This window comes from Diceros bicornis, assembly GCF_020826845.1.
Source record: "Diceros bicornis minor isolate mBicDic1 chromosome 3 unlocalized genomic scaffold, mDicBic1.mat.cur SUPER_3_unloc_2, whole genome shotgun sequence".
Taxonomy (NCBI): domain Eukaryota; kingdom Metazoa; phylum Chordata; class Mammalia; order Perissodactyla; family Rhinocerotidae; genus Diceros; species Diceros bicornis.
The window spans coordinates 1,127,627-1,199,715 of NW_026690898.1; the positions used below are offsets into that span (position 1 = coordinate 1,127,627).

The following is a 72,089-nucleotide window of genomic DNA, read 5'->3' on the forward strand; positions in this document are numbered from 1 at the left end:
ATGTGGGGGAAAAAAAGAGTAAAGGGTGGCATTTTGACTTAAGCAACTTGTTCATTCCAGAGCAATGGCTGTCTCTTCATGACTTTGGAATCTGGAGCACACGCACAAGATGTTCCCAAAGCCTTGGAAGATCAAGCCCTACAACTCTGGACTCAAAAGAGATGCATCAATATCCTAAAATGAATTAGTGGATAGAAGAGGCACAAAGGATGCTTAAGGGGAAAGAACCCATTTGCATGTTTGTTTACAAGTCAAACACTATTTCATACAGTGGCACCAACATGAGGTTGCTCATGGGCATGTGCAGGTATAGTGAGATGAAGCAAAAGTTTATAATCCATTAAAGAAACTAGGTAGGACAGGGAAGTGCATAAGAAAAACTTGAAGGAAGGGCAAGTCGAGGACAGAATGGTATCATCAAAACTTTTGCAATATACCTTTCTAAAACTGCCTGCCTCACAGACTTAGGAAACACATACTACCAGAAGCAGGGAAATTGCACCATAATAAATAAGGAGATAGTCTTAGGGAGAAAATAAAGAGGAAGAAGCAATTTATGACTCTATGTTTTTCTAAAAGAGTAAAAACAATTCAGAGTCCGAGGAGCAGTGTAAACTTGCAGCTTTTCATCTATTTCTTTACAGATTAGAAAACCATCATAAGCAGTGAGCTTTACAGCTTATCTTTGGGTTGATTCCTCTCTTACACATCTAAGTTCAGTCCAACGTTAATTTTCAAACAATTTAATTGACGAGGTACAATATGCAATTCCAGAAGATTGCACAGCAGAACATAGGCTTTTGGTGCTCTAACATTAAAATATTATTTTCATTGGTGAATACAGCTTTAAAAACCAAAATGTTGGGATGCTGTAATTCTGAGTCACACAGAAACACTCAGATTGGATTACAAATAAGACTTGTATTCATTTCCTATTGCTACTCTGAGAAACTACCACAGATTTAGAGGCCTAAAATAACACAAAATTTATTATCTTATACTTTGGGAGGAGAGAAATCTAAAATGAGTCTCACTGGCTCAAAGAAAGGTGTCAGCAGGAATGCATTCCTTCTGGAGGCTCTAGAGAAGAGTCCATTTCCTTGCATTTTCTAGCTTCTAGAGGCTGCTCACATTCCTAGGTAACAGCCTCATATCACTTCAATCTCTGTTTCCATTGTCATAACTCCTTCTCTGACTCTGACTCTTGACTTATTCTTTCACTTGTAAGGACCCTTGTGATTATATTGGACACATCCAGATAATTCAGGATTATCTCCTCATCTCAAGATCCTTGACTTCTTCACACTTGCAAAGTCTCCTTTCTATGTGAGGTAACATATTCACAGATCCGAAGGATTAGGAATTGGTCACCTTTGGGGGCACATTCCACCTACCACAGGACCCAACTACATGCTTTCCAATACTTGAAGCAAAACACAGAAGAGGTTAAAATAGGTAGAAATGATATTCCATTTAAATATGAACCAAAAGAAAGCATGGGTATCCTTGTTAATATCTGATAAAATCCGAGTTCAAAGCAAAAAGCATGTGAAATATCAAAAGAGGTGACCATATGTCATATGTGACATATGTGGTGACCATATGTGGTGAAAGGAAGAGAAGATCGAGTACTAACAGTCATTATATCTATCCCCCAAAGTGAAAAAAAGCTATTATTTATAGACCCATGTGCATAAGTACATATATGAACAACCAGATTTGGAGATTTAACATATCCTCTTAGAAATGGTCAAATTAAAGACAAAAAAAATATGCAAAGTTATGGAAGACTTAAGCTTAACAGATATTTACATATAAATGTAAATAAGGCTGGTATATTATGAACCCCAAAGAATATACATACATTTGATCATACACTGGGCCATCAAGTAAGCCTTTGAACATTGAAATTATACACAATGCATTCTCTGACCACAGTATCATTAGGCTAGCAATTAATAAAAAGATCTAGAAAATTCCATTTTATATACATATATGTATATATATGTTAAACACTTGATCTTTGATCCAGTACTAGGGATCAAATGTACAACACGACTATAGTTAACACCGCTGTATGATACATATGAATGTTAAGATACTAAATCCTGAGTTCTCATCAAGAGGAAAAAAATATTCTTTTCTTTTTTCGCTTTTTCTGTTTTATTATATTTATATGAGATGATAGATGCTAACTAAATTTATTGTGGTAATCATTTTACCAAATATATAAGTCAAACCATTATGCAGTACACCTTAAATTTATATAGTGATGAGCATCAATAATATCTCAATAAAACTGGAAAAAAAACACATCTTTTTCAGAGAATACACCAAATTATTTTAGACCATAAAGGATACTGAGTAAATGCATTTTGAAGAAAAATAAATATCATCTCAATAAGTAGGTCATTTTTGAATAATCTATACATTATGATGAGACTTTCTCTTAGTACTAACTTCTAGCCAAGGTATGGTTTGCCCAAAGATTCCCTCCCCTCCCACAATATGGGTCAGGAGCAGGGTGGCTTGTGGATCACTGCAGTAGGATCTTGGTGTTTTTTCCCTACAATTTGCATCCTTTAGGCTTTCAGAAAATAATCACTAATGGAGATTATTCCAAGGCAGGGGAAAATAAAAGATGCTTATTTCTGTCTTCTGTTTGGAAGGAAAATATTCCAGAAGGGAAAAAGAAAGGAAGCCACAAATAATTATTGAAGGAAAAGAAAGGAGCTGATGATTCATAGTTTACGGGAGAATCTCAACACAGCTTTTATATTCAACTTTCATAACTGTCAGAGGGATTCACACACACACAGGAACTTACACGCAAAATGTGACATCTTTGCTTGGACAAGTCACAAAGAAATTTCCATTGCATTTCTGAATCCTGGGTCAATGTATAGAAGGGGGAAAACCCACTGACCACCAAGTTCCCTTCCTTGTAGACACTGGGCCTTATGTAATCAAAGCCGCTCGAATAACTCATCAGGCACATGGAATGTGGAAATTTCCCAAGGAGGGGCAGAAGAAGCAGAAAGAACATCTCAGCTGACTTAACAGTTTGAGGCAAGGCCTCTAGTCAGTGGTGACTGAGGGCGCAGAGATGGAAACAGACCTGCAGTGTAGCCTTCTGCAGGGAAATTTTACTCCTGTGCATGGTACACGTGTCTAAAAGTGCTCTGCCATTCAAGACCATGGAAAGAAGATTTGTTATTAATCAGAACTAGGGCATTTTCAAGAGCAATATATACTGGCTCAGATCTTCCCTCAATGTCACTGTGGGTCAGAGTTGCTTCCGGTGTCCTCTTTCTGTCACTCCCCCAGTCCAGGCCTAACTGCTCACTGCTCTCAGTAAGGAGCTCTGGGGTCCTCCCTGCCCTGGGGCTCAGCACCTGGCACGCTGTGCCCTGGTAAAGACAAAGGTGAAAAATACGTTTGGGCAACATCTTCCACTGAAGGTGCCAGAGATTTCATCAGGGATGGGGGTCAGCAAGGCTCTGGGAACTACCCCATTCTGAGATTGGATTTTTTCTTTCCCAGGCAAACATTCTGTTTCTTGCAATTGACTGAGTGGTGTTGCAACCATCAAAACACAACATCAGAAAGGGCTGGTATTGCAATCGGCAAAAATAGCCCAGCATGATTCCTGTGATACCCAAGGATGAGGTCATTGACCGTGCCTTGGGTAAGCCTCAATGGTAATTTACAGCCTATATCACCAACCTCACCCTTAGGTCTATCTGACCAATGTCTGAAGAACTGGTCTCATGCACAGTTCAGGAAATGGATATCCATTATCCAGTTCATATCAGTTTCCCATGAAATGAAGTCTAAATTCACATATATTTACACCTAACCTCTTCCTTAGACCTATGTCCTGTGCTAGGACTCCAGTACTTAGTTACTACATGTTCCAGTACATTCCATTTAAAGTCTGTCTCTCCTAAACCCAAAGTCTCTCTCAACAACTCTTTTGCCATTTCTCTGCTAATCTTCAAGGCAAACATTTGCAACGGTTGTTAGTATTCAAATATTCCTCTTCCTCAATTCCCATTCTTTTCAACCCACTTCAAGCAGGTCTGTCCAAGTATGTCACTCAATCTGTTCTCGTCAAGAACATCAGCAGCTTCTACGAGGCCCAATCCAGTGGTCATTCTTTACTCTTTTTTTTACTTCAGCACGCAGCATCATTTGACCCGGCTGACTGCTCTATCCTTAGGACACTACTTTCTCATAAACTCAAGCTAATTTTGTTTTTGAATATAGTATTACATTCAGATTATTTTCTCAAACTTATCTAGTGATAGAGGTGTACTGAAGTCTTCTACTACGGTTATAGAGAAACAGATTCTTATTTGTTATTCTGTCATTTTTTCGTTATATATTTGGGTGTAATGTAAATAAGTACATACAGGATTAGGTCTTTTCTTGTGAATTGTTCCTTTTCATGAAGGGGTCTTATTTTTTCATAGCGAAGTATTTCACTACATTAATAAATGATCAAACATTTTTTTCTGATAGACCAGGCACTCTTCTAAATGCCTTATGAATATTAACTTACAGAGTACTAAATATAAACTTAAGAAGTGTGCAGTACTATCATTCCCACTTCAGATGTGAGAAAACTGGCATGTTACTTGCCTGAGCTCTTTGGCTAGAAAATGGTAGAGCCTGAATTTGAGCCCAGACAGTAGACACTCTTAACAACCAGCATATTCCTTGAGTACATTCTATACGTCTAGCACTTTTGGAGACACTGGTGTCTGTAGCAATGAATGAAATTCCACTTTTGCTATTGGAGCGCTTAGGTTCTAATTGGGGAAAGACAGACTATAGAGAAATCAAGAAAACATGTTATTATAAGTGTCATGTAGAAAATGTAGAAAGCATTTTAAGATAGTTAAGAGGGATTGAGATCTTGCTTATTTGCATAGAATAGGAAGAGATAAACTCTTAGTTAAGGAGCACTTGAACAGATAGCATAACAAGTTGGGACAGTGAGTCATACGAATTTGTGTGACTAAAGCAATATATTCATGCAAAGGTCTGGAAGACAGAGGCCAGTGTGACTGGAGTAGATCAAGTTGGGGACAGTGAGGGAGTGGTAGAAAGTGATGTGGTCAGAGACTTGGTCGGTCCTGATGTTGTTGGGTTTTATGGTTCACTATTAGGTATTTGCCTTCTGCTATCAATGAGTTGACATATCAGTTGGAATCTCAGCAGGAAACAAAGGACACACTGAGACTAGGATGATTCAAGTAGAGTTTTCATAAAGGGGCTTCTCGGAGTTGCGGACAGGATGTAAGAAGACCACAAAAGGTGGTTGGTACCCAGTGAGATGGTAAGTGTAGGGCTCTACTAACACCCCTAAGCCTGAAGGCGTAAGGATAGTGAAAAATTATCAAATTCTAGAAACAAGAGATGAGGTAATGCATTCCAGAAGCTGAAAGGAGGTCAGGGGTAGCATCCAGCCCCAGGTTCTCCTGCAAGAAATAGCCAGGAACAGATGTCACTCTCTTTCATCCTTCTGATTTCATATCTAGGCTCCCCATTGACCAAACCCAGCCAAAAGCCATAAAGCAAGAAAGCCCGCTGACGTAGTTCATCTTCACTAACCTTCCTGGGTGAAGCAAGATAGAGAAGGTGGATCTACTGGGGCAAATGGAAGATATTCTGAACTGTGCAGCCCTTTTTTGCCTGAGAAGGTACTCTTGTCAATCACCTGGGTGGGAAGTTCATACCCCTGCCCAGGAATCCCATCAGCTACTGTACTGTCTTAGGTGCAATCCAAGCATTGATACTCCCATGTGTAGTCTAAAATAGTTGCCATTGCAGGTGTTCTTCATGTAAGATGGGTTATGAGGTTCTTGGGAAGAATTGCAAACCATAATTAACCAACAGGTCCTGGTTCCCAGAGGTGGACACTTCTACCAGGAGACAAAGTCAGAGTCCCATTGAACTTTACTACTGCTTATGACGCCAACAGAATGAAAGAAGTCACTATGGCCTCTGGCACAAGTAATTCATCCAGAGGACAAGGGGCTTCTGTTATACAGTGAGGGCAAAGAAGACATTTGGCCTTCAAGTAATCCATTGGGATGTCTTTTGATATTCTTTCCCCAATAATTAAGTGTAGGAGCTCTATCCTGTGAAGGATGTGGTTATCAGGTGTTCAGATGACTCAGGGATGAGGATCTGGATCCTCTCTCCAGGTAAGCCACCCAGACCACCAGAGGTGCATGTCAAGGGTGAGGGGAATCTAAATGGGACAGTAGGAGAAGTGGGATTGTAAGTATCAATTGTAGCATGAATAAAAGGTGCAGTCAAGAGCTGTCTGTAATTTGTCCCACTGATCTTCCTGTTCTAAGTTTCCCCAGTCAAGAAGACCAACCAGAATCCTAGTGCACTGACTGTAAGAAGCAAGTGCATCTGAGTGGCATAAGTGGTGGACCATAATGGAGACAGTGGTATATGTTCTAGATTGTTATTTCAGGACTAAGTCACTCGCTCTTGTAGCTGCAGAAATTCTTCTAAGGGCTCATACTGCCAACCTCTCTGGGAATTTCCTTGGGCCAAAGGAAAGTGCCACACCTAAGATTGTGACCACTCCGAATAGCAGCCCGCTTCCAATCACTGGTTCATGGGGGGAGAGGGGTGGATACAAAGGCCCAATTCCTTTGCCTCAATTTGAGAGACTCCAGAAGGGCCACCTCAGCTCCAGTGCTCCCATTGGGATCAACTGTGGTCTCCATTTTTAACTTATCACAGTTCAATTTCTTCTGCCTAATCTCAGTTCTCTTCTTTAGAGATGGTTACCTCAAGCAAGTAACAAACTTTTTATGACAAAGTTTCTTCATCTGTATAATGAGAACAATGAGATTGACTACTTCACAGACTTGTATTAAGGATTCAATCAGCTAATATATGTAAAACATTTATGAGACTCCCAGTATATAGGAAACATTATATATTTCATCTTTTATTGTGAATTAATTAAAATCCATTGCAGGATTATACTGAGCAAAATGAGCCACACACAAAAAAGAGTAAATATTGTATGATTCTATTTGTATGAATTCCAAGAACAGTCAAAAAATAATCTGTGGTAGGAAAAATAATCAGAACAGTGGTTGCATCTAACCTCCGATTGTGGAGAAGGGGTGAGGCAGGAGCAAGGATTGACTGAGAAAGGACATGGAGGAACTTTATGGGTTGAGGAGAATGTTCTATATCTTGAAAGGAGTATAGGTTATATAGGTGTATGCATTTGTCAAAATGCATTCAGTTCTACACCTAAGATCTATGCTTTGTGCTATGTGTAACATATGCCTCCATTAAAATCAGATTCATTTTCCTAAGTGAAAGAAGCCAGAGATGAAAAGCCATTTATTGTAGATTCCATTGTACGCCATTTGGGGAAAGGCAAAACTGTGGGGAAGGACAAGAAATCAATGGTTTGTGGGGCAAAGAGTAAGAGAGATGTAAGATGTAAGATGACTGTAAGATGACTACAAAGGGACAGCACAAAGGAATTTGGGAGTGATGGAACTGTCCTATCAAGACTGTTCATGTGTGTATCATGTTAGATCATGACTGTGTTGACGGATACACAACTCTATGCATTTGCCAAGACCCATAGAACAGTACATCCCAGAGTGGATATTACTGTAGGTTAAAAAAATTAATGCACCAGCTAGTGAAGGGAACATAAAATGGAAAACAAGCTATAACAAATGAATCTAAATGTATTGCAAATGAATAACATATCCACAATGAAGGCTATGAAAAGGAAACCAAAATTACTTTGGAAACTTATGTTTTACCAGATGCTGTAAGCCTGGATCAAAAGAACTGACCAGAAATCCTGCAGTCTAGTTCATAAAAAATGTTTCTCAGAAGGATATCAGTTAGCAATTCTGAAACTAATTTATGCATACACTAGACATGAACAACTAAGTAAATATATTGTAGATGATGAGAGCCAGTGTATCACAGTCAAAGAAAGATGTTATAAACAAGGAAAGAGAGAAGGCTGGCTCTTATTCCAATCCAACTTAGGCGTTGGATTGGAATAAGAGCTACCATTATCAGTTCATGCTTTTCACGGATGGATGGGTAGATAGATAGATAGATAGATACATAGATAGATAATAGATAGATACATAGATACATAGATAGATAGAGAGATAGATAGTTAATGTGTGTATGTAGAGGACAGTATAGATTCATATTTTTCCAAGGCCTGACAGCTCAGAAGGCCTAGAAGAACGATACACCAGTAATAATGAGAATACCTATCAACCACCCAGAAATTGGTTACTAAGATACTATTCTAAAGAAAAAGGAAGGAACCAGGGCTCTCTTGAGGAATACTGGATTCCAGGGCTATGGTAGAGGAAACACAACCTGACCCTGAAATATCTCTGAAGGATATTCTAGTGTAAAATAAAGATTCACAAAAGGAAACCCCCAAAATCTGACTAAAAATCCCCCTTCAGGTCCTTGAATAACACCTAACTTGTGCATGTGCAGGGAACGAATCTAGGAGACTTAGAAGAGAAAAGCCACTGAAAACGGAATATTGTGCAGAAATTTCGGAGATCACACATGTCAGGAGTGGGAGGTTGGCTTTTGGATTCATCTGGAGTGGAATGACCTTGATAAAAGAAAAAAAAGCCCTAGCTTTCAATTATGACCCTAGAAATGTCACAGCCTGAGAGTCAGTGCCACACACTAAGAGTAAGGACTACATCTTGGGAGTCAGTGCAAAACTGAAATATATATGTCCTTTTAGGGTCTAAAACATAGCCTTCAGAGGCTCAGGGTGATCCATTCGTACTAGAAACCTAATCATTAGAGGAAGGCAACATGATTAAGACCTTCTACGAGGTATTGTTCACAAGATCCAGCACACAATAAAAGCTTAATAGACATGCAGAGCAGCAGGAAAATGCTCTCAATTATGAATATATAAATCAGTAGAAGCAGACCCAGAGACAATCCAGATACCTGAGTTAGCAGACAAGGACTTCAAAATAACTATGAATAAAAGGAAAGAAACATGAACAATTGTAGAAAATGAAAGACAAACTAGAAATCTTTACAGCAACCAAAGAAAAAGGACATGTTTCTTTCAAAAGAGCAATAGTAAGTCTGGAAACTTTTCAAAAGAAACTTTGGAAGCAGAAGCCATGAATGACATCTGACAGCTAAAGGGTTGAATGGGAGGGGGGAAAAAAGCTGCCAATTTAAAATTCTCTGACTTAAGTAAAATATTCTTCAAAAATGCAGACAAATTAAAGATATTTTTCAAATGGGGTTTAAAAAAAACAAGCTAGAACAATTAAACAGCAGCAGAACTGAAATTCAAGAAACTCTAAAGAGAATTTTCAGGCTGAAGGAAAAGAATTCCACACAAAGACACATAATGTTAGGAATGATCATCAGCAGGAAGGAAATGTATGTAAATATAATGAATATTGACTGAATAAAATAACCCTGTATACTTTTACAACTTTTATGTAAGTTTAAACATTTTCAAAATATAATGCTTTTAAAAACATGTTGAACTGATACCTGAAAAATAGCGATGATGGAAGCACCTCCAAGAAAATCTTCACTCCACCCCGCAAGACTAGAGATTATGAAGCCCCAGCAAATGGTGCTCACAATCTGCATCCAACAGCAGATGTGACAGAAGCCCTAGAGAGACATCACCAGTTCCTTCCAAAATTAGAGGCAACCAGACCTCAGATCACAACTGTCATCCACAAACACAAATGCTGGGGTCTGAGCATCAAGACCTCCATTCCCCCAAAAGTAGAAATTTTGGGACTCCAGCAAGCACCCCCTAGTCACTTCCAATTCTAGAAATGACAGCAGTCCCATAAGTAACACCCTTAGCTGCTCCTCAACACTAGACAATGGGAAGGCCCAGCCCAGTGACCCACCCAGTCTATGCCAACAGTACAGACAAGGGCATACCCGGAAAGCGAGACTTCCGATCTCCCCCAACACTAGAAAAAAGTTCTATAAAGACCCCTCCAGAGCCCCCTGACTAAAGATACATGGAATCTCATGCAATTAACCCAATCCTCTCCCTGAATTAGAGACAATGGCCCTCCATGAAGTGACCCCTCCCTGTCACCCCAACACTTGAAAGGTGGGATCCCCGTACAAGCAGTGGTCCTCCAGTCTCCAAGCACCAGATACAACAGGAACCTCAGTCTCATGCCTCCCAGTTATCCCCAAAATAACGAGGGCTCCATCAAATGACGGAAGCTTCAGCAAGTGCTCCCTCATATTCCTGCAAGATTAGAGATGTTGGAAACCCCAAAAACCAACTTACAACCCCCTATACACCAAGAAGAAAGGAGCCCCAACTAATACCACACCATTTTCACCCAACACAAAGCCCAGCTCGCCTCTTGACTACTAAGACTAGATATGAGTATACCCAGCAAGGAGTAACCCAGTCTCCCCCCAGAAAAGCAATGACCAGAGTCTCACTAGGCAACACACCAGGTTCTCCAGTGTAAGTGTCAAACAGATCCTCAGAAAACTCCCTCTCTTCCCATTATCAAAAGGTAAGGGTCTATAGAAGCATCAGCAAGCAGTACTCAACACAAATGAGAGGAGACCACAATGCAAGTCCCTCAAGTCCCTCCCAACAGGAGATGACTGCCCCTGTGGGGAATCCTCCCTAATCCCAAACACAAGGAACATTCTGAGCCCCAGCTGGCAACTCGTCAGCTTCCTCTTGCTGTGTAGATGTCTCTGTCCCCAACTGTAGTGGATAGATAGAACCCCATTCAACCTAAAATCCCCTGCCCTGGGGAATGTTGAGGACCCAGTCTCAGAATAAGAAACACAGCAGTTGTCCTGACACGCCACCAACAACCCCCAAGCTCCCCTTCTACAGAAGGTGACAGGAGCCCAGGAAACAAACTTTCCCCCAACATTTCCTGCTCCACCAAACCCCTCTTATCTGTTGCACATCCTGCTGACCTTCAGAATAACTTCTACTGCTAAAAGAGTCACTAGGAGCCAAGAAAGGCTGGAGCTGGGGGAGAGGCTGAGAAGGATAGAGAGGGGAGAGGAGTAAGAGTAAAGGGAAAGATGAGACCTTCCATGTTGTCCCAAACACAGCCATGAATTCCAGAGGCCCCAAACAGCTCCAATCAAACCAGGTTCTCAGGGGTGAGCAGGAGCAGAAGAAAAGGAATTCTGGGCTTATGAGGAGAGGCGGCCTGGAGGAAAGGGGTGTGTGTAGGCTAGCAGCCAAGATAGCCACCAATGGTAACTTCCACCTGTGTTTATGCCCTGTGCAGCCCCCTCCTACATTCGATTAGCCGTGAATTGTCATGAACCCAAGTGGTCAATACAGTGCTGCAGAAATGACAGTGTCTGACATCTGAGGCTACATCATAAACCACACTGAAGCTGCCTCCTTGGTCTCTTAGATTGCTCCCTCTCTAGGGGAAGCCATCCACCATGCCATGAGGATGCTCCAGTAGCCCTGTGGAGAGGTCCACGTGGAGAGGAACCAACTTGCCAGCACCAAGTGCTCACCATTCAGTGAGCCACCTGGGAAGATCTTCCAGCCTCAGCCAAATTTTGAACTTTAATGACTATGTATGCTAACATGTTTAGGAGTGAAGTCTACTGTTGTTTGCAACGTACTTCAAAATGCATTAAACAGAGATGGATTCTTGGGTGATAAATGGATGGAGGTGGCAAAGTAAACATAGTAAATTGTAACTGATGGAATCTAGGTGGTGGACTGTCTTCATTAGGGCTGCTGTACTAAAGTACCACAGACAGGGTGGCTTAAACAGCAGAAATTTATTTTCTCATAATTCTGGAGGCTGGAAGTCCAAGATCAAGGTGCCTGCAGGATTGGTTTCCCCTGAGTCCTCTCTCCTTGGCTTCCAGATTACCATCGTCTAGCTGTCTCTTCACGTTGTCATCCCTCTGTGCATGCGTGCCCCTGGCGTCTCTTGGTCTGTGTGTCCTAATCTCATCTTATAAGGACACTGATCAAATTGGATTAGGGTCCACCCTAATGGCCCTATTTTATCTCAGTTACTTTCTTTTAAGTCACAAACTCCAAATAAAGTTACAATAAGAGGTACTAGGGATTTGGGCTTCAACACATGACTGTTGAGGGGACAGAATTCTGTCCATAACGTGACTGTTCACTGCAAAACTCTTTCAAATTATCTCCCTGCCTGAACATTTTTCCTAATAAAGTGGGTGCAGGTGGTGTGCTAAGGCAGGAAAGAAAAAACGAATTGTTAACAAAAAAATCATGTTGGAACCCCCAGTTGTTCTGTGGAATAGGGATTATCATAGATTTAAAGGTACAGATTAAAGCTGTGACAGTCCTATAAAAAACCAAAGGATAAGTATTTTATATATAATCTCAGAGAAGAGATGGTCTTTTAAAACTATAACAAAACAAGAACCGAAATTAACACGTTTGATTTCCTTTCAAAAAATCTGCATGGCAGCAACAACTAGAGGCAAAGACAAAAAAAGGAAAAGAGGAGGATGTTGGCAACTCATCACAAAAAGCTAATTTTTTAATATTAAGGAACTCTTACCAACCAAAAAAGACCAAGAATCCGTTGGAGAAATGGACAAATGGCGAAGAACAGTTCACAGAAAATAGAGAATGCTCTCAGTATAAGAGATGATTCTCAACTTCGCCCACCAAAGGAAAGATAAGTAAAACACCAAAATTCTTGTTTTTATTTATCAGATTAGGAACACTTACTGTTTGTTTAATATGTTGATCTATTAGGATGTAGAGAAAGTGACACTCCGACAGCACAGTGAAGAAGGGGTGAACTTGAACAACCAGCGAAGCCCGGGACTTGGCGGGGAGAGACGGAAAGAGCCGAACTGTGGCAGTGAAATCGGAGAAAGCCGAAACCAGCTGGAGAGAGACGAACCCGAACCACTGAGCAGAGGAGCGGCGGGGACAGGCGGAGGGAGCCGAAACCAGGCGGAGAGAGACGAAGATAAACGGAAAGAGCCGAAGATGTGAAGACACAGCGGAGGCCAGGCGGAAGGGCCCGACGCCTGGTTAGAGGAGCCGAGCCCAGCCGAAAAGCGGCGAGAGGCGGCGGAGAGAGCCGAGCCCCGGGGCCGCGGGGAAGGGCTGACAGGTCGTGGGCGGTGAAGCGAGAACAGGCGGTTGGCGCCTCAGAAGGAAGCGGAGGCGAGGCTGGCGACGATGAAGGGGACCACGCTGCATGGGGCCCTGGATGTAAAGTCCGGAGCCTTTCATGCGCCCGAGCCGCCCCGAGCGCCCCCCCGGAGGGTCGTGGACCCGGTGCCCGCTGCCCTCCTCCCCGCTCCCCCGGCCCCGCCGCTGCCCACGGCGCGGGGCGCTCTGGCCGGACAGCGGCGTGTCCTCCGCCCACGACGAGGACGCGCGTGTCCCCGCGGCTGCATCCTCCGGACGTGATGGCCGCGTGGAGTCTGGCGCCGGTGTCCGCGCGGGGACTGACCCCGGGGGTGCAGCCTCTGACCCGCGCTGAGCCCGCGGACCCAGCCCGTGGGGAAGCCGCTGGGGGCAGTGACCACGCCGGCTGACCGGGGGTCTGGGAAGAGGCCCCCATCCTAGACGGAGGCTGGAATGCGAACTGTGGGCCCCTCCTGACCGTCTCCCCACTTCCAACACAAATGCCAAGCTCTCATTCAGGGCTCTTGATTGTGTGAAACAGGATTGTTAGTGATCGCTTACGGAGCCTCTGGGAGGGCCTGGACGCGCTGGAGCCCTGCTGAGGCCGCTTCTATTACCTGTTGTCCAAATCCATCGTCATCAGAGCGTAGGTCCCTCTCCTGGGTCAGAGTCTGCGTGGGTGCGTCTGATCCACAGAACTGTGCCCTGGCTACAGTGGGGAGGCTACAATTGGACGTGTCTGGCATTTTCTGCTGTTAAATCTGGAAGCTGGTGTTATCTCCCCCCAGGATCATAAAGTGAGGGAAGCCCTCAAACATAGGATAGGGGTTCAGTGGCTGAGAAACCAAGAAGGATGACAAATTCTACTAGGAGGCCCTACTTTAAGTTTTTTAAGAGGAACCACTGGAGACCACTTATGTCAGCAACCTTGGGAATTTCCGCTCTAATTATTTATGTTAAAGTTGCAGCAGCCAAAAAGCATGTGTTGGACTTGGCAGTCTTCAACGAGGTGGCCACTACCTGTCCCAACCTCTGCCTTTTAGGGCCCTTGTTATGGGCTCCACCAGTGTTTACATTGACAAGACCTGGTGCCTAAGCAGAGCTGAGCTGACTGGATGGCAGTGAATACGAAGGGTGATGGGAGACATTGATGTTGGGCCACTGAAGGTGAGAGTGGGACCAGCAAAAGCTGGACCAGAGCAACCCAAATATCCATCATCTGATGAATGTATAAACACAATGTGATCCGTGTTTCTGTACATTATATGTTCTTCAGCCATAAAGATATGAAGGACACGTGCTAGACCATGGATGCACCTTGAAGACCTTCTGCGAAGTGAAAGCATCTAGTCAAAGAAGACCACTTATTATATGATTCAATTTACATGGAATGTCAAATACAGGCAAGTAAATTCGTGGTTGTTTAAGGTTGGAGGTGGGAGAAGTGCAGAGGTAATACTCAATTATTTCTATTTGGTTCTTTTTAGTATTTCTATCTCTTTATTGATATTCTGTCTGAATTGAGACATCATTCTCTTTATTTTCCTTGGTCCTTTATCCCTACTTTCCATTAGCCCTTTGAGCATATATAAGAGAGTTGTTTTAAAGTCCTTGTCTCATGAGTGTGATGCCTGGGCTTCCTCAGGAAAAACTTCTGTCAATTTCCTTCTATTCCATATGAACCGGCTATACTTTCCTGTAGCTTCATATCATTTGTAATTTTGTAGTGGTAACTGGACTTTTTCCGTATTACAATGTTGTTGTGAGAATCAGATTCTCCTCGCTCTCCAGGTTTTGCTGTTGTGGCTTTTTATTTTATTTTATTTTTTTTTTTTTTAAGATTTTATTTTATTTATTTTTCCCCCCAAAGCCCCAGTAGATAGTTGTATGTCATAGCTGCACATCCTTCCAGTTGCTGTATGTGGGATGCGGCCCCAGCATGGCCGGAGAAGCGGTGCGCGCCCGGGATCCAAACCCGGGCTGCCAGCAGCGGAGCGCGTGCACTTAACCGCTAAGCCACGGGGCCGGCCCTGTTGTGGCTTTTTATGAGCTGCAATCATCCTTTTGTTTAGTGACTTTTCAAACTATTTTTACAAAGACTATGTTTTTTGATGTGTGTGGTCACTGAAATCTCTTTTCAGTTATCTTAACAATCAGCAAGTGAACTGACAGAGATGTCTTTAAATGCAAGTATCCAAAAGAACACATTTTAAAAAAAGAAAAAATTAAAATTTCTCCAGTGTTTGCAGCTGGTCCCCTGTAGCTCTACCTTAGACTTCACCCCCTACCTGCATGGAGCCCACAAATCTGCCAGAGGTGCAACCCCAGGTCTTCTCAGGTCTTATCTGAGTACCCATCCAATCCTGGGCGTGCACATTGCACTCCAGCTTCCCTGGTAGATGCAGTGGCCCTTCTAACCTTTCATTCCCCAAAAAGACTTCCTCCTCAGATGCCTCCTTTCCAGATTTTTATGTCTGTCTCCTCCCCCAGCCATTGACCCAGGCATCTACCAGTAGCATAGATCTTTAAGTCTTTCATCAGACAATGACACCACTTGGAAAGTCCCTCCACCCTGAGGGGGAGAAATACCTGTCAACTTCTGTGCTGGTCCCTCAGGGACCCAAAAGTCAGATCACTACCACCCAGTCACAGAATCACCCTATTTTAAGAAGCAGGTTAGTATTTGTCTCCTGGCATGAGGGAGCCATGCAAGGATTCTGGCTCCCATCTTCACATCCTCCGCGGTACCAGAGAATGTCAGCGGGTAGGCATTAACCAAAAACACCACAGTGCTTTCTTACCCAACTTCAGCCCCCTTTTCCTTCATTAATCACTCCTCTGGATGCTGTAAGTTTTTTATTATATTTCCTATTTCTGAAACACTTCATTCTGTCAAGTTTCGTTCAACGGAATGGTTGCTTCAGTGGAGAGACTGGTTCTGTGAGTACGTTAATTTGCCGATTTTCTTAAGGGAACTAGGGAAATGTTTTGATATGTCACTTTGTCCTTTTTCTCAATCTTGTTTATTTTGTTTGGTGGTTGGTTCTCAATAATTCTTCTTTCATTTTGTAAACTTTCTTTTCCATATGATTTAAGAATCACCATCACGATTTCAAATAATTATGATTTTTAAGTTTATTACATTGAATCAAGTACTTTTGAGGAAAACAACTCCAATATGTTGGTGAACACAACTCCTCTAATATTGTTAATATTCAGATCTGCCTGAGCCAGCTCCCAACCTCAACTTGAGGGTAGATGAGGTAGTCAGTTGAATAACGTCTCCCAAAGATTTAAGTTCACCCAGAACCTTAGAATGTGACCTTATTTGGAAACAGGGTCTTTGCAGATGTGATTAAAGATCCGCAGATGAACTCATCCTGGATTTAGGGGGGGCCCTCAATTCAATGACTGGTGTCCTTATAAGAGGAGAGGACCCAGAGACAAGGAGGGAAGAAGATCACATGAAAGACGTAGGCAGAGATTGGAGATCTGCTGCCACAAGACAGGGAAGCAGGAACCCCCAGGAGCTGGAAGAGGTGAGGGAGGATTCTCTGCTGTTGATAAACTGAAGCAATTGTAGGGCTCCCCTTTGTTCTCATTCAAACCATCAAATCCTAATGGTACCTTGTCTTAAAAATTCTGATTGTCACATGGCTCATATGGATGTCCTGAAGATCATGGACCACGCCCGATGCCATCATTTAAATTTCTCAGGTCTGCAATTATCACATGTGAACACCTTCATTTTTCAATGTAACTCACTGAAATCATGGTCTACATCTACAAATTCGTCAGGAATAATTTAAAGGTATGGGAGCAAAAACCCAACTGACGTTAACCTAAAACAATTTAACAGAATGTACAATGGAAGAAAAGATGCAATGAGGGAAGAAATCAGCTCATGTTAATGAGACTTGAGGAGTAGATTGTGACCAAGCACACAGATGCAGCATACAAATGAGGGGGCAGGTCTTGTCCTGACCATCCCCCTCAGCCACTCTTACTCTGTTCTCCTCCCAGGTGGACTCAGACCCTGTCAGCGGCTCCTACGCTGTGACCTCACTCAGCTCCACTCCCCAGAACTCCAGGTCTGGCAGGTAAGAACCCCGTGTATACCCGGATCCTCTTCCTGTCCCATAAAGGGTCCTGTGCCTGGATCCTGTAGGGTCAGAGAGGGCCATTTGACACCCCCTGTCCTAGGACATCGGGGGTTTTGAATATGCAGATTAGCTCACACAGAGGAATTAGAACACCCTAGTCCTAGGGAGGAGTCAGCCCCACACCAAAGCTGTGGGCTCTGGGAGGGAGCCATCACTGTTAAATCCAGAGTCCGTTGTCAGGAGGCACAAGGCACAGCTGTGCGCCTCCACTCCCTCTCTGCCCTTCTGTTTCTCAGTCACTCTTTGACCCTCTGAAATAGGCTTCCTTGCCCATGACTGCTAAGACTGCTCTATCAAAGTTCTTCAAGAAAGTCCAGAAAATCCCAGATCCTTCCAAAACCACATCAGTCCTTTTCCCTCCTGACCCAGTAAGAGTCCTACCATCTCACTTCTGTAACTCGACCCTTTTTTCCACCAAATATTGTTCATCACATATTTGTTGAATAATTACGATGTGCCCGACTCTGTGGGCAGGTGGACAAGTTTCGTTGACTCAGGACCTAGTGTCAAGGCGAAGGCAGCAAGCCTGCTGCCAAGAATCTCTCAGTGCTAAATGCTCCCAGACAGCATTTTCCTTGTTAGGAATCTAAGGTGAACTCTATTTTAAAAAATCACCGAGGTAATTTTAGGTAACAGATAAAGCTGTAACAGGTAGTCTAAGGACTACTTAAATTATATAAAAATGTCTTATATTTGGGTTAGCATTTGGGAAAAAAAAGGATAGAACTTATGTTAGAATGAGATATAAAATCAAGCTTAGTAAAGTAAGACTTTTATGGAATCAAATTAATTTAACGTTAAAAAATAAGCTCTTTACAATAGGTATCATCTTTTCCTGAGTACAAGTATTCTAAAAAAATATAACTAAAAACACTAAATGATCCCTTAGGCCAAATTACCTTTAATATAGAAGTGAATAAAAATCATGGTAAGCAGAAATTGCAGTAAACCAGGACAAGTAAAGATCTTCTTTCCTGTCACATGAAACACGATCTCTCACCCACACAACAGTCTACTCTTCACATTTATGTCTCTCAAAAGAGTTTAATAAAGTACAATTATAAAATGACAAAGCATCACAGTCCAGAGCAAGAAGAGAGAGTGACATTAAACGAGGTGAGTGAAACTGGGGGCTGTTCATGGGGAACCACTTCCCCAGGGCCACACTTCTTGGCTTCTTCAGCATGACCTTCTCCTATTTTCCATCAGGTCTCAGAACATCATTCTTGGCTCCTTGCTCTCTCTGCCTCCCTGGCAAAACTGTCTGCCCTCAGGGCCTCAGCCAGTCTCTCCCTTGCTTTTTTCACTTTCTGACTCTGTCTGCGGATGTCTCCATAAGTTACGAGCTGTCTGTAGAGTGGGTGGGGGAGACCGAGACCCACTCCTGGGATCATCTCTGCCCAGTCTGAAGACTGTGTGGCAGTGGGCTTGAGGCTGAGGTCTAGATACCCAGCACCAACACAGCCCAGGGATTCACCTGGACCACCTGGTGCAATTATATTTAAGGTATTTGTGATATCAAAAGTACTTAAAAGTTCTCCTTCACTGCTGCGGGCCTGGAGACCCTGCAGTCTCCTGTATGCACAGATTTGCTGGGGCTTCTGCAAGGTCTGCTCCCGTTGACTGTACCTGACCTCATTGCCAGGGTGGGAAGTCATCCTTGTAACTGGCCTCTTGAAAATGCAGCTGGTGAGTCTTATAGGAAGTGCAGACCTTTCCCGATGTCTCCGCTTGGTCTTGGCTAAATGGACCTGTCTTTTCTTCTCTGCTGTCTGGGGAATCATATTTCTTTTGAGCTTTCCCTTTGAAAACAAAATGAAATGTGAAATTTGAATAAAATGTGGGATGCAGACTGCCAGTCATGAATTTTCTCACCTCATTTGGGTCTTCCACCCTCCTGTATCCTGGAGAAATATCTCTCAAACTGCCCTGTGCATCACAATCATCTGGAGGGTTGTTAAAACACAGATTGCTGGACCTCAACCCAAGTAGGCCTGCGGAGGGCCAAGAATTTGCACTTCTAAGTGTTCCAGCATGATGCTGATGCTGCCGGCACAGGCACCACACACTGAGATGTAGATTCTGGGACGCCAAACTGATATGAGTCACGGACAGAAAGGACTATTTTTAGATGATTGTGTGCCCAGAGCATAGTAATTTAGTTCCTCATCTCTAATGAAATCGTGTTCCTCTCAACAATTTGATGCTCACTTCACTTGCACACCCATGTCCCATCTTCACTCAAATATTCTCCTGTACATACGTAAATAACTCACACACGCCATATTCCCATCACATAGTTCTATCCATTGTAAATAACCATTTTTCCTCCCCTGACTCTTCCTCTCTCCTCCTACTTCTCCCTGTTAATCTGGTCTCCACCATTGGACTTAACACAATTGATGCTTCTTAGAAGTCAATCCTGCTCTCACATTTGTTACACATCCACACCCTCTTCTAGGCCAGCCCATCAATTTCCCTGGCTTCACATACCATTAATGAACTCGAAATGCCCATAGAATCAGACAAATCTGGCTTCAACCCTGAGACCCAAATACCCATCTGCCCACTCACCACATCAGTGATAACTCGATGACCAGCTTGCAATGAGCAGGTACCAAGTTGATCCAACCAGTTCTCCAAATAATCACCCATATCTCAGGGTCCCCTAATCTCACTTGTTGGTGTTAATATCCTGTCTACACCTGAGTGTCATTCTGGACACCCTGCCACCCAACACTCGTACATCAATGAACCATCCATCCACCCTCCTAAATCCAGCTAAATATTCTCCGCTTTGGAATAATTCCTGAGCACCTTTCAGATTCCTACAAAATACATTTCCACAGAGTGACCTTTCCTGATCCAGCCATCAAAATTAATGTCACATTTTCTCTGTGTTAATTTTTTAAATTTTTAATTGTATGTGTATTATCATCTATTTCTCTCATAGTGTTTTTCTCACTAAATTGGATACTCCATGAACTGAAGACTAATGTGGACTGTAATGTGTTACACTGCCGTATTCACTCATTGTTTTGCCTTTGAAAGGTGCTCAATATATTTATCGAAAGAAATTATTCAAACTCCAAAAGATACTTTCTAAAGTTTTCAAATAAATTCCCTCAACTACAATTATACAAGCATATAATCTCTTTTGTGATATACTGCAATAAATTATCACTACGATTGCAAATCCTTTCTCTCTGTAATCCATTATAAAACTCTAGTCACAATAATCTATTTGAAATGTAAACCTAATCAGTACATCTTTCCTTTACAATCACTCATTTCTGTCTTCAGATACTTTTTAAAAGTGAAGTCATAAATCTCACTTCATTCCTATTGTCCTGCCATAATTATTAATACTATCCCTTTCACTATCCAACATGTCCCAGTTTGGAGGAAAAATTATTTGATCCTCCCATTTATAGAGCACCTATTATAAGCCAAGTTATGTACTAAAACCCATGATCCAGAATTTAACTTAAAAACATGACTGCCTCTGTTTATTTTAATCTTGGTGAGAGGAATGAGTTAATAAAGAGACTAATGAATGTCTAATACAGTGTTAGGTATAATTAGATCCTGTGATAAACAGTAAGGGCTACGCAGAGATAGAGAGACAGGGAGAGATGGAGGAAGAACAGTAAGGAGGGATAAAGGGGAAGGAAATTATCTGCAATTATTGTATTTATTTTTTTGTGAGGAAGATCAGCCCTGAGCTAAGATCCATGCCAATCCTTCTCTCTCTCCCTCTTTTTTTTTTTTTTTTTTGCTGAGGAGGACTAGCCCTGTGCCATCATCTGTGCCCATCTTCCTCAACTTTATATGGGACGCCACCACAGCATGGCCTGGTAAGTGGGGCCTTGGTGCGCGCCCGGGATCCAAACCCAGGCCACCAGCAGCAGAGTGCTCGAACTTAACCCCTACACCACGGGCTCGGCCCACCTACAATTATTGATGATGAAGAGGTTAGGGAAGGACTAACTGATGAGGTGATATTTGAGCACAGAACTGAATATTTTTTAAAAAAGACCAATCACATTGTGGGTAAAAATTTTTCCAGAGAAGGGAACAATGTAAACAGTGCAGAGCCGAATACTACTTCCACTTCCCAGTGATGTTGTTGGGTAAAAACAAAACAAAAAAAGGTCTGGCCTATTATCCCAAGAAAGCTCTCTATACAAATAAGTGCAATACCTTGAACATTACTTAACAAACATTGACACCTGGGAAACAACTTTCAATAAGGTATCTTCTTGTTTTAACAGCTACTGCCTGCTCACTTAAAGAGGTTTCACAGAAGGACCAAGTGTACAAATGGACACTCTTGCCGTCCATATGGATTCCACACTCACCAGAATAGGCTGGCTTGGAAAATAGGCCGATGCAGGTTCCTCCATGGCTGCAGAGTTGTCCTGCTGACCCCACTCCTGATGTGCAGACAGCCCGTGGATTGCTGGAAAGTGCAGTGACTTCTGCCTCTGATTCCCCTTTTATGGAGGGAGGGAGTGGATAATCCAATCAGTGGATAATCCAGAGGAGACTTCCTGTCTCTTATCAATGGGATTTGAGCGATTCCTAAAGCTTTATATATAAACAGAGAAATGTGGGGTTATTGACACTGTCAGATACTGTTGGTAGATGAAAAAATTTAATACAGTTGTGTGGGGAGGTGGTATTTGCAGTTTCTATCAACATTTTAATATTTCCTTTGTCTTCCACTATTGATATTTTCTGTAAAAATAGGAATGGAAGTTTATATGTACAAAAATGTCCATACAACATATGTTTTAATAGGAAAAAATAGAGAATGTGCAAACATTTATCAATAAAAGAATGTCCAAAATATTTATTAATAAGTCTCTAGAATAGATCACACAGCCATTAAAAATAAATAAGTACTTTGTGCATTTACACCTCAGGTAATTACCAGTAAACTTGTAATTATTTCAACCGTCTTACTCTTTCCCTTCCCTTTGACCTGAATAATTAACGTTCCTTTACTTCACTGATGTTGACTTAACTCTTTTATTATTCCGTTATTTTGTCTATAAACTTATTAGTTGAAATCATATAGAAATCTTTGTTTAATTGCACTAATGGCTAAATCCTGAATCCTTAATACAGTCTAATGAGAATAATTACTTTTACCACCTCCCTCAAATGCTACTAACTTAAACACTTTCAATTCTATTTTTAACCTTCCTGACATTTGTATTACTGTTCTCATGCATTTTATTCTACATATATTTTAATCTCCATGAGAGATTTCTAGAATTACTTCACAAAATAAAATTCATTTATATTTATCTATAAATTATCCTTTCCTTTCCTCTTCAGTCCTTCCTCCGTTCCTGGTTTTCTACCTGAGATTATATTCCTTTGGATGTGATAACTCACTCCAGTATTTTGTCTAATTCAAGGCTGCTGACAATCAAAAGTTTCACTTTAAGTTTTTCTAGGACATCTTTGTTTGGGGCACTGTTGCTGCTGGATGTAGAATTCTGGTTTGACATGAGATTTCTTTTAGCATTTAAAAAATACTGCTCTGTTGATGTCTATCTTATTTTATTTATGGTTAGAAATCACCAGTTGGCCTTTTTCTTGCTTATTTGGCATCTATAGTCCCTAAAATCCTTTACGTTAACTTTGGTTTTTAGACCATAGTTCAGTTCATTAATATTTCCTGTGTAGTCACTCTGCTTAGGGAATGTTGAATTAATTGAATCTGTAGATTGATGTCTTTCATCAACTTGGAACATGCTTGTGTATTTTCACTTCTGATATCAGTTCCTCTCCACATTCTCACTACTCCCCTTTTAATCACATCCCATGTGTATTCTAATTCTACCCTGAATTTTCCAATGTCATTGACCCTGTGGTTTTCTTGGAAGATTTGCTCTTGAACAGTCTTCCGTTTAGTAAACCAGCCTTTTGCTGGAATCAAATCCTTCTTAATTACTTAATTTTTTAATTTCATTTCTAACATAAACACAATATATAGCTTTAATTTTTTAAAAAGGAGATAGCAGAGCAGTTTGACAATAAGGAGAAAATGATTTCCTTTTGATGCAATAAAGCTAAAATAGGTAGGAGAAAATTATAAATTGGATCATATTAAGTTATCTGAGGAGCCAGTATTCATTGAAATTCAACAGTAAGACAGAGGGAGCATAAAACCTGAGTATCTTGTTCTTTGTACTGATGTGGACTAGCTTTTGAAATGATAATATTTAGATTTCTTGCGTTAAATAAAAATGTTATAAAATCCAGTTTCATCTGTTTGTATTTACTTTGTTTAACATGTGTTCTGGAAAATTGAAATGACATAAGTCACATTGTAATATCTCTGTTGGTCTTGGTTGGATAAAGCCATGATGTGATGGTTAATTTTAGGTGTCAACTTGACTGGCTGCAGGGGTGCCCAGCTGGACTGTGAAGCATTATTTCTGGGTGTGTCTGTGAGGATGTTTCTGGAAGAGATTAGCATTTGATTCCATGGTCTACATAAACAAACCCACCCTCACTAGTGTGGGTGGGCATCATCTAATCTGTTGAGGGCTCAAGAGAACAAAAAGCAAAGAAAGGCTGAGTCCACTGTCTCTTCCTGACCTGGGATATCCATCTTTTCCTGCACTTGGACATCAAAGGTCTTGGCTGTCAGGCCTTCAGACTTTGACTGAATTACATCACTGGTTTTTCTTGTTCTCCAGCTTGCAGATGGCATATTGTGGGACTTCTCAACTCCATAACCTTGTGAACCAATTCCTACAATAAATCTCCACTTCTATATGCTTATATATATTCTATGGTTCTATTTCTCTAGAGAATCCTGACTAATACACATGGATAACAAAGTGCATATTAAGTGCACATGGAGGACATTTCCCAAGGCATAGGAGGCTCCTCCAACCCCGCAGGAGGAAGCAACTCTTCCCATCCAGGCAACACACATGAGCGCTCACACACACACACACACACACACACAAGTAATTAGAAAATGTGCTCAAGCTCAAACTTTCACTCTCTGCCTTATTGTTCATCACAGCAGTGATTTCTACATGGAATGTTATACATCCTTTGCCATTTATTATCTCTTTCCTCCCACTAAGACTAAATCAAACAGGGGCAGTCTGTCTGTTTAGTTGTTTTGTAGATCACAGGTTTTATACGAGAGCTTTGCATGTAGTAAGTGCTCTAAAAATAGAATGACCAAATAGTTTTCCCTCCAGACTGAAACATATCAGGGAATGAAAAGGGTAGTATTAATAATTATGATAAGACAACAGGAGAAATATGTGCTGAAGACAGAAACGGGGGATTTAAAAGTTAAGATGGACTGATCACTTTTGCATTTTAAACAGATCACCGTGACTAGAATCTCATGATTTTATTACGAGGAGAAAGGATTTGGAATCTTAAACTATTCTTGCTAATTTACTGCAGTGTACCACTCTAAAGGTGGTGTCTTTGCATAAGAGTAGTTAAGTGGATGGATTTAAAATATTTCAGGAAGTGAATTTTTAATGTTTCAATTTTATATGTATATAAATATAAAATATATATTGTACACATAATATATGTGAGCCCTTTATGTGTGCAAAGCCATATGTGAACACTATTGTGGGAAAATTTGGAAAATCCATATTGGTCTTGTCTTCATGGAGTATCCAGTTTAGTGAGAAAGAACTAAGTCTTGAAAGAAATAGATAATAATGCACATATAACTAAACTAGAAAAAAAAATCAACAAAGAGGAAAAATGGAGTTTTATAAATTGGCTTACTAGAGTAGGAGAGTTCACTGTGTGGAAATGATATTTTGTATGAGATCTGAAAGATGATTAGAAATAATTCAAAAGTGGATAACCTGTAGGTAGATTCAGGAGGGTGGATGGGTGGTTTATTGATATCTGAGTGTGGGGTGCCAGGGTGTCCAGAGTGACACCCAGGGCTAGACGCATTATTAGCACAAACAAGTGAGTTTGGGAACACTGAGAGAGAAGCAAATTATTTTGGGGAAGTGGTTTGCTCAACTTGGGACCTGGTCATTGTGAGTTGAGTCATCACTGATGCCGTGAGTGTGCAGGTAGATAAATGGGTCTGGGGGTCAGAGTTAGGTCTCTGCTGATTCTTTGGACATATTTGGCTCATTAGTGGTATTTGAAGCAAGGGAAATGTATGGTGTTGCCCCAGGAGGGTGCAGATGGGCAAAAGGTGTCTGAGCAGGGCTGACTTCCGGGAAGGATTAGTCATTGTGGGGTGGTCATAAAGAGAAGCCAAAAATTGCCTCAGGAAGTTCAGACAGGCAAGAGCAGGACAGTGTAGGGTGGTGGATCCTAAGGACAAATAGGCTTTTAAAATGACGTTGAAGTCCACAAGGTCACATGCTACTGCAGAGCATGTCAGACAAATCATGAAAAGTCCCCAGTGGATTGGTAAGAGACATGGCTCCTGAGGTTAGCAAGAGAAAAAGCCACAGAATGGGGATGGGCTTGAGTGTGCACTGTGCAAACAGAGGCATTTGGATATATGTGAACTTTTCACAACGGATCCCTGGCAGGAGGACAAGAGGAGGGGCATGGAGGGTGAGGACTGTTAGGAATGATGGATGAGGGATTGGTTTGTAGATGGTAGAGATTTGTGCATATTTGAAACCTGAGGGATGATTGCAGTAGGGAAGTGATGGAAAGTGCAACAAATGTGGAGGACATAATGTCATTGAAATTGAAGAATGAGATAAAAATCAGAGTGGTTTCCGCAAGAAAGAAATTTCTTTGGATATAGCAACAGAAAAGGTGTGATAAATCAATTCCTTATGAGGAATATTTGTAGATTTGATGACTAGAGAGTGAAATAGTTCTTGTTTGATGGTTAACAAGTTATGTGTGAAATATAGAGTAGGTCAGGAGAAAATAGAGATTTATGGAACTTGAGAAATGGAAAGAAATTGACAGAGCATTCAGGAAGCATCAGAGAAATGCATATAGGTCCATTGGTTGCTGTGATTCTCTGTTGGGATCCACAGGCTCCTGGTGCATTCTCTCTTCAGTGCAAGTGTCAACATGGCATGGCAGGTATTGGAAATCATCTGAAGTGGGGGGCTTGCAATGTAGATATGATGGCAATAAGGAATCTGCGAGTATGGTCAGTGGGTGATTGAAATGGTGGACTGTGGAATGCAGGATTAATAGAGAGGAGTAGGAGAAGAGAAGCAAGAGGGTTGTGAAGATATGCTTACTGGAGTAATATACTTTCTCGAAGAATGGTTACTTAGAGGGGAGTTCTTTGTGTCAAAAGTGGAAATGTGGAAATTTGTGGTGGGAATATGGTGTTTCTGAGTTACTGATTTGGGAGCAGGAGAATTTTGGGTGAAGATAGGATCAGGGTGTGGAAGTGAATGACTAAGGATGGAATAGTGAATAATTTCATTAGAGATGAGGCCGTAAAGGAGCTGTGGAGTCCTTGGAACTCTGTGTCCCAATAACAGTGGGCTGTTGGGCACCGGCATGTGTGTATTTGACCATGACAGAGAGAGGAGGAGAGGAACGTGCTGAAGCAAGATGGCGGAGGGAAGTTGGTCTGGATTTGACACTGGGTAGTGACCTTGAGCTTTCTGTCCTTGTCTCACATCAGCTTGATGGTGTCACTGAAGCCTGTTCTCCACGTGTGGTCCCTGTACCAGCAGCATCAACATCACCTCTTAGAAATAAAAATTCTCCATTTCTTCCCCAGACCTACTTGGGTTGAGGTCCAGTACTCTGAGTTTTAAAAACCGTCCAATGATTGTGATGCACAGTGCGATTTGAGACACATGTGTCCAGGGAGAGAAGGAGGGTGGAATATCCACGTGAGCTGAGAACGTTCTCCGTGGATGGTAGTCTTCATCCTCCATTTTGTTCAAATTTCACATTTTATTTTGTTCTGAAAGAGAAAGCTCAAAAAATATGCCCAGACTTCATAGTGGAAACAGTAAGACCAAGAAACTAAACCCAATCAGAAAACTGAAGTTCTACGCACCCTGAATCCTAAGTAGCTGCATATTCCAGAGGCCAGTTACTGGACTAACTTCCCGTCCTGGCGGTGAGTCAGATGCAGTCAGTGGGAGGGGACCTTGGAGAAGCCCCAGCAAGTCTGTGGATACAGTAGACTGCAGGGACTCCAGGCCTGCAGCAGTGAAGGAGAACTCTTAAGTTCTTTGGAGTCGCAAATACCTTTGAAACAGTGGCACAGGCTGGTCCATGTGAATCTCTGGACCATGCTGGGGCCGAGGGATCTGCACACCAGCCCTGAGCCCACCCGGGCCACTGTCCATATTGGGCAGAGATGAGTCCAGGAATGGGTCTGGGCCACTCACAGCCCCTCTGCAGGCAACGGGCATCTTCTAGAGATATCAGGAGACAGACACAGAAAGTGAAGAAAAGCATGGGAGAGACTGACTGTGGCCTCGAGGACAGACGAGATTGCCGGGGAGCCAGAGAGAGCAAGGAGCCAAGAAAGGCATCCTGCAAACACAGTGAGGAAGGCAACATCGGTGCTGAAGAAAAGGAGAGTGGTGCCGTTGAGAAATTCCCCATGAGACAGGCTTGACTCTCACAGCATCTCTTTGTAACATCCATCGTGATCTTGACGTTTCATGTTAAACCTCAATTTTTATTTACCATGAGTTTTCTCCTTTTTATATTAAAATTGATAGGATAATTGTAGCTGAGGAATTAGTGTTTTGAACTTAGATTTGTTTTTTCTTGAACTGACACTCAATGAAGAGATGATACCTGCTTGAATGAGATTTGTCTTTTCATGTATATTAAACCTGATGCCATAAATGTTTATTATGACTTTGCATCTAATTTGGTTTTTTTTTTGTTTTTTTTTTTTGCTCAGAAAGATTCACCGTGAGCTAACATCTGTTGCCAGTCTTCCTCTACTTTGTGTGTGGGTCACCGTCACGGCATGGCTGCTAATGAGTACTGTAGGTCCGTGCCTGGTAACTGAACCTGGGCCACCAAAGCAGAACATGCCAAACTAACCCCTCGGCCAGGGGCCAGCACTATGAATTTGCATCTAATTATAACATAAAATGCATCAATCTTTCTCTTCACTGTCACATGGTAATTCAGACATAGGTGATTTCTATATCATGAATAAGTATCTCTTATCTGTTACCTGGCAAACTTGTGTAGCTTTGATTTTGGAATCTCCAGAATGAGCATACCCCCTGGGGGCATTATTTTCCCCGTAGAGAACCTTGGCAGCAGGCTCATTGCCTTCCTTCCCACACGAGATCCAGAGTCGTGGAAATGGGTTCGCCTTGCACACAGCACAGAGCACATAGGAATTACTCCACAAACATGTGATAAGTGAATAATTGGTGGCATCATCAGGTCATTCACAGAAGCCAGACTGAGAGAGAGCTTCCTTAGGTCAGGAAGGAGAAGCATTCCTTTATATTTGTGAGGTTTTAATTTGTAACATTGTAATGTGAACAGCAAGTATACTATTTTTATCAAAACTGTGTTCTGAAGGTTTTCAAAAATCTCTAAATCTCAGAGTAGAGAAAAATCAATCTCTGTGAGTCTGTTACTTGCTTCAAAGTTTGTCAACTCGTATACCATCTGGCTTTGTTTATCCTCACACCAAGACCCCAAGAATTAACCAGCTGAGATGGCTGAGAGCACATCATTTCAGCTGTAAATATTTCTGTTTCTGGTACAGATGAGGGAATTTTGGAACACAAACAAAATAACATGATCACACACAAAAATAAAAATGTCATTCGGATAATCAACTATCTAGTCAGTATCCAAAGTCTCCCAGTTTTATCAAGGTTATTTCCTGGTTTTACATTTTCTTTGAGTCAGGATCTTAATGAAACCCTTCTTTTGCAATTGGTTGATCTGTTTCTGAAGTCACTTTTAATCTCTTGTTGGTTCATGCATCTTGGGATTTGGGTGGAATATGAGTGTGTGTGTTTGTGTGTCTACACCGATGTGTGAATTCTTTCTTTCCTGGATGGGAGTGCCCTGAAAGGAAGGACCTGGGCTGTGGGAACCAGGATTTCTACTCTGCTTCTGGCTGAACTGAAAAGGCCTCCCTGGGTGACACTTGCAGCCTTCAGAAAGGAGGGGGAAGAAGTACCAAGGAATTCAAGACAATGGCCCTTGTCTGACAGGGTGTTTCCAGGGCATGATGTTCAAAATGCCGGGTGCTAACCCTTTAGGTCCAGGTCGTCGGGTGGGTTCTCGGCATGAGCTCTGAGCAGTGTCTGTTCACCACCCACGTGGGGAGCATTTCAGTATTTTCATTGGTAAGGTTGTGTCTGTTGTGTCTGTGGTGTCTAAGATTGGTGGCATTCCCCTGCTGGACCCACTTCTATACCTGCCCCTCTCCTGCCTCATCTTTCAAAACTCCCAACAGGAAAGTTTCACATCCCTATAACACAAATCCATATAACCACAGCACAGACTGGGGAAAAGAACACAGCCATCCCAGGGGCTACGTGCTCTATGCGCTCAGGCCAAGCTGCCCCTTTGGGACAAGTCAGTAACAACACGACTGAGTGTGTAAACTAGTGATTGTCTGAGACCATGGACCTGAGAACCTCATGGGCCCAGATGTCACCCAGGGCAGCAAGGGCTGGTGTGGGTCATTCCGTGGACAAGATTAAGGTCTATTGTCCTGGCAAACCAGAGCTCACCCCTGATCCATCAGGCCCAACTGGGGAGGAATGGCCACGATGTACCTGACAGAGAGGCTGGGGGCCTTCTAGGGAATTTCTACCCTAAAAGAATCCTACAGTGAAGTGCAGGGATGCTGGAACTCCTAATTCACAGGGAGCAGTGACATTTATAGAACAAAGTCCTGTTGTATGTTTAAAAGCTGCATCATGAGTCTTTCCCTCTAGACATGAAACAAGCAGGAAAAGGACTTCCATGGCATGGGCCAGGATCCCAGGAGGATTCCAGTCTAGGCAAAGGGTGAACAGGGAGCCCTAGAGGCGGCCTGATGGGGATGTCCTGTTGGCCCTTAGTCCATCTGCACATGGTCTTCCTCTGTCCTTGTCCGTTCCACATGCAAACTTTTATCTTTTTACATTTTTTCCTCATTTAGTGTTGATGCGAATCCAGACACTGATTAGAAAACGGCAAGTTCCAATATCTGATCAAAGAAACCTCAACAAGAGAAGCAAAAAACATTCCTTCTTCCTGGAAAGCTGTAGAAAGACAGCCGCTGTCCTGGGGAAGGACGTGGTCCTGGTAAGTGCTATTTGAAAGACACCCACATTTCAGTGGTTATTGCTCTGCCTGGGAAACTCCCTCCAACCTCTGCATCCAGGGAGATGTGAGGGGCTGTCTCTGCTCCTGGCTCAGGTGAACCACACTGAAATGCACCTGTCCTCTGAGGAAGGGGGACTTGAGGGTTTCATTCAGTAGCCAGGGAGGAGGCTGGCCCTCCTCCCTTCTCCCACATACAATAAGCTGTGACCATACACAAGTTAATTCAAGGAGGAAAGTGAGATTCTGTGTCTCATTTACATGAGCATAAGAAGTGAAAGAACCACACCACAACACCCAGGCTGTGACAGAAACAGGATATAACGTAAGAGTCAAATCTACCATTTACTATTAAAGAAATAATATCACTCCTCCCCAATGGGTTAACAGTGGCTGGCATGGAGATATCAGGGAGTTGGAGGGGGTGGTGCCCTCCCTCTGGGGCTTTAGGGGAAACCAGGGAAAGTCTTAGGATGTCCTCGTTCACTCAGGGTGGCAAGAGCTGGCCCGGTGCACTCCGAGGGTTCCAGTGTCCCTGCTGGTCAGGAGGAGCTGCACTTGTGGTCTCCAGAGTGTGACGGCTCATCACCAAGGGCATGGTGGCTGAAGAGAAGAAACAGACTATTTTGGGGAACCTTCCTGAGATTCATGGCACACCTCCCTGCCCCACTGCACTCTGATCCAAACCCTGTACCGAGTGCTCAGTCCATCAACAGCACCCCGTTTGTCCCTGATGCAGGAGACATCATTTAGCATCACCCATTTCAGAGGATGCAACCGAGTCCCAGAGAGGAGAGGGGAGCAGCCTGTCCCAGGCCTGCTCAGCAGTGGAGCTGGGATCCAGGCCCATGCTTAGCCCGAAGCTGTACTGAGCCCCTGGAGTCAGTCGCTCCTGGTCCCAACACTCACTCGGCCCTGAACTGGAGGATGTCCGGTTCCTCTTCCTCATGAAGAGCCGCATTTTGCTCGCCTTCTGGTGTGCGGGCTCCAGCTGGCAGGAGACCCAGTAGCTACAGGACAGAGTGGACCTGTGAGCTACCAGGAGCCACACCTCAGGTGCCCCTCCCAGAGCCTGCCAGCAGCTGAGTCCTGGTGCCCCATGGGTCACCACGCTACGAGTTCTGTGGCTGATCAGCGAGCCAGGCCACAGGCTCTGGAGCTGGCCATCAGAGACAGTCTGTCCTGCCCTCACCCAACTCCTGTCCCCCTCACCTCTCATGGACACTGATGGGCTCCATGGCCTGGAACCAGGCCCCAAATCGCTCGTCGGGCTCCAGGACATATGCATTTGCAGCCTGCTGGAGCAGCTGGATCCTCCGGATGAGTTTGAATTTCTGGGAGGAAGGACAGGATGCAGACAGGGCTTGGGTGGGGAACGCTGCCAGGGACTTGTGCGGAGTGAGGATCTGGTCTGGGGTCTGTGCTCACTCGGGAACCCTCCTTACTTCCCACTCCATTCAGGACTTGCCTGTCCTCACAGTTGGCTTGGCTTGAATTACTTCCTCATCCAGGAAGGTGTCCTTGATGCCAGCCCCTCCCGCACCCGCCAACGTGATGGGATCCCCAGCTTTGTGGATCTGACTCTCCCAATAAATGTTAGACCCAAGGGATGAGGCCAGAGAAAGTCTTGCCAGGGGAGGTCTCTGATTTCCACATCCCCACCCTCCCCGTAGCTGCTCACGTCACACCATTTCTGAAAGTTGACCCGATTTCCCTTGAAGGGAGACAGCCAATGTCCATCAGAAACAGCCCCCTTAGCCCAGAACCAACCCCCATCCCACCCCTTCTCAGGCTGCAGGAATGTCAGGGCCCAGCAGAGGGCGGACCTTCCACAAAGAGAACTTGACACTGGGCCAGGCTCTGGGCTCCAGAGCAGGAGGGACAGGGGAGCTGAGGCCAGAGACCTTATGTAGCACACCCTCTCTGATGACAGACGGGGAGACTGAGGCCTCAGGGAGGAAGGGACAGCTGGAACACAGAAGTGCTTCCTCACTTGCAGGGGCTGATGGCACTCCCCCAGGGGCAGGGCCTGAGGGGGAGGCTGAATCCATCTCAGACACAGCCTCCTGCAGCTCTGCAGGCAGGCAGCTATGAGCTTCCCCAGCCCAGGTAGACTGGTGGGGGGCTTATGCGGAGCGTCTATTGACACATTGCTAAGATGGGCCTGACTGCCCAACTCCCAGGGGTAGCCATGGGGCTCTCATGAGAGGAGGTTTGCCAGGTACTGAGAGCTCAGGTCCCAGTGCAGGGCTCTCGCCTCCCAAACCTCAGGATCCTGCTCCCTGGCCCCACCTCCAGGCTCACTCACTTCCAGATCATCCTCCATCCCAATGTCCAGCAGCTTCAGGTGATAGAGGAACATGCCCAGGAAGGGGACGACACCCTGTGAAATCAGGGTGGGAGTGGTGAGATGAGTCCCTCCTCTCAGGTGCCCCCATGGACCCTCCCCCAAATCCCTTCACCCCAGCCTCCTGCCCACCACAGACTCCCACAGAGAATAGCCTAGGACCCTCAGCGGCCTCCCCCCAGTTGCCCCCTCCAGGGCCACCCAACTTCCCCAGTCACCTCCCAGGGGCGGCTTTTGGCAAATCCCAGGGTATGTGGTCCCTGCCCCTCCCCACCCTAACCCATCCTGGGCCCAGCCCTTCCAGGCCTCCTCCTGGTCACTTCCAGGGCAGGCCTTTCAGGCTCTTGGGCTCCTGGAGCTGGGCTGGAGGAGGAGGGACCCCTCTCTTAGGGAGGCCTCCAGCCGTGAGGTGAGTGACCTCTCCTCTGACACCTAAACCCTCCCCCTCAGGCCACCTCACCTGCTGCTGCTGTCTCTCCTGGGCTCCCTGGGGGTCCATCTGCAGGGTGGACCTCACAGATATCACCTCCTGCAGGGTCAAGGACAGGCTCAGGGAGGCCATGTTCCCTTCCCCATGTCTCCCAGGCCCCTGATCTTGGACCCTGGACATCTGGTGTCTATGGCTGCTCCCATTCCAGGGTGCCCTGATTCTAGATCACTCCCAGCTCCAACACTCCCTTCTCTGTGCCTCGGGCCTGCCCAGGCCCCTAAGCCTCTCTCCTCATCAGGAAAGTGTGAGGAGGACTCCCCATGCCTCCCAGGGTCCCCTGAGGACTCAGTATCATCTGACTGTCACCAGTGCTGTCCCCTCCCCCATCGAGGAGGAGGAGCACAAAGCTCCTGCACGTTCCTCTCCCCCTTGTACCTCATCACCCCTGTGAGGCCTGCACCACAGATCATCTCCCTCCATTTCCCAGATGAGGAGACCGAGGCCCACAGAGGGGCAGTGACTTGCTCAGGGGCCCACAGAAGAGACCGCTCCCCCTCCCAACCAGAGGCCCTGGCCCCCGGCCTTCACTCTTCCTCCAGACACACCTCGGACCAAGGTCCTGTCCTCTGGACTCTCGGGGTGTGTTGAGGCCCTCAGTCAACCTGAGCCATGGATGGAGAGGCACAAGGTGTCTCGGGGTCCCATGCAAGTGGCTTCTGTGTTTTCCAGCCCCCTGGGATTCTCTGACACCAGGCTGGCCCTGAGGCCATGCCAAAGTCCTTAGCTCCCTAGGATCCCCTCAGGATTGTCCCTGCACAGAACTCCTCCTTCACTCACTCAGGAAGGGGACCCCTGTGTGCCACATCTGAGTGACAGTGTAGGAGTTGACCACGGCACTGGGTAATGGTGACATTTGCATCCTTTTTCACTTGGAAACTTCTAATGTCCCTTCTCCTTTCTCAGCTCTCATGTTTGAAGTCTGTGGTCTGAGCCTTTGTACAGTCCTTAGGCCCCTCCTGCCAGGGCCTCGATGGAGGCCATTAAGAATCTGTCAGGAAGGTCCATTAAGAATCTGTAGGTTCCCTGATAATTCTCATTGCCATCTGGGGCGTATCCTTGTCGACAAGGCACCGGGGGAGACTCACTGGTTTGTCAGCAGTGACCACTATCGGACTAGAGTGCACAGTCCCAGAGAGCACACAGTTCTGTCCCAGATCCACCATTTGGCCCAAGGCTGTGCAGCCCCTGTGTCGACAAGGCCTGAGTGCCCTCCCCTGCGAGCTGCAGTGAAGACAGAAGGAGCAGCAGGGGCCTGGCTTCCTGAGGACAGACTGGGTTGCTTTAGGAAGAAAGGAACCCCCACCCACTCCATCCACCCACCAGCCTGAAGGATGGTGATGGCCAGCTGATGGGTCTGCATGCAAGCCAGACACCTGCTCATTCTGCCACCTCCTCACCTCTTGCAACAGTCCAGGCGACACCACTGTATCCCGTGACCAAGGCCTCCTGCCCCAGACAGTCCCCACCTGTCCCTGCAGCTCACACCCCCGCTTCCTGTCCAGCTGGACAAGACAGACCATTATTTCTCGAGGAACCTTAAGTGAAAAACTTACCAAAGCACATCCTGCCTGGTCCCTCCCCACCTCACCTCCCATCCTTCCAGATCTCCAGACTCCACTCACCTCCTTGAGAAGCTTCCTGCTCTCCCGGTGGCATGTTTGGAAGATCTTTTTAACTATTTGACAGTTCTTCCTGAGGAGGGAAAAAAGGAAAGAAACACTGTGGAGTGGTTTGAGGGTAAATCCCTTTTTTTTGAAAACCCAGAAAATCCAGACAGCCTGGATGAGCATTTTCACTGTGTCGTCTGAGCCCTGAGGTGTCTGGGACTGGGGAGGGGGCTCTCCTATTGTCACCTGGGGCCTCCATTCTCTTATTTTCTCAGCAGATGTGTTTTAAACAGTCTTAATTTCATGTGGATAGAGAGTTCTGTTGCTGCAAACACTTGAAAATCTTCAATTTGGTTCAAGCCATGATCTGTCACTTAGGGAAACTGATTCCTGAGGCAGAACCACTGGCCTAAGTTTTCAGAAAGACTTGAAGCCTGCCAACCAGGTCAGACCCTATCCCTAGGGTTTGCTGTTTGCCAGGAGGTCCCAACTGACTGAAGGGCAATGCCAGCCCTGTGGGGGGTGTCTGGTCCACCCAGGTGGTGCTCGCATGGAGAGAGGCCTACCCACCTGGACACCTGTCTCCACGTCTCTTTTAAACGTTGAATGGAGGGGCCCTCCAGAGCCCACAAGATCGCATGGAGAGAGGAAAGGTTCCTCAGGCCGTGGCATTCCTGGGGAAGGGAAGAGAATGAGCTATGAGGGGGAGCTGAGCCCTGCTTCCTCTGGCTTCTGTAGCCTCATTGACGTCTCCTGTCCTGGATGAGATAGCGGCTCAGGGAACCCGGGAAAGGCACAGCTGGAACCTGATGAGGAATACTTCCAGGGAGGAGGATTTCAGCTCAAGCCAAGAAAGGACCCCAGGAAGGGGTGAGCTTCCCACCACTGGGACCAGGAGTCAGGTCATCGAGGCCTGGCAGGAGGGGCCTAAGGATTGTGCAAAGGCTCAGACCATGGACTTCAAACATGAGAGCTGATAAAGGAGAAGGGGCAGTTCCCCCGACTCCAGAGAGGGGCTCCCAGGGCCTCTCACATCTTACCTTGGCCACCTGGATCCAGAGCTCCACCACCCTGGCCCTGTCCTGGGCCGTCATGCTCGGGTCCCCAATGCAGGTGGTGATGATACATTCGACCACTCTGTTAAAGTGGGTCATGGTGGCATGGATGGTCGGTGCCAGGTGCTCATTGCCCCTGTTGTCACACTGGGACCAGATGGAGTCCAGGAAGTCGTCGGGCCTCACTGTCTTGAAGAGCTCCTGGGGAGGACAGGGATTGTCACCCAGCCCTGCCACAGCCCAGCTCAGCTTCCGCAGCCCCCAGTCCCAGGCCGGGTCAGTGGTGAGACCTGGAGCTCAGGAAGCTGAGAATGCAGCCTGAGGCTTGTGGGAGTCCCTGGGTCTTGCCTGTGTCCCCTGAGGGCACCCAGCACAGGATGACCCAGGAACCGATACTGTGGCGCAGGGAAGTGGCATTTGCTCGCCACCCAGTCTCACTTCCTCTAAGCACCAGAACTCGGCTCCTGCTTCACCATCTCTAGGGGCATCTTCCACCCATTCTGACCATCCTGGGGTCTGACTCCTCTTTCAGATGCACATTCCCCCAAGGCAGGAACAACCACGGGCTTTGTTTGTCTGCCTTGTAGTCATGTACACATTAAGTGCCTAATTAGTGTTGAGGCTGTTGAGGCCTCCTGGGCAAATGAGTAAACTACCCAAGGACTAGACAGCACTTCAGTGTGCTCCCCTCCCCCACCAAAGCGCAGACTCTGCCCAACTTCCTCTCTGCTCCACCTCATCCACCTGCACAGCCACTCTGCATGGCAGCTGCTCTCAAAGTCCATCCCTACTGTCCACATGAGGACAGCAAAGGCTTGGGAGTAAAGAAGGCTGCTCAGGTCACATGAGGGTAAGTGGGGAAGCAAGAGGTTGGACCAAGATCATGGGATTCTGGATCAGGAAATGGCAGGTCTGGGGCAGCTGATGGCACAGGGAAGGCCTGCCCCACCTGCCCTGAGAGCCCCGCTGCTCACCACATCCATCAGTGTCAACTGCTCTGCCACCAGCCGGGGAGGGAACTCCAAGAAGTCAGGCTTCTCCTCCCTCAGCAGGTTCTTGTTGGTCACGTCCCAGGGGCAGGCGGGCTCTGGGGCTGGATCTGGCTCTGCTGTTATCTCTCCAGGTGGAGGGAGGATTCTCCCTGGAGCCAATGGTCCAGCTGGCTCCAGCTCAGGAGCTGGCACTGGGGCTGGAGCTGAGGTTGGTGGTGGCTCTGGCCCTAGAGGGACTGATGGAGGTGACACTGGCTCCAGCTCTAGCACAGGTGGTGGAACTAGAGCTGGAGCTGGATCTAGCCGTGGAGCTGGCCCTTGCTCTGGCGCTGGAGCTGGAGGGAGCTCTGGAGATGGTACTGCAGCAGGAGAAAGAAACAGTGTCATTCAAGTAGCTAACTTCGCCTGTGCCTGTCAAAGCCAGGAAAGACCGCACTGCCTTGAAGTGAACCAAGCCTCTGAACACTCTGCAAATTGTCATCCCAGACTGCAGTCGCCTCACCTTCCAGCTCTGCCTCAATGGGCCATGGATGCTCCAGCTGGACCTGGAGAAGGTAGGCGTGGCCCTGAAGCCCCGAGCCAGGCAAGCTGAGATGCAGAGAGGCCAGCTTCATGCTGAAGCAGGGATAGTGCAGGAGCTCCCAGAAATCCTGCCCTGGGTCCAGGCAGGTTCCCACCAAAGAAGAGATGGCACTGAGGGAGGCAATTGGGCAAGAGAGTCAGAGGCCTGGCCTTTCCCTCCACACTTCTCACCCAAGGCACCCTGGCTTGGGGCTGGGCCCTATGCCTGCCCCTGTCCATCCAGGTGAGAGCCACGTGGCAGCCCTGACCCCTGTGAGGCTGTCCTGGCAGTGGCAGGCCTGCATATCAAGCAGGTTGACACAGAGTCTGTTGTGACTCTCTTCCCACTGACACTCTTCTCCTGAAGGTCTGGGACACAGCCCACCCCAGCCCTCCATGCACTTGTGCAACTGGATTGAGCACTGAGACAGATTTGTGACGAGGTTGCTCACACACCTCCTGTTCTGGGCCTGGAGGCGGTGGTCAGAAGAGGTAGATGTGGAGAAGGGGAGGCAGATTCAAATGGGTCTGTGGTGGGAATGGTTTTCTAGGGGAGAACTCAGCCCAGCCACCCCTCTGGTTCCCAGGGGTCCTGGCACCCATCCATAGCTCTTTGACTCCTGTCCTCCTGGAGTGGAAGCCACCGGGCCTCTGCCTTCCCATGTGAATCAAAAGATGCGTGAGATGCGGCTTCTGACAGGCTCCCCTCAGCCACAGCCTCCATCTCTCCCCCCACAGCTTGTTCTTTAGAGACAGGAGGCCGTCCTTCTGGACCCAAAGACCACTCACTTTTTTAGGTGGTCCTGCGCTCTGCCCTCCTGGCTGGAATAAGGGGAGATGCCTCCAGATGTAAAGGAGGCTATGAGGGCATCCCTTGGGATGGACAGTGGATGACAAGACCTGCGAATGATGTCGATTGTCAATGTCTGACTCTCAGACGGAAATTGAGGCCACGCATTGTGTCTCCTTCATTCACTGAGTTTACTGTCTCCAAATGTCCTGCATGCAGTAGGTGCTTAATCTACATGGTTCAATGAATGTAGTCCACCCAGAACCATCCCAGACACCTGAGTGGGCCTAGGGCCTCTCTGCTGCCCCAGAGATCCTTGATTGGCTACCCCAAGGAAAAGGACCAGGACCAGCTGGATGGAATCTCCAACTCCTTGACAGGGTGGTTTCCATGTGCTTTTCCAAACTCAGAAAGGCCGCATCTCAGAGATGGGTGAGGCAGACTACTATTCACGGGGAAGAGAGAAATAAACACCATGAACAACCACCGCACGTCCACAGCCCTCTCTGCAGAGCCAGGCACCAGGTAAGCACCCGCCGTGGCTGATCCCATGAGTTCCTACAAGATCCCCATGAAATTTATCCTCTCCCACCCTACTTTTCAGAGGAGCAAACTGAGGCTCAGAGAGATTTGGTGACACTCGCAAGACACACAACTGGCAGGGGGCAGAGTCACCACTGTGCTGTGGAGGGAGTGGCCACTCACCTAGTAAACAGCTGGTCCAGGACCTGGTGTGATGTGTCTAAGGTCGAGTAGTTGACCATGAAGGTGGTGAAGCCAGAGATGTTCCTCCTCAGGAAAGCTGGTGCGATGGACTCTGTCAGCTTCTCCATCATACCTGTCTGGAGGGCCCGCATCCTGCAGGCCTCATTAAAATTCACGGTGGACTCATGATCACACTGAGGGAGAGGAGGAGGGACATACACTCAATGACATCATGGTGAACCAGCGGGAGGATTGAGGTGACTTTCTACCCTCCTGCGTAGCTGGTGGGAAGGAGTGGAGGTCCAGATTCCTTTGGGAGTGGGATTGTGGAGCACTCTAATGAGAAAACCCTGGGGGATTCTAGGGGAGACTCAGATTTGAGTCTGCATTCTAGTAGTGCCTTGGTCATCTCAGAGTCCTGAGTATGAAGACCCCTCTGCACCCACACTCACCTCAGACCAGCCCTCTTCATTGATGGACTGGTGCACCTGTGTCCGCTCCAGGGAGATGGCGAACTGGAAACCTTCTACCAGCTCCTCAACCATCACTTGGGTGCAGCTCTGCAGTGACAGTGCCCAGAAGTCAGGCCAGGAGGCATTAGGGGCCTGCCTGGACTTTGCCACAGAGGGAAACCGCACCACAGTTCAGGCACAGAGTGGCATCTGCATAGTCTCCATCAGGGAAGGAATGTGATGACACCTCGACGGCCTGGGATTCACATGTGGGTAGAAGAGCTTGGACCCCAGCACTCACCATCCTCTCGTGCAGCCAAGATCTTCAGTATGAACATGACATACAACCAGATCTCCACCATTTAGCTACCTGCTCCTGCTCAGGGTGGTTCCTCCTCATACTACCTTCTCTAACTCCACCTCCCACATACACACACACACACACACACACACACACACACACACACAATGAGGGTCAAGGGGTGTGGGGCTGTCCATTTGGGATCACAGTTGTGGCCTGACCTAGAGTGGCCTGCCCTGGGCTACGCTGTTACCTGATGGTTCCTCCTGCCAAAAGGCCACAGGCATTCGAGGTGAGGGCTGAGCCAATGTCTAAAGCAACTTAACATGCTCTCATTCTTGGCTTTCCGGGGGCCACAGCCTCGGAAAGTCACGGGACAACACGAGAACATCCTGCTGTGTCGAGTGTCTCCACTCAAATGAACTGGACAGGAGGCTGTGGTTACAGTGTGGGTGCCTGGTAACCAGAGTTCTAAGTTCTGTTGGGGGCTGTCACCAAGGAAGTGAGGTCACTTCTTCAAGGTTCTATTACTTGGCCCCTTCCTTCAATCAGACCCACCCAAAGCCCCCGCTAGGCTGTTGGCTACTCTCCCTCCTTGCCCATGTCATCTCCGTCACTGTACACAAATATCCATCACCACCCTCCCCACAGCTCCTTGGGAGTGGAACCAGTGGCCAGCTTTGAGGAGACAGAGCTGAAGTCACACCTCTTTTATCCTACCAGTTCTGTGTCCTGGAAAAGCCACTGTACCTCTCAAGATCTCCCCAGTCTCCCAACCTGCACAATGGGGATGGTGCTAAAAACAGCTTTCTAGGAACATCGTCAGGTGTATATGAGATAATACCTACAACACCTGTGGATTGGTGTCACATATGTCTAATGCTGAACCTCCCATCTATGTCAGTTCCATCTGTGCAGCCTCCACAAACCCCCACTCCATACTTCTTGTCACACATCATTGGCCTGAATTTGGTCTGGTCACTCTTATCTGCAAGAAGGTTAGGAATTTTATCTTTTAGTTTGTTGAATTGCCACCCAAAATAAAACTGATTATCTGTTCTGAATATTAAGGGAGAAGGTGAACAGTGGAAACTACCCGTGCTCTCTCCCTACACTAACCTTCAAGTTGAAGGGGAGGAAATGAACTTTTCAGATGAATCAAGCATGTATTTACCTACCACAAGCTCTCTTTTCTTGTTGTTTATTCATCCGCAAAGAACAAGAAGTCTTGCTTCCAAACCAGAATGTATGAGACGTCCACTGCCCTCTGTTCCCAGCAGAATGACCAGAACCAATTTGTTGGCTTTTATTTGCCTGGCCCTTGTAAGTAGATCTGAGAACATTCTTTCTATGTCCTTCATAGAGTGGGTCTGGGAGAATCTGAGGTTGTAGAGAATTGTAGGCAAATAGCAGGCTCCTGAAAAACTGAGTCAAATTTGAATCTCTGTAATTCAAAGGAGAGTGATATCAGCATCATGGTGGAAGAAGACACCTCCTGTTTTTCTACTCCTGCACTAACAATGCTTTGGCATCCATCCATAGACAAAAGTGCCTTTGTGGGAGAAGTGGGATCCAGCACCATATGCCAAGGGACCCAGAGGGAGTCTCACCCAGCCATGCATCTGGTAATAGGCAGACAGACCTCGGTCCCAGCCTGGACCCTGCAGTGGCCCGTGAACCAGCTCAAGCTCCTTTCAGCTGCTGCATGGAAACCCCTGAAAACACTGTCTTAGATCATGACACACAGAGGAGAGGGCCTTTGTGAAGGTCCAGGTTTCAAGAAGAGAAGTTCCAGCCCTCTGTTGGAGCACAAAAATATGAGTGTGGATGGGTTGAAGAGTTTGGGGGCATTGGCAGATAGGTACTCTCAGAGGGCTTTAAAGGATGTGGATCCTGTAACTGCACTGAGCACTCCATCAAGAAGTCTCCCACGACTTGTGGGGTATGCCTCACCCATGGATCTCCCCAGCTGGCCCTTAGGCACCCCCAGTGCTCTGCAGGCCTCACATACACACACCTCCACCCTAGGGCTTCTTCTCTGTGTATGCTCCCAACAGTGGTGGTTAGAGTGAATTTTGGAGGACAGCTAGTGAGCACGTGCAGAAACTTGGTCCAACTCCGCAGGCCAGAGAGAGACCACAAACTTGAGGTTTATGGAATACAAAAGGGAGGCTGTCAGCACCCAGCCTATTACATCACGGCATCAAGAGAATGCATACAAGCTGGAGAATTCTGCCATTAATGAACAAATTAAAAATGCTGGGATTATACTGGTATAACACATTAAAATACAAATGTATTATTGAAACTATATTAAGTTTAAAAAAATGACATTTCAAATGTTGGAAAAATTAAGTTTGAGAAACCTTGTAGGTGGTCAGTAAACGTCTGTCCCTCCCTCCCTCTCCAGAGCAGCCGTTATGTATATGTATAGATACACACACACATATATATACCCCCATAAGTTCTATATATAGAGAGAAGCATATGTGCGTGTGTGTCCACAAACACTCATACATATATATAATGCATGTACCTATGTATATCACATACATGTATGTATACATGATAGAATACTCACATGCACATGTGTATATCTCTACAATTTCACCTTCAATAAGGTAAATTTCCGGTTTGTATCGACTCTAAATAATTCTGCATTTTAACTTGTTAGTTCTGTTTCGTTTTTTTTTTCCCCAAACTTTCTGGTTAGTCCTCTGGGCACTTCTCAATTGGATAACTGTTGTGTTTTTCATTCGTTGTTGTGCTTTCATTTTCTCTTTTTAGTAAACATATTTGTTGAAATATGACATACAATCCGAATAGAGCACAAACCCAAGTGTAAAGATTGATAAGTTATCAAAAAGTGTACACATGTGTTAACACCACCCAGGCCAACAAACAGAACATGACCAGTTCTGTTTATAGTAGATTATACATGATATATATAATAGATAATAACCGCAGTTACCCAGATTATTATTTCTCCTTTTTCAGGAAGTAGCACACAGAATGGCAATGCTTAAAGCAAATTTGGTCATGATGTGGCCTGCTTCAAATATGTAGCTGGATTTGGAAGGTTAATTTTTTTTAGGAATACATGAGTTTAGTTCCAGAAAAAAAGAGGCTTGTAAATTTCCTTTCCTGTAATGACCTTGTAAGATTTTTGTAGCAAAGTTAAGCTATTCTCATAAAATAAAGCAAAAAGTTTTTCCCATTTTTCCTGTTCTGTGGAAGAGCTAGAGTCAATGTGTATTATTTCTCTCCTGAATGTTTGGTGGAATTTGCCAGCAGCGGTGTTGGCCACGATGAAATGTGGGAATGTTTTAAACTATGGATTCAGTTTCTTCTTTAGATATGGGACTATTCAGATTTCTCATTTCTTCTTGAGACAGTTTTGGTAACTTTCATTTTCCTGGCAATTTGTGAATTTCATCTAAATGTTCAAATGTATTGACATGTTATGTATAATGACAGGTGTGTTGTCAGGGAAGGTCTGGAGTGAGTCTCCTGGGGGCAGAAGTCAAGCTCAACTCATGTGTCCCCGCAGCTTCAGGCACCTGGATGCTGGAGGGATAGCTTGTTCCACATTGCAGGACGAGAGGCTGAATGCTTTTCTTTTTGCCCTCTGCTCTCCATTAACACCAGCTCAGGAGACCTTGTTCCTGGACAAGTTGGCGTGCAGGCAACGACCCATGTAAATTCTTCCAGGCCTGGTGGATATTTGGAAATCTTTTCTCAAATGTTCTCTTGAAACCACATGGCCACATTTGTACAATATTCTCTCTTTATTTTCTATTTGAGTCAGTTTTGGTAATCACATTTTCAATTTTTAAACTGTACAAGGCTGTGTCTCTCAGACTCCTAAGTGTTTTCAGTTTTAACTCCTTCAAACTTCTCCCAGATGTTCCTGCCTTACGGTGATTCCTTCTTCATGGGAACTCTGAAGCTCTTCCTAGCTGCCTGGTTGTTGACAGTGGCAGATACACGAGTTTCATGGGGCAGAAGTTTAGGCAGTTTGATTGCCAGCCTTCTGTTGCACCATTCTCAACCCACAGACACCGTGCTTCTCTGCTTGTCCCAGAGCCTTCAGTTGTAATTACTCTTCCTCCCCAGGGCTATCTCCAATCTCATGTTGATATTATTGCTGTTCTCTGAAGCATTTGATGATGTGTTCAAATGAACAAGCATTTTGGATCCTGAACCAAAGAACCATTTACAAAACGCACTCTGAATGTGATCTGCTTTTCCATTCATTAAACTTTTCTCATAAACTTAATCACTTTTCTCCATGTGTGTGGAATTCAATAAGGATATTCCAGAGCCCAGGTGATGTTACTTGTTTTAGCTATAAATTCTAAGGCTTCAGGAGAGCTGTTGCCACAGATGGAATGAGTTGGCTGGGCATTCTTCCTTAATTAAGTGATTACATTGGATTTGAAGATAATTGTGGTTTGAGTCTTTTCCCTAAGGAGCCCCATCCGTCACAGCAGGTTTCAGTACAAGAACTATAAGTATGTTGTGGCCTTGGTTTTTGCCATTGAGGAAATCAACAGAAACCACCATTTTTTACCCAACATATCTTTGGGAGTTGATCTCTATAATGTCCTGCACTATGAACAGAGGACACTGGAGAGTTCACTCACTTGGCTCTCAGGGCTGGGCAACGACATCCCAAATTACACCTGTAGGAGAGAGAGCAAGTCTCTAGCAGCCCTTACTGGAACAACATGTGCAATTTCTTCCCAGATTGGAACACTGCTGGAACTGTACAAATTTCCACAGGTAAGGCTGTGTGGGATGGGGAGACATGAAACCATGTCTACTTTGATGCCATTCTCAGGTGCCTGAAAAGGAAGAAAGGAGGAGACTGTGTTTATGCATCTCTCACTGGATGTAATCTCCAAGGACGAGTGTATAGAGTCTTAGTGAGGTATGCACATTTCCTTTATTTGGTATCCCTAAACTCTATGATTTCATCCATGTCCATTGATAACAAGGTTCCAGGGACCATCTGCTCTTGGCTAGATTGGGTCCCAAGCCTGAGTCAACAAGCCATTTGCATGAACAACCTCTGCAGTGATGCAAATGAACTGCATCAGAGGAGGCGATGTCAGGTGTAAGGTGAAGGTGACAGACAGGGCCCATGCCACTCAGGGCTCAGACAAGAACAATCCAGCATCAATGCCTCCAAAGTGCAAGATAGGGAGGGACAGACTCACACACCCAGGGCCCAGGGCAGCCACAGAACATTCTGTGTGTGACCCATGCATGGCTGCACACCAATCATGAGTGCAGAAACACCACAAACCCATGAGTCCCTGCCTGGGGAATCAATAGTCATGCTGAATTTATAAGATTCCAAATCAGTAACTCAAGATCAATGCAGAAATCAAGTTGCATTTTGATTTTCTAAAAATTGACCTCCTTTCCTTTTCCTCAGTTCTTTTAACCATGTTAATTCTGGGATCAATATGTTGTGATGATCCACTTCTGCACCCTCAACATTGGTTTCCTCCATTATTAATGATGTTGTGAGAAATTCCTCCCTTTCCTCACCCTAAAGCAGAGGATACTAGCTGGAAGGAGCCCCTGTATTCCCCATCACCCCAAACATCTATGACTAAGACAAAGGTCACACTTACACACCTCTATGGCCCTGGAGCAAAGGGGATTTTAGGGCAGTGAAACCATAGTTCTATATGATTCTGTAATGGCGGATACATATTACTATGCATTTGTCAAAACCTGTAGAATGTACAACACAAAGAGTGACCCTAATTCCAACTATGGACTTTCATTAATTATAGTGTATCTGGACTGGTTCAGGAATTATAACAAATGTACCACACTCAAGTTAATAATTTGTAGTTAATAATGTTACAGTAATAATGTTATATAAGTTATATAGATTACTAATGAGATGTTAATAATAGGGAAACTATGTTGGGGGGGATTAGGGTATATATAGGAACTCTCTAGAATTTCCACTTAATTTTTCTGTAAACCTAAAACGATAAACCTATAACTGTAAAACGTTATAAGAAATAAAATCTATTTTATTAAACCATATTTTCCTATCTGGTAGACTCTAGCTGCATGTCACCATTGAGCATTTAAAATGGGGCTAGTCCAAATTGAGATGTGCTGTAAGTGTAAAATACACAATGGGTTCCAAAGCTTTTATATAAAAATATGAATGTATAATACCTCAATGATAATTATATATTAACTACATGTTGAGATGATAATTCTTTGGAGATGTTGGGTTAAATAAAATATATTAAGATAAAAAAATGAAAGGCTTACATGGCTACTGACTTGGGAATTGCAAGATGCACAACTACACACACACACGAGACTCTGGCTGAGGCAGAGTCTTCTAGGTTTTGCAACCACCTCATAAACTTATGGTCTCCCACACTCAAACCCACCTCTCCTGACTTGGAGCAAGGCTATTGCTATGGGTTGAATTGTGTCTCCCAAAAGATATGTTGATGTTCTAATCCCTGGAAGCTATGAATGTGACCTTATTTGGAAAGAGGGTCTTTGCAGATGTGATCAAGTTAAGATGAGGTCATTAGTGTGGACTCTAATCCAATATGACTGGTTGGAGAGGAAACAGCATTTGATGACAGAGGCAGAGATTGGACTGATTCAGCTGCAGCCAATGAACACCAATGATTAGCGGCCACCACCGCAAGCTGGGGGAGTCAAGGAAGGGCCTGCTGATACTTTGATATCAGATTTCTAGGCCTCAGAACTGGGAGAGATTGAATTTCTTTTGTTTTAAGTCACCCACTTTGTGCTATTTTGTTACAGCAGCCCTGGAAAGTCATACAAGTATAAATGGCAGAGCTCATGTCACACAGGAAACATAAAACAGAGGCAGAAAAAGGGGGATTTATTCTCTTCCTTCCAGGTTGGAGTGGTTTCCAGAAAAACTGGTTGCTGTAGCAGAGGTCCCTGGTGTCACTGTGGTTTTTCTGGGGCCACAGGAGCTGGTGAAGCTGTTTGGCTGTTTGAGGAGACAGAGATAGTGGTATGTGGAGCTCTAACTATTATGCTGGAAATTTTGGAGATATTTGTGATTCAAGAGTCCTTAACTGGGGAAAAGGCCGTCACAAGGTTATTGGAATCAGGTCCGACTTGCCCTTCCCCACTGTTGTCTGAGAAAAATGGGACCTTGTCCGATTCACGATGAACCAAAGAAGAACTTCCATGTAAGCTGATTTATAACATTGAAAATTTTCCAAACTCTTAAGTGTCTGTTGATAGGATGCTGGTTAAAGCTATTATAATAAATTCAAATTAAGTACTCTAGACATTAAAAATCAAATCAGAGTCTATTTTTTGAGCAAAAACTAAGTTTAGCTATTATAGGATACCAACGTTGTGAAATGAAATTTTTATGTTTATCTACATAAGAGGAAAATTGGCTGGAAGACAAAGCACCAAAATATTAATAGGGAATATCTTTGAAAGATGAACTTACAGTTGACTCAGTTTTCATTTTTGTCTCTCTTTGCTTACCTGATTTTTCTGCTAAAATGATCATGCAATTTTGGTAATAAGGAAAATTGTTTATTGTTTTACATGACTAGACCATCATCGCTGAAGATTCTATGAAACAGGTGGGAGAAATAAGGGATCAGGTGTGTCTCTGACTTTTGTCAGGAAACAGCGCTCAAATCTCTGGCTACAAGAGGAGTGCTGCTTTTCTGGGGTAAGGGCTTAAACAGCTTATTCCCTCTCCAAGGAGAAAATGATCTAACGTGCAGTTCAAGCCTGCAGATAAACTGCTGAACCTAAAAGACAGTTGTCTTCAGATCACTGTTATCATCTCATCTTCTTTTAGTCTGCTAAGCTGCAGCATCGCCTTATCCATCCTGTGTCATCCATGCGCCCCTGTTGTTGATGGTGGTGGTGGTTGTGTGTGTGTGTATGTGTTTGTGTCGAGGTAAAGGTGAGGGGAGGGAAAAGGTCAAGGAAATAATAATGGCAAAGATGGCATCATAAAATTGAGACTTCACAAGTACTAGCCACCAGACTTAATCTTACATGCACCTTAAAATCCTGTGTCATTAAAATGTGACATTGGTGACAATCCCAACTAAATAAGAATACACCTCTAATTGTTGACTCTGTTTCACTCTTGAGTTTCTGTCCAACTTTTGTGTTTTGCTTTTTTTTTGGCAATACTTTATTTTCTAAAGAATGAAACTCCTAGGAAACAGTCCCTTAATAAACATCGAATCTGATTCCCAAGGGCCAATTATCCACTCTTATAATGGTCTCTCCACCATCAAAAATGTGAAAGGCCGTTGGCTAGAGTGGAAATCTTGGAGTTATGCCAGTGGCACACTGTATTTCCCTAACTGAACTTCTGCACCTGGTTTGGCGGAAACTAAGAGACAGTACTGAACTCTGCAATGTGCAGGATGGCAAAAAAGGTCAGCCCCAGGCCGACTCCAAGACCCAGAAGGCATTTGTGGATGCCAGCTATTAACCTAAATTATCTTTGTTCTCTCTCAGGACTCTACTGCTTTCTTGCTTTCATTGAGATTCAAAAGTGTTCAACCCAATGTTTGTTGCTGGTGAAGGAAGTGGTTAGGACCTCTTGCATTTCTACAGCACTGGGTTTTCAACACAGTCCCTGTGTGTGATTTTATATTATCCTACAACCATTTGGAGGTAAGAAAGACAAACATTGTCCTCAACCTGTTTCCGATGGAGAAAGTGTGGCATAGAGATGGTAAGTGAACTTCTTAAGTAATGAAGAGAATATCATACAGAGAATGGAGGCCAATGCTATTTGATCTACAGTTAGACAATGGTGAGTTTGAACCTCTGCTCCCATAGATAACAAGAGATGACCTGGGGAGAATATAGAACCTCTCTAGGTTGCTTCTTCCTCAACTTGAAATGGGAATGATAATATTTACATGATATGGCTATTTTGAGAAAATGCAATAAAATAAATAGAACATCTGAATGACATTTTGTGGGATGCCTTATGTGTGATAAATGCTTAGTAGTGATAGGCATTATTCTAATCAAATCTTCATTTAACTAGATTCTTAATGGCAAAATGAGATAAGGCAGATTGCTTCACTCCTTTATTAATAAATAACTTTATTACAAAATAATGCAAAATGGCATTTTGTCCATTGTTTCCATTATGTAAAAATCATGACCCTTCAAGTGCTTCTGATACTCACTCTTTATAACCAGAAGAGAGGAATCTCACTGTTTCCTCATTTCCTGCGGCCACAGAGGGGCAGCTACAATAGGTAACATTTTTGCAATATTTTGCAGAATATATATGGCTCTTTTGTCTACTTGAATATACTTCTTTTTTTCCCTAAAAATAACACCTTAATCAAATGAGCATGTATAGGTTTTCATTGGAAAGTAAATCTACGATACTTGCATTTGAGTATTCCATGACTCGCTAAAATGGAAGCTGATTTAGATTCAGAAAGGATATGGATTTATAGCTGTTAAGGAAGATAAGAGGTTGCAAAATATTTGTACATAATTTGAAAATTACATGGAATCTAAAGACCAGAATTATCCATCAGTAGTTTCTCCTGGGAAAACCTAAAATGAGACCCCATTACAACTGCTGTTGTGTGTCCACAATGATGCGCGTGCACATTGAAACATGGTGCTGTAATAGCCTCCATGAAGGTTTTTCCCTAGTATGCCAGACTCTATCCGTCCTGCAATCTACCAGCTGGGAGACCAGGGGCAAGTGACTTCCCTTCTTTGAACCTCATTTTCCTGGTCACTAAAATGGCTTTAAGAGTTACTGTATGAAGAGGCCTGCTTCAATGATTAAGTAAGATAACTCCAGTAAACTGCCTATTTCAGTACTCGCCAGAATAAGTGCACAATAAGTGTTGTTTCTATTTCCTCCGACTCAAACACTGATCATAATGTTGGAAATAAGATGACTTCTCTATTGCACACCAGCAATGAAGAACACTTCTTCAGAGGCCTGCAGAAGCAATGCATTAGTGAGTTCAGGACTCAGGGCTTACATAGGGGCTCAATGGATTCAGATCATTTCATCCTTTCCCCAGGTGGTTGGTCAAAGTGAAATGTCAGAAATCATACAAAATGGTATTCAAAGTGTTGTTTCTTCTTCAGTTGAAGATGGTATGTCTTTTATTTCTTTTCAAAAATACTATTTGGAAGAGAAAGTGAAAATGAGGTGAATTTTCTTGTCTTTCTCAGTAATAAAGTCCAAGGACAAAATGTATAGGTGTGAAGAGGGAGGAAAAAAGGAAGAAGACCAGAAAAATAAAAAGGAAAATAAAAGGAAGAGAAAAGAATTAAAAGATATTATATGGAGTGATTTTATTCAAATGAGTACATAATCTCCCAGGTGAACAATTTAGATGCATGTTTTGGCACACATTTTTAAAAATTTTTATTTACTTTATCATATGTTAGAGGATGAATCTCTTTCTTTATAATTTTATCTCATTTGGATTAAATACAAAAGTTTCAATATCACAACTAATGAAATTAAAAGTAATTTAAAAATTAAATCTTATACAAATAAATCTGCCCCCTGAATCATAGCCATCTGCTTCCAGAGATGATGGAGAAAGGGTGTGAGATAGGACAATGGATAAGAAGACATGAAAGGGACTTGGATCTTGGGAAAAGGAGAGGAGATGGAGGGGATTAGAGAGAAAGCTTCATGAGGAGAGAGAAAATGAGTCATAGGTTTGGTGAGGTGATAAAGAAGGAAGAACTAGAAATAGAACTGGTGTTGAAAACAATCTGAGGTGTAAGAAGTCCAATATGAACCTGGGAATTTTGGCTGATGGAAAACCATGGCTTTAAATAGTGACAGGGTGACTCATGACACCTCACTGAGTTGATGTAAAAGAATGAAATAAAGGTCAAGAAATTCTAAATCAAGTCTTATTAAAAATTCTTAGGGTTTTCATCAGAGAACTCTTTTATTCTAGAAGCAGCTGAGATGCAGAGGTTCTCAAGCCTGAGCATCATCGTCATCCCCTGGGGAGCTTGTTCAAACAGATTCCTAGCCCGGGACCCAGACTTAGATTCAGTAGGGCTTGGGTGGAGCCAGGAAATTTGCATTTGTAACAAGCTCCCGGGTGATGCTGATGCTGCTGGTCCAGAGACCACACCTTGAGTAGGACAGTTCAAGAGGATTGCTCCCATGTTTTCCAAAAGAGTTTGAGTCCCTGCTGAAAGAAAAATTTTTTTTTCTAATAACATAAGCTGGCAACACCAATCATGTTCATTGATCATCCATTGAACAAATGTTTACAAAGTGAGTACCACTTGCCGAGTGTCACACTCAGCACATAAAAGGATTCAAGTAACCAAGACTCAAGTTGACTTGAGGCAGCCCAGGGTCTAAACAGAGTTCCTATCCTCTCCTCCACTCTAACGGTTGTTGTGACTGTGAAAATGTCTCCACTACTTGTCCCCCAAATGCAACGTGCAATAACATCACAAAGGGTTATGAATCTACCACTGACACAGGATTTATATCATGTCCTGGAAGGGAGAATTTTACAAATGGCACAGAAGATTGCAACGGTAAGTCCAAATAGAGTAACAGCCTTCAAAAATCAGAACAGAGTTAGTTGCAGCAAAATTGAACCAGTTCCTTAGAATATGACGTGAAATTCTGGAGAAAACCTACCGAAGTGAGCAAAGATGCCAGGAAGAAAACAGGTCATAGAACCGAAATGTGACACCAGGCCTACAATTGATTTTTCTCTTTTATTGGTTGCTTTAAAAAAATAACAGTGAATGTTGAAAGTAGTCCACACCTTAGAGTCTTAACTCATTCTGCAATAACAGCCTAATAGACCAGGGTTTTCAATCAAAGCCCAAGGCCATCCATAGTTGGAAACGTTACTAAGCAGATAGAGAAGCCTGTGCACATTATCAAATTAAAACCCAGGAAACAAATGGGAATCGTAACAGCGTAACAGTTGATTTTTCCCATTTATCCAGTCCCTGTCGTAGATGTGGACATTGTATGAACAGGTTAGTCTTCTATTCCCATTTTGATTATCTCTATGATACTGGAGAATTATTGCCTCTGTGCACAGCAGGCTGTTACTGCTAAGAATTCTCCCAAAGAACATACACTCGGATAATTTTGAAGCTCTTAATATCTTAGGAAAATCTCTTATCTCTTCAGTCCAGCTGTCCTTATCAGTGGCTCCCAAACCTGTATGCTGAGTGAAATCACCCAGCGTTTTTCTGATAACATCAGATACTGAGTTCCAACTTCTCTGAAATTCGTTTTACTGGGCCTGAGATTTACTTTGGGATTTATATTTTCAACAATTATCTCTAAATATTTCTGATGCTGTCAGTCCACAGAAACGTCTTGGGCACCACTGCCAACGGATAGGTGGAGCGTATACATTCAGCTGGTTTGATTATGAACTGTTTGCTCCATTCCACAGATGAGGATGAATGCCACTGACTGACCACCCCAAAATTATTGGACCTATCCAATTGGAAGCTACCTTCGTACCCCTCAACCTGGTTTGGCTCCAAGTAAGGGAAAGTCAAACTTCACACGTGAAGAGGAAGAACGCACGGGTAAGTATTGATAAAGCCCAGTGCCTGCGGACCACCAGGAATGCATATGACGTCCACAGTGTTAGGTTTATTAATGTGCTGCAGCAAAGTGCACCTCCCATTGGGAAGCTTCGGTGTCTCAGTAAGAAGATGCTAGAAGGGGCTTATGGAAGGGTCTGGCCTCATGCCACGTGGCTTTGAGGAAAGCTAAGGAAGCAAGGGTATCTTCTGTAAATGGTCCTGTCAGGAAATGAGTGCAAGTTGATAACTGGATATTTTCACTTTCAGGTAGGAGAAGAGACTAATGAAGTTGGGTAAGAGTTGTCTTTGCTTCAGAAGCAGAAGCATCCGTGTCAGCCAGGAGAGTGGAATGTTTGGGAATTTGTCAGGAATGCAAATTTTCAGGCCCCAGCCCAGACCTACTGAATTGAAATCTGTGGGGCTGGGACCCAGCAGCGTGTTTGAACAAGCCCTCCAGGCAGTGCTGATGCACACCAGAGTTTGAGAACCACTGCCTTAGCCCAACCTACAACAGTAGTCAAAAAAGGTGGCAGGGGACACGCCATAAAAATCATGTCAAGAATTCTTGTCCACCAATGCTGGTGATAGGTTACACTGTTTTATATAATAAAACAGGGACCGTGGCTAGTATAGGGAATAGTCTATAGAGATGGTATAAGGAGTTTGAGAGAAATATTCAGGAACATTTGAAGGTAAACATTCTTCATTAATGCTACTCTGTTTCCCTGGGTCTCCAAAACATTTTTTTTTTTTTTTAGAAAACTTGATCCTGTCTCATGTTTAGATACTTGATGCTACAGGAATGTGAGAAGAAAAATGGGGAGACGTTTTTTCATCTTGTAAGGTCGAATAGTTCCTGACCTTGAGGAAGTAACTCTCTCCAGCTTCTCTTCTATTTTTCATTCTTGGAAATCAACCCTAATTCTTCTCAACTTGGCAAAAATAAATTTTCCAGAGACTGTGAAGTCCAGGTGAGTTTCATACCGTCATCATCTTGTGGACTGGGCATGAGAAGGGGCAGACATAGAATATGCTTAAGACTCTCGCAACATTTTTCAATATGTTGTGTGGTAGATATTTTTCCAAATACGAACCTAAATGTACCAGCTCTATTTATTCATTAGATACCCGCTAATTTAAAATGCTACTTTTCAAAATGCAATGTGATAACTAAAACATGGTGAGGTGTGTATAGAAATTCTGTGTACTATTTTGCAATTTTTTTGTGAATTGGGTGGGGAAGTGACCATTAGCCCTATTGCAGCTCCGGAGCTGGGCATCCCACACACATGAATTTAGTTCTTATACTCTCTGCTCTGTTCGTTTCACCTATTTTCTTATTTCCCTAACAGGAACAACATTTTTAATTAATGCAGCTTTATATCTTTTAATAACTCATAGGTCATGGCATTAAAAATTTTCCTTTTTTTCTGAATCTCAGTTGAGCATGCCTTTCTTTAATACTAAATGTGTTGAATGTCAGAAAATATCCCTCAAGTGGTCAATTCAGATACTAAATCTCTTATAACCGATTTTGATTTTTACATATTGACTTGTTCTGAGAAAACTACTGGCAAATTGTACTCACCATCTATAAATGCATAATTAGCTTTAAGTCAACATCATGGTCACATGAACTATCAGCCACTCAAAGTCTTGGCTGCCCAAGTTAAATACACATATTTCTATGAAGCCCAGATCTCTGTGGTATAAAGAAAATGTCCAAATTGCCATTCTAGTGTGTGCTTTACTAGCTGAATTTCACAAATTATCAGAATAACAATAAATGGATTTTCTCTGACTTAGTGAGGCTCTCAAATAGGCGTGGAAATGGGAATGCAACACTCTCTTTAAAGGTTTGAAATCCTTTCTAATATTTTAATATCTTTTCATGCTTGGTGATTCTCAAACTTGACCATACATTAGAAACACTTGGAAGGCTGTACAAAATGTACTTATACCTGGGTCTCTGATGAATCAGAATCTCTGAGGTTAGAGCCCTGTTGTCTATATAGTTTAACTTGTCAAATGATTCTAATATACAAGGGTGGTTGAGAACCATCACAAATGGCTCCCAGGGTTTCCTCTCAATCATCTGGCTAGCAGGCCAGATCACTGGAATCCTAGTTCATTTTCGAAGGAAAAGAGAGCACATACAAAATAAGTATCCAAATCACTAGGAGAACGGGAGGTTCGGAGAGATTTTAATAGTTAAAACTATTTCCAAAAGAGGGCCTGTGAGTCTGCACTGAGGATACTATGCTTCTCTCTCCTTCCACCCACCCCCTAAAAGTTCCTCAGTCTAGAAGCCCACAGACGTATATGTATTTGGCTTAATTCAGTAGGTAAACAGGTGAAAACAGATGTTCTTTTCTGGCCCAATACATGAAGTCTCTGATATTTCACCAGATTCTTTTACCATATTGATTAACTCCATTCATTTTACTATTTTTTAATATAGTTGCTGTTTTACTCAATTGGTTAACAATGAATATTTACGGTAAGAGAATAGCAGACAGCAGAAGAGGGAGAACGTGAACAAGAAAAGCAACACATACATGAAAAATAATGACAGAAAGGACAGAATGTGCGACAGGAAGGCAGAGCTGTATTCATCCATAGTTTTTCGAGAAGCGACCCGATAACAGGAGAACAGTTACTTCCTACTAGGTTTGAACAATTGCGTTGATTTCCCAAGCATTCTGTTGCAATGCACCTATCATCTCGATATGTAGGAAGACAAACATCCCCAAGGAAGGTGTTTCTTTAGTTCCAAATCTCTAGAGAAAGGTCTTGGGCACAGAATATTCAGTTTCAGGCATCTCTTTCCATTTTCCTTAGTGACATTTTCTATATTTTATGGCAGGGGATAGCTAATTCTTTTGATCTCCTCGCAAACGTTACTGCCTATGGAACTGCCGGAAACAAAGAAGAAACGGCTGTGGTGCTAACTCTGCATCTTCAGGGTGTTCAATCAGCAGCATACGGTGCAGCTCAGAAACAAAGCACAGAGCGGAAACGGAGGGTAGAGACACAGTTTACGGGTAAGCCCACACCAGTCACTCTTCCTCACAAGGCACCTGCTTGGATGAATGTGTTTCAAAATGGGTTGTCTCTGCAAAAAAAATTCATGGGCCACAATGAAAATAAGACCCTTTCAGAACCTACACAGGCCAGGAGTCATGAAGTTTCCACAGAGTGTTATTGAATAAAGTAACTTGTGTCCTAGAATAATGCAATCATGGGTGGAAAGAGTGCGACTGGTCACTCTCAGTCTAACCACATATCTGACATTCTTTTTGGGTATTTTCCAGGTTTGTATTTCAATGGGCACCCTCAGCTGCTAAGCTGGAGGACTTATAACTTATCTAGTGCATGGTTTCTTGACTTTGGCAATATTGGTATTTGGGGCTGGTTCATTCATTGTTGTGGGGACTGCCTTGTCTATTATAAAATGATTAGCAGCAAACCTGGTATCCAGATGCCAGAACCTCACCCTGACATCATGACAAACTAAAATATCACCAGATATTACCAAATGTCCCCTGGCGGGTACAAATCACCCCTGGTTCAGAACCACTGATGTGGAGAAATAAGATGTAAGTACATGAAATAGTAACCATACATGGCAGACATAATCAGTGTAAAATGACTATATTTCCCAGAGATTGGAAATCTTACTTTCAGGCAGGTTTGCCAAAGAAACGTTTCAAAGAGGTAAGAATCAAGGATGTGGTCAAGAAGGGAGAAGAGAAGGAAATACCATAAAAAATAAAGTGACCCATCATGCAGTGATTGATGGAAGGATATCTGCATAAATAAGTGATGAAAGCAATATAGCAAAATGTTAGCAATTGTAGAATGTGGGTGGTGGGTATTTGGGTGTTTAGTGTGCAATCTGCTTGACCATTTGTGATAAATTGTTGGGAACATATTTTTTTAAATAAGGCAAAATACCAGTGAAAGAAAGCCAATTGTAAAAGTTACTGCCCTCAAGGCATGATGACATGTGACTGTAAGATAAGTGCACAAATAACAACTCCTTGACTGCAAGTCTAAAGCATTCTAGAACTAGGACTATACCACTGTACCATATTTCCAAGGTGAAGCACATAGTTCAAGAGCTTTCACCAACTTTAACCAATTTGGTCCTCATGACAGTCCTGTAGAGTGAGCAAGGAAGGTGCCGCATTTTATGGATGAGGGAATGAATTCAAAGAGGTTGAGATTTAATCACTATGTGATATATGAATAAAAAGGCAAATTATGATTATTAATAATTCAATCCATTTTATTGCAAAGTAGTTTTCTGTTATATGACCATACCACAGTTTATCTCTTCTATTGATGGACGCCTGAGCTGTTTTCAATTTTGGCACTATTGTGAATGAAACTCCTACAAACATTCTTGTACAAGGCTTTTTGTGGACCTAAATTTTTGTTGCTCTTGGATGTATACCTAGGAGTGGAATTGCTGGGTTTCAGTTAAGAAACTGCCTAACAGTTTTTCAAAGTGATTGTACCATTTTACACACCAAAATATGAGAGTTCCAGTTGTTTCTCATCTTCACCAACACTTGGTGTTGTCGGTCTTTTTCATTTTAACCATCCTAATGGGTGTGTGGAAGTGTCTCATGGGGTTAATTTGCATTTTACTGATGACTTATGATGTTGAGAACTTTTTCATGTGTTCACTGGCCATTTCTTCTTTGTTCACTGTCTACTCAAGTTTTTTGTCCTTTTAAAAAAGTTGGATTGTCTGTTTATTATTGAGTTGTAGAAGTTCTTTATATATTCTTGACACAAGTCTTTTGTCAGATACATGTGTTGAGAATATTTTCCCCAATCTGTAGCTTGCCTATTCATTTTCTTGATGAGTAAGTGTTGAATCCTGGATCCTAGGAAAGAGCTTGCAAATGGATCAACTCTCCCTTATTCAACTTATGTTCCAGTCCTCTTGATCAAGCACCCTAGACTCCAGTCTCACACACGCTCTCCTGACTTATGCTGGTCCATGCTGGGTAGGTTTTGTAGCTCCCTGGGGCATAGTCCCTTTGCTCCCTTGTCAGCCTCAATGTGTCAGCAGCTGGGTTATGTTGTGACTTAATCCTAATTTTGAGATTAAATCACAGTTGTAGGGATTAAAATCCTGGTGGCCAGGAAGGGCAGATCCTGAATATCCACACCCCACTGAGATGGAGGTGGGTGGGTGAACATTGTCTTGTGGGGAAGCAGCCTCTGCATCATCTCCAAGCAAGTGGGAGACAGGAGGTTAGTGCATAATGGAAAGGAGTGGGCTACCTTTGGAGGCTCAGAGGGTTCAGGGGAATCTGGGGATTCAGGATCTTCAGGGACATCAATCTAGATAACTCCATCCATCTTTTTCCCAACCGGGCCCTGACCTTGGTACAGCAGACCTACCTTTGTTGGGAATTTATCCCTCTTTGGAGTTTGGCTGTTCTGACCATTGAGTCTTGGGCCTGGTCCCCAGTTTCTCTGCCTTCCCACAGAGGAGATGAGAGCCTGTTTGTATACTGCCAAGGTGGCTATGGTGGTTTTAAGATATGTCCACAAATTCTTTGATATTCTTCCCTTCAAAAGGTGGAGCCTAATTCCCCTCTCCTTGAGTGTGGGCAAAACTTGACTACTCACTCCTAACAAATAGAAGAAAGTACAAGTGATGTTGTACATTTCAGAAACTGGGTCAGAAAAGGCACTGAGGTGTCTTCCTTGCTCTCTCTTGGATTTCTTGCTCAGGAGGAAGTCAGCTGACATGTCATGAGGAAACTCAGGCAACAGATGGAGAAATCCTTGAGGTGAAGAACCGAGGCCTCGTGCCAACAGCCACATGAGTGATTTTAGAAGCAGATCCTTCAGCCTCAATCAAGTCTTCAGATGACTGTAGCCTCAGCTGATATCTTTTATTGTTGTTGTTGTGTGTGTTGATTGTGGAGTGTTGGTTAGAAGTAAGCTTGTTTTACTAATAGAGGCAATTCTCACTTTAAAGAACATTTTTTTGCTGCACAGATAAAAGGAGGGCATGTTGGGAGAATAAAAAAATAGTAGAGTAAAGATAGACTTTGAATTACTGGACACCAGAGATGTTCTAGAATGATAAACTCAAAGATGATGGTACATTGTACAATAAAACAGGGGTCAGCAAACCATGGCCTTTGGGTTGACAACCTGTTTTTTTTAAAATAAACTCCAGATGTTACAATGTTATTACGTTGGTAGAGTTTTTATTTTATAACTTTTTTGAGATATATGTCACATACCATACGATTCACCCACTTAAAGTACACAGTGCAGTAGTTTTTAGTATATTTACAGTTTTATAACCATCACTACAGTCTAATTTTAGAACATTTTCAACACCGCAAAATGAAACCCCGAGCACATTAGCATCTCTCCCCATTCCTGCTCCATCACTTGACCCAGCCCCAAGCAACCACTGTTCCGTCTCTAAGGATTTACTATTCTAGACCTCTGCTCATTGAGTTCTGCAGATCTTCCAAGTGTTGACACATTTCATTATACGAATACAAAACAAAACAAAACACCATACAGTGCTTAACACTACCCCCGACCTATCAGAAAAGTCTTACATAGTGGAAAGCTGTCAAGCTCTTTGTATCAAGTGTAAGTTTTCCATAATTTTGGCTGAGAGCTTGAATTTTGTCATTGTCAACAAATACTGTCAGTTGTTTTCCTTGAAGCGATAGGCTCTTGGAGGTAATTTTTGAGAAAATGTGTGCCAAATACCCAAAACTGAATAACCTCAGTTTGTCAGTCGTTCTTTTAAGTAAAAATGACGTTCTATCAAGAGTGGCTAGGTCAGCTCAGATTGTCACACAAGTGCTTCTCCTCAAGACAGCCATTGTCCTTCAGTGCGTAACAGAAGTGCTTCCCGCCTACTTCCCATTTCATCACATACTACGTATTATATCAAAATATTAAAAAGAGGTATATTCAAGGTCAAGATTTAATAAAGTTAATAACATACGGGCCGGCCCCGTAGCATAGCGGTTAAGTGCGCATGCTCCGCTGCTGGCGGCCCGGGTTCAGATCCCGGGCGCGCACTGAGGCACCGCTTCTCCGGCCACGCTGAGGCCGCGTCCCACATACAGCAACTAGAAGGATGTGCAACTATGACATACAACTATCTACTGGGGCTTTGGGGGAAAAATAAATAAAATTTAAAAAAAAATAATATTACTGCTCCATCAAGAACGTTCTTTAGGGGCCGGCCCCGGGCGCAAGCGGTTAAGTGAGCGCGCTCCGCTGCGGCGGCCCGGGGTTCGCCAGTTTGGATCCTGGCACACACCGACGCACTGCTTGTCGAGCCATGCTGTGGCAGCATCCCATATAAAGTAGAGGAAGATGGGCACGGATGTTAGCCCGGGGCTGATCTTCCTCCAACAAAAAAGGAATGTTCTTTAGTAAAACTGGCTTTTTTTTTTTTTTTTCCAGCGTGAGGTCATGCCTGTGAGGACTACGATGACTCTAATATAGTTTGGTGCAACCACCTTGATTTGTGCTGAGGCGTCATCTCTCTTCAGTCATATCTGCTCCCCTCCACCTGGGGGCAGATGACCTCTGTCCCAGCTTCCAGTGGGACAGATAAGTTTTGCCTGTTTCTGAACTTCATATAAATGGAATCATAGAGCATATACTTTTTCGTGCCCGGCTTCTTTCACACAACATTATGTTTGTGAGATTCATACGTGTGTATGGCTACGGTTTGTTCTCATTGCTATTTGTATTTTCCTTGTAGAAATATCTGTCCCTTCTGTTGTAGATAGATATTTGGGTTATGCCCATGTTTTTGTTTTTGACTCGTGTGAGCAGTGCTGCTCTGAGTACTGTACCTGTCTTTGATGAACATATGTGCATGTTTCTCTTGGTATTTACCTAGGAGTAGAATTGCTAGGTTGTAAAGTATGTGTATTTCAGCTTAGCAACTGCTGCTGGTTGGTTTTCTATGATGTTATGTTTTTGAAATCATGAAATTAGATTGGACAAACAACTGTGATTTATATATAACAAAATAAAAGATGGGAAAATGTGTACTAGATTGGAGAGGCAGTTTGGGGCCACACTCTTCGGAGCCTGAATACCGTGTGAAGGCAGAGTGGGCCGGGTGGTACAGTGAAGATGGGGCTAGGTTGAATCCACTCCTTACATTCTGTGTTACCTTGGCCAAATTACTTAACCTTCTTCAACATTAGTTTCCTCCTCAGTAAAACGGGGATAGTACCCACCTAAAAGTGTTGTTTAGAAGATGAAATAAATAATGTATGGAAACTGCTTAGAAGAGGGCCTGGTACTTAAGACATCCCCCAAAGTATTAGTTTCTTTCCTCCCAAAGGATTTTATTTGGAAATATTAGGAGATATTGATAATATTTGAGCAGGAAGATACATCATTAACTGTTATATCCTTTAAAGTGTTTAATAAACTAAAGGTAAGTCTGAGACTGAAGTGTTGGAGTTGCAATCCCCTAGTTTTCTGCTGGCGGGTATATTTTATGCCTGGCACAGAATGGGAGTGAGTGCATTTTGAGCTTCATTCTCAAGATATTGTTCTACGGAATGCACAGACCTGCCCATAGATCTACAGGGTTTTGAAGAGTAGAAATAACTTATTGTCATCACATAGCAAAAGCATTTTGGCGTTCTTCTTTCTGTAGCATCTGCCCCAGAGGATGAAGACCTAAAAGGTAAAGAGGAGAGACCAAGATGCAAATAATCGGTCTTTGTCTCAGCTGTAAAGAGGTGACCATTGCTGTCATAGCCAAAGAAAGGCAAGGCCAAAGGAGCTGAAGTCCCAAAGTCTTAGGACCTAATAGCATGAGCAGTGACGTCAGATATAAGGAGAAGGTAAGGAACAGCATCAGATGAACCTGACTGGAACAAAGGGAGGTGGCCTGGAGATGCTGGTGTTTTGTCTGGATGTAAGGGAGGAGGGAGCAGAGTGGAGGGCACCTCCTGCTTTCCCAGTGGACACAGGCTGAGTAAAGACTTGTCTTCTTCAGTCTCATCATAAATGTGTCAGCCTGTGATTTAGTTATCTGTGGTCTCTTCCAATTAAACAAGATATGTGCAGCCATGACCATCCTGGAGATGCTCATCCAGAAACTGTTGTTGGAGGATAACTGTTCACAAAGCTTATGTAAAAAAAAATGAGAGCTCCCTATAGGGAGGCTGAGTGGATTAGTGACAGCTTCCTCTCATCCTTCAGTCTCACACCATGCCAGAATAATCTTCCTAAAGTACCACATTGATCATGGGAAGCCCTACATCGAATGCTTAAGTGGCTCTCATTGCCTATAAAATCAGTCAGACTTCTCACCCTGGCATTCGTGGTCCTCGCTGAGCTGACCTCATTCTGTTGTGAGCCTTCTTTCTGACGACTCAGTAAACCATACTTTCTTCTTTAGCAAAACTAGTTTACTTGAGCTTTTATGACTTTTTAATTCTTTGTGCTTTTATAAATCCTACTCATTCTTCAGGGGCCAATTCAAATGTATTTTCTGTCTTCCCTGAAGTTTTTTCTTTCCAGTCCAACTTCCAGTATTTTCCTTCCTGTGACTTTCTGTAGCAAATAATTTGTTCATATTTAATTTGGCAACTAATCTTGTGCCATCTTGTGATGATATTTTATGGTGGACTGTTGTTTACACCTTTTTCTCTTTGCTTACATTTTCATTGTTTTATTTTTTTCTCCAACCAATTCATGAGCTCCTTAAGCCAGAGTCCCTGTTATCAAGTTACTTTTTAAAAGAATGAGGTTACTTTTTATGTCTCACTATATCAAGCTAATGATTTACAAGTAATAGGCCCTTAATGAGAGTTTCTGTGTGTGTGTGTGATTATATGTGTCTTTTGACAGTAAAAATGAAGATAAATAAAACTATATGCCAGAAAACATCAAGGATATCTTACAAAACCAAAGATTTTCATAAGAAAAACAGAACTGAATTTTCCTGGAGCCAGACATGATGAGATGTTGCACAGAACTGAGGATGCCACGTCTACTGTGCAGAGACTGGATTGTTGGAGGCAAGTGTGGAAGCAGAGAGATGAGTGAAGAGGCTGTTTCACTCATCCAGGGGAGAGAGAATTGTAGCATATGCCACTGTGTTAGCAGCGGAACTGCAGAGAAGTGGATAGACTTGATGTGTAATTTTTGACAATACAATTGATAGAACTTGTTGATAGATTAAATGTTTGGGGAGAGGTAAAATCAAGGAGATGAGAGAAAAATCAGGGATGACTTTTGGAGGTGGTCAACGTTGTAGAAAGAAAAGTAGGAAAGTGTCGGGTCATGAAAGTTGAATATAGCCAGGAAATCAGCTAAGATGAAGAGAAGAGCATCTATTGGATTTAGCAACGTGGAGCCCAATGGCGATCTTAGCAGAACATTTTGGGTGTGTTGTAGGAACAGAATACACATCACTGTGTGTTGAATAGTGAATGAAGACTGGGAGGGGAAGAAGTGTAGACATGGTGATGAGAGTCTTTGGAGAAGCTTGTCAGTGAAGGAGAGCAGAGAGAGAGCCATCACTGAAGGAAGCCAGAATGTCAAGGAAGCAGGAGATAAGACAGGCTTACTAAGCAAGTCGGTATTCTGTGTCAAGGACCCCTTGTGGGCAGTGTCAGCAGAAACATGTGGACTGATGATGAGTAACGATGGTTTCTCCACCTTTGTCCTCCATGCAGATACATACCATGGCCCCACAGAAGCCCCCAGTTGAGGACACGGTGCCAGGGCCAGGGTGGACTCAGCCTCTGCATTGAAGGAGATTATTTCTGACACCTAGAGAATGGGGGATCCTAATAGACTTTAAGGTCCCAAAGAAAAAAGGCAATGGCATGGTTTGCCACCTGAGCGTGTGCACTGAAATTTGAAACCATTACACTTCTGTGGTGTTCCCAGTGGTATTCTTCTGTTATTTCTGCTGCCTGGACTCCTCCCCAACTTACATCGCCCCATCTCCACTTTCTGTCATTCAAGAGTCAGCTCAGTGGCCCCAACTTCTGGGGTGAGAGTACCCCTCCATGCTCCGATGGCACCTGGGTGCCCACTTCCATCCGACTTACTGTGTTGGGTTGGGATGGCACCCACCTGTCTCCCGGTGTGCATTCTCTTTCTCTCTATGCCCCTTCACGAGCCTGAAACCTGGAAGCAGAGCAGCTGAAACACAGTTGACATCTGGCAGTTAGGAAGGAGCCCAAACTCCCGAGTCATATTTGAGTGCCACCATTTCTTGACTGTGTGGCCTCAAGCACATTATTTAACTTCTCTGTGTTTTGTTCTTCATCTGTAAAATGGGGGATACTAAAAGCACTTACCTCATAACACTGTTGTGAGGATTAAATGAAATAATACCTATAAAGCAGTAACAGTACCAGGCATATAGTAAGCGCTCAGTAAATGTTGCTATCATTATTAAGACATGGTAAATATTGATACATTTTTTATTGAAAGAATAAGTGAGTAAAGGGAAGAATAAAATCTGATATGAAAGGAACCAGAACATGTGTCAGCCTGTTTTTCAATGCCTCTTCTGCCAGGCCAACTTGAGTATATCTCTGGTGAATTGCATAAGTTTTCTGAGCCAATTTTCAGGCCATGCACAAGGAGGAGTGAGGACAGACAAGCAGTGGTTTCCTGGGGGTGCCTGGAACCTGACAGAGCCGTCTGGCCAGTCTGATCAACGAGGATCAAAGGAAGGCTGCCTCTCCATGAGAAGGACAGTATTACTCATGACCTCTCCCTGCTCTCTCACTCCTGGTACCTCCCAAATTAAGTATCTATGTACAAGACCTTGTCTCCAGCTCTGCCTTTATTGGTAAAGCTGAGACACAGATTGATAAAGGAGAAGTATGTAAATATGATTGTGTTAATCAGCGTTCTCCAGAGAAATAGAACCACTAGGAGACATAGGAGTGCCATGATCTTCCGTCTGCAAGCTGGAGACTCAGGAAGGCTGGCGGTGTAGTTCCAGTCTGAGTCCACAGGCCTGAGAATCAGGAACAACAATGGTATAAGTTCCAGTTCAAGGGCGGGAGAAGACTGATGTCCCAGCTCAAACCTTCAGGCAGAGAGAGAGAGAGAGAGACAGAGAATTCAACTTTCCTCAGCATTTTTGTTCTATTCAGGCCATCAGTGGGTTGGATGAGGCCCACACACAACAGGGAGGGCAATCTGCTTTACTCAGCCCACTAGTTCAACTGCTAATCTCTTCCAGAAACACTTTTACAGACACCCTCAGAAATAACGTTTAGCCAGCGATCTGGGCACCTCATGACCTGGTCAAGTTGACCTATTTAACAGTCTAACTAATGATCACAATTATTAATATAGTTATGGGATATTTACATATTTATGAAATGTGTATACCACTTTCAACTGTTCTTTGATAAGCAGGACTGTCTTCTGATATGAGTTTATGGCCTTTCTGATTTCTTGGTTTTAAATAGCTGTTCTTTTACAAACTGGCAATGATGATAGATAGTAGTCTCTTAAAAAATCTTGACTTGTCAAAATTAAAAAATCCATAACCCTACTTGGGTCTCTTGTATTTCTAAAACATTTAACTTTGAAGGGATATCCAAAAGACAGAACTCTTGGTTTGAGATTTGGGGGCCAAAGGGTATGGTGATGGACCCTGCCATGAGAAGCAGAGCCATGAGGTGGTGATGCTGGCCCGTCAATTTTGTGGCTCTTGTTCGTGGAGAAACAGGCTAAAACAGCTTCAAAGCTGGTTTTGGCCAATGAAGAGGTAGATTTAGAGTGACGACTGGGCTTTTCCGTTTTATTTTCAAGACCTGGTTGGTTTTCTATCTTGGCTGTATCCTGGCAAATACTTGCACTTTTGTCCCAAGGTTTGCATGGCAAAGATGGTCCTACTGCAAAATATCAGCTCCCCTAATGTATGAAAAATGTCTGCTCATGTTAGCCAAGCTCAATTGTCCCCCACCTATGCTGACATTTTCCTGTGGACGTTCTGATTTCTTAGTTACTTTGGGGTAGCTGAAATTCTCTAGTAGGAAAGAATGAACTTAATTAGTCTTATGTATTTTAATTTTTCATTATACAAATAATATATGAAGCAGTCAGTACCTTTGTAAAACATTAATTAATTAAAAGTTATATATGGATCAAGCTAAAGGCTCCTTTAACCACAGCCCCACATATATCTGTCGCTGTAGAAAAAATATTCTTTTCTTTTTGTTTTGTGTGTTTAAAGAAAATGGTATAATATGCACCTCATTCTGCAGCCTCCTCTTTTCACCCAAAACTGTATGGGAGATACTTCTGTAACAATTTGCTTGGATCTACTCCATTCTTTGTCACTCTGACATGTTACTATGAATAAACTACGTCTTGTTGAACCATTCTTCTTTTGGTGCACGTTTGGGTTGTCGCCATTTTTTGCTATTACAATATTATGAAGAATATTCTTATACATGTTTCTTTTTGCATCTGTGTGAAGGTATCTCCTGGGCAGATACTAATAAACAGAACTGCTGAGTCATAGAAAATGCTCATTTGAGAAATTCAACAGGTATTTTCAATTTGTTCTCCAAAAGTTGTGCTTCAGTACTGTATGAGTGGATTCATTTTTCCATGTAACCAACACCTGAAACAAACTTTGTAAATGTTTGTCAATCTGATATCTAAGGCATGTCTCTTTGTTGATTTATTTTGTATTTCTGTCATCTCTGGGAAGGTTGAACACTTCTTGGTTACTGACATTTCATATTTCCTCCACTGAGAATTGTTTGGCTGTTCGTGTCCTTTGCCACACTTCCACTGGATGGTTTGTCTCTCATTAGTTTACAGGAGTTCTTCATATAGTCTGCAGAGAAACCCTTGATTACATGTTGGAGTGTTTTCTTCTGTTTTTTTACTTAATTTACGGTGCCTTTGGTCTTACAAAGTTGTATTTTGCTGTAGTTAGTTTTATGAATCTTGTCGACTAGAGTTCTGCTTTCTGAGTCTCGTTTAGCAAGACTGTCTATTATCCAAGATATAAAGATGTTCTATAATCTTTTTAAAACAATCTAATACTTTTAATATTCATTCAACTTTTATTGTTTATTATATTCAGATTTGGAGTTGATTTTTAAGGAGTGGTGTGAGACCAAATAGAATATTTATTAATATTTTGTCAAATGAATATCTGATTGTCCCAAAATAATTTATTGGCTATTACCAGACTTTATTGACATACATAGTGAATAGTTATGTCAAGTGCTGGTAGATCAAGTAAATCACAGACTGACAAATGACTGTAGGATTTAGCAATGTGGTGGTCACTTGTGACCTTGGAAAAAAGAGTTGTAGTGGGGTGGTGGGGGTTCATTGGAATGGGTTCAAGAGAGAATGAGAGAAATCAGAGATGGTGAGTACACACAGCCATTCCTGAAGTCAATCAGTTGTTCTTTTAAACCAATCAGAAGATGTTTTTGACATTTTTAACAAATGGCTCAAAACCATGAAACTCTTCATGTAGATTTTAAAGCAGATGAGAAAGCCTTCCATGTTGAAGTTCTGAAGTATGAGTTTCACACACTCATTGTTTTTGGCAACAGAACAGTCAATCCTCCTTATTCAGTAATTTGATATTCGTGAATTCACCTAATCACTAATATTTACAGGTGAATCCAAACCCAACACACACTGTGTTTTCCCTGGTAATTCCTGGACGGGTGCAGAGTGGCAGAAAGTGGGAGTTGCCTGAGGCGCACGTTCCCAGCTGAGGTAGAACAAGGTGACACTCTTGTTTCAGCTCTCCGGTCAACAAGTGTCCTTTTCCTGGTCTATTAAATGGTACGTTTTTCACCTTTTTTGCTTCTTGCTGCTGTTTTTCCTCTTTGTAATGATCTGCAAACATAGTGCTGAAGTGTTGTGTAGTGTTCCTAAGCACAGGAAGCCTGTGAGGGGCCATATGTAGCAAACACTTGCGTTAGATAAGCTTCCTTCAGGCATGGGTTATGGATAGTGATATTGGCTGGGAGTTCAAATAATGTGTCTACAGTCTATACTAAATAAGGTCTTTTCAAAAGAGACAAACATAAAACAAGGCTATGCGTTGACAGGTTCCCAAACATGTCACGACCAAAGACTGCAGAAACCTAACCTTGTCCTTCCCCTAGGAGCCCTGGTTCAGTCTGGCTCATGCAGTGTTTGCTAAAAATTAATAGAATGTAACTCTTCCAAATAGGGAGGATCAATGGTAACATGATGGAGATATTTTCAAACCTCTCTTTTAAAAATGATGTCTAAAAAGCAGGTAGTTTCTCAACTAATGGTTGACTTGTCATCTTTACTTTGAAAGGACAGAGTTTTTAACAGCATCTGCTCAGAAGCCTATCTTTGATAGACACATAAAAAAAATCTCAGCAAATTGGGGACAACTGTTTTTTGCAAGAGAAAATGTGTATAGAATACATATATTAACTTCAAGACAGTAGTTACCTTTGGGGAGGAAAGAGAGAGGAAGGAGAATGGTGTCTTCCACTGTGTAATATTTCTTAAAAAACGACATCAATAAGGTGTGCTCTGTTAAATCTCAGCAAAGAGTAAATGGTTTCTGTTATCCTAGTCTCCTTCTAAGTATATTTAAAATAAATATGTAACTGGAACTGAGATGAAATAACACTAATGTAATAGATGCTATTTGCTGGAGTGCTCCCACCATCTGATGGACAGCTCGTGATGGGTTGCTGATGTCACTGACACCATCTAAAGGTCAGGACACGTTGTTTACCAGCTGTGGAGCTAGAGAAGGCTCGGTCACCAGCAGCAGAGCCAGAGTTACCTCAACCTACAAAGTTAGAGCCACATAGAAGCAGATGCTGCTCCAGCTGCGAACTAGTGAGAGCTCTGGCAGCAGCTCCAGAGCTCAGTTGCAGCCAGCTCCAGAACTAGAGCTCCACCAGCTCCCACACTCGACCAGCTCCAGAGCACCAGCCATTCCCATCACTCGCTCCCGCACCACATCTGTCAATAAGGCAGAGCTAGAGTCAGTCTCAGGACCGGAGCCAATTCTAGAAGCAGGTCAGGCACCATCGCCTGAGACAGACCCAGCTCTAGCCCCAGCTCAGGTCCAGCTCCTGAGCCAGTTGCACAGCCAGAGCTGGTGGGATCTCCAGCATCAGCCACAGCAGTGGCTCCGGCACTAGGGCAGCTGCAGCACCACCCACATCGCCGGCAACTAAGGCCCGGCCGGCTCCAGCCCCCACCCAGAGATGTCTTTCCCCTTTTCTATGTTTTATGATTTCTTATGTTTTATGTGTTCCAATTCAGATTCAATAAACTTTAATGTTTTCATCACTTAAAGTTGTACAATTCAGGGCCGGCCATTAACTACATCCTCTATGCTGTGTACCGTCACCGTTATCTAGTTCCAGATCATTGCTTCACCCCACCAGAACCCCTGTACCCATGAAGCAGCCATGCCCCCATATCCACTCCCCCACCCCCTGGCAAGCACTGATCTGCTTCCTGTCTCTGTGCATTTCCCTGGCCCTGGTGTGGCTGTCCTGAGCACAGCCAACCCTCCTTTGGCCCCTCCCCCCATGCTGAAGACCTCTGAGGATGCCAATGTGTTCAGTGCCATGAACCCGATGCCTAGTATGACTTTGACCTGAGGAAGCCCACCGTCACCAAGGGGGTGAGGTCAGGCATGGAGCCAGCTCAACCCTGCTTCACATGAAGAAGAGGGACTCGATATTGCCAAGGGCACCTTCTCCTCAGTCCCTAGTGCTGTTTAGCCACAGGGCCACCCTCCCCAGGGTCTGGCTAGCTGGGGAGATGAGCACGTACAGACTAGAGTGACAAAAACCAGGTGGCCATCTTTTCTGTCCAACCAGCTGGCCCAGGCTACCCAGGAGCAGTTTCACCCTGAACCTCTCGTGCTGCAGGCCTGATGCCTGCCAGTCAGCAGGCTGTCCTGGCCTCCCGTGGACCACTGGGAGCCTTAGGTGCCTTCTGCCCTCTAGGGTCCAAAGGACTAGCTGACCTTTGCCAAGGAGTGCTGCCCATGGGCGTGAAGCCCTGCCTGCCACTGAGGCACTGCCCTCTGTGCACCTCCTTCACACCTTCCCAGGTGCGGGTCACTTGCATCTGTGACTTCAGGTGCCCCAGAGTCCCCACTCACCCAGGGGGCGTGACCTCTGCAAATGCAGCCCTTCCGTCCAGCCTCCAAGCCAACAGGCCCCAACACAGGCTTCAGGACCAGGCACGGCTCCCACTCCAAGTGCTGGGACACCTCAGGTGGGGCCAGGACCTCAGTGGCAGGGACATTGTCCAATGCTCAGCGAGCACTTGGCTGGTTCCTCCAGCTCCAAGGTGGAGGAGAGCAACATGAGTTTTGAGCCAGAGTCCCCTGATGGCAAGGAAAAGAAGGTGGCTGCCCTCCCCATTCTCCCTGACAGCCCACTCCCAGTCCCTTCTTGCCCGGGACCAGTGTTCCCCAGCGACACCTACAAAGGGGCCAAGAACCCCAGGAGCTGGATGCCGGCCTGGGGTGTCCTGCCGGGTCCAGAGACTCTGCTGATCATGCCACCCCCACAGTTATGGAAATCAACCGCCCCCTGGGCCCCGATGGTCTCTGGTTTCATCTTGGCCTCCAGCAGCACTTCCTCCTCCTCAGCCTCCACCACACCCATGGCAGCTTTGGTGACACACAAGCATCGTGTCTCAGGCTCTTCAACCATAGCTCCTCGCTGGCCCTCTCCATCCACACGGTGGGCGATGCTGCATCATCCCTGTCCACCTGGAGTAAACAACAGCAACGTGGACAGGAGCGTCTTGTTTAGCCCACTGGTGGGACGTGCCCTTGGTCCCATCACTCAGAGCTCTCTGAGCACAGACCTGTCCTGAATGGCTACTTTGACAAGAAGCCCTCTCTGGGCCCTCCAGGCAGCATGCCCAGCCCAGGCAGGAGGTAGGCGACCGCCACAGTGCCCACTGTACATGGGAGGAAATGGAGGCAGCCTTCTCATCCTGTTGGTTCTTGGGGATCTGGGCTTGAGTGGAGGTGGATAAGGTGCCCACCAAGCTCCCTCCAAATCTAGGATCTAACCGCCTGAGGCTCTGATGAGACTGCTCGTTCAAGTCCAACCAACCTGTAGTGAAGCCCGACTCCTTGCCTGAGTCACGGCCCTGTGTGATCTGGTCCAGACACCGTCCCCAGAGTGCACCCCTCACCGCACCCCACCCTCCCGAAAGCCTTCCTCCCCAAGGACCCTGCCAAGCCCCTGCCCCCTTCAGAGCTCCTAGCCTGCAGTGCCCCTCCCCGGAGCCCCCATCCAGGATGGACTCACCTCTGTGCTGGGCTCACAGGCCACCTCCTCAGGCTCCTGTGTTAGCAGAGCCTTTAGGGTCAGATTGACCAGGGGTCAAACCCACAGCTGAGTCACCTCACAGCCCTGTGACAGGCAAGGTCATGTGGTGTCTTCTCGGAGCCTCAGTTTCCTCCATGAAAAATGGGGTCAGTGACTCTGACCTCAGAAGGGTGTGTTGGGATTCAAGCAGGGAGACGAAGCTGCCCAAAGTGCTTGGACTCAGGAGGTCGCCTGGCTGGGGGAGCCCCAACGCAGGACAAGGCCTCGATGGTCAATGCTGGGCTCAATGCTGGTGAAAATCAAGGATTTCTAGTCCCCTGTTCACGTCTGGACTTGGTCACTTAGAGCAGAGTGACCTTGAATGCTGGGACCACTGGTCATCTGTAAAATGGGGTGCAATCACTCAGCACCCAGTGGGCTCCCTAATAACAGTAACTCCCTCCAATAGTTGCCCAGCTGGGCTCCATTCAGCTCCTCCTACACCCGCCAGGGCTGCAGGCAGGGACTGGCTGGACCTCATGTGGTAGGGAGGGGGTGTAGAGAAGGAGGGAGAAGGGCAGCCTGGCCTTCTCCCTGCCCAGGGTCTGTGTCCACCACTGTCTTCGTGTCCGCAGGACCAGCCATGCATGGAGCTGGACCCTGGGATGGAGTCTGTGGACCAGGACAGTGAGTTCGGTGTATATTCAGTGACCCTCACGTCCCCAGATGTCCAACCTACCCAACTGTGCACTGTGTGGCCCACCTGGCTTCTGTGGCGTGTTCCTGCGACGTAGGGGATGTGAGGGTCACCGAGCAGTTGGCTGGGGAGGGGACAGACGAAAGCAGCCATGTCAAGGGACCGTTGTGTTACACGTGTGTGCTGCGAGCTGTGTCACCCAGAAGTGCTGTCTGCAGGGCCCCTCTGTGTGCCTGACCATGGACAGGAGGCCTGGTTGCCGCACAGGAGAGAGGCCTGTGAGACTGTGAGGGTATCCCTGCCACACTCATGTGGGCAGAGATCCCGGGCCATGTCCATGCTCATCGGGGCTGATGTTGCTCCGTGTCCAACCCTCACAGGACAGTTGGGAAACTGAGGCCAGGAGAAGCAGGGACAGGCCTTGGGGCCACAAGGTGGGCAGAGTCCAGAGGGGAAGAGAGCATTCCAAGCTCTTAGGCCAGCCTCAGCACTTCCAAGGG

The 72,089-nt window shown here is 44.3% G+C and overlaps 1 protein-coding gene across 1 annotated transcript; it reads right to left on the reverse strand.

Moving 5' to 3' along the window:
* Positions 1 to 37,029: 37,029 nt before the first annotated feature.
* Positions 37,030 to 37,757, reverse strand: LOC131402052 (ral guanine nucleotide dissociation stimulator-like). The gene is made up of 2 exons (XM_058537028.1): positions 37,630 to 37,757; positions 37,030 to 37,486 (listed from the first exon to the last, which is right to left on the reverse strand). Exons 1-2 carry the CDS (start codon positions 37,739 to 37,741, stop codon positions 37,032 to 37,034), a joined length of 567 nt encoding a protein of 188 aa, XP_058393011.1. The 5' UTR covers positions 37,742 to 37,757; the 3' UTR covers positions 37,030 to 37,031.
* Between the last annotated feature and the right edge of the window lie 34,332 nt (positions 37,758 to 72,089).

Coding starts and splice junctions, on each gene's coding strand:
- LOC131402052 (XM_058537028.1), bottom strand. CDS start 37,741: ATGAAGCTGGCCTCTCTGCATCTCAGCTTGCCTGGCTCGGGGCTTCAG. Junction 37,487..37,629: donor CATTGAGGCAGAGCTGGAAG/GTGAGGCGACTG, acceptor CTCCTGCTGCAG/TACCATCTCCAGAGCTCCCT.